This window comes from Mobula hypostoma, chromosome 10 (assembly GCF_963921235.1).
Source record: "Mobula hypostoma chromosome 10, sMobHyp1.1, whole genome shotgun sequence".
In the NCBI taxonomy this organism is placed as follows: domain Eukaryota; kingdom Metazoa; phylum Chordata; class Chondrichthyes; order Myliobatiformes; family Myliobatidae; genus Mobula; species Mobula hypostoma.
Window position 1 is genome coordinate 79,014,492 of NC_086106.1, and position 64,899 is coordinate 79,079,390.

General features: G+C 42.8%; 2 protein-coding genes across 4 annotated transcripts; both read left to right on the forward strand.

Annotated features, from left to right (window-relative positions):
* Positions 1-14,456: 14,456 nt before the first annotated feature.
* On the forward strand, positions 14,457-34,326 carry rraga (Ras-related GTP binding A). Its single transcript, XM_063060680.1, has 9 exons — positions 14,457-14,611; positions 16,248-16,347; positions 16,661-16,727; positions 25,848-26,070; positions 26,725-26,820; positions 27,827-27,949; positions 29,635-29,726; positions 30,270-30,385; positions 33,375-34,326. The coding sequence occupies exons 1-9, from the start codon at positions 14,585-14,587 to the stop codon at positions 33,470-33,472; spliced, it is 942 nt and encodes a 313-aa protein (XP_062916750.1). The 5' UTR covers positions 14,457-14,584; the 3' UTR covers positions 33,473-34,326.
* An 8,913-nt stretch (positions 34,327-43,239) lies between these two features.
* On the forward strand, positions 43,240-60,181 carry LOC134352976 (short coiled-coil protein B). Of its 3 annotated transcripts, none has more exons than XM_063060682.1 (5): positions 43,240-43,376; positions 44,475-44,561; positions 56,538-56,621; positions 57,574-57,712; positions 59,239-60,170. In XM_063060682.1, exons 2-5 carry the CDS (start codon positions 44,513-44,515, stop codon positions 59,270-59,272), a joined length of 306 nt encoding a protein of 101 aa, XP_062916752.1. In that variant the 5' UTR covers positions 43,240-43,376; positions 44,475-44,512; the 3' UTR covers positions 59,273-60,170. The 3 variants fall into 3 exon arrangements, with proteins under 3 accessions (XP_062916752.1, XP_062916753.1, XP_062916751.1); XM_063060683.1 differs by lacking the exon at positions 43,240-43,376 and adding an exon at positions 43,753-43,928 and having other exon boundaries at positions 57,574-57,758; positions 59,239-60,181; XM_063060681.1 differs by lacking the exon at positions 43,240-43,376 and adding an exon at positions 43,771-43,928 and having other exon boundaries at positions 59,239-60,168.
* The last annotated feature ends 4,718 nt before the right edge of the window (positions 60,182-64,899 follow it).

Genomic DNA, 64,899 nt, shown 5'->3' on the forward strand with positions numbered 1-64,899 from the left:
CCTCCGGCCTCGCCTCGCCTCGTCTCCTGCCTCCGGCCTCGCCTCGTCTCCTACCTCCGGCCTCGCCTCAAGTCCCCTGCCTACGGCCTTGCCTCGCCTCCTGCCTCACCTCGTCCCCTGCCTCCGGCCTCGCCTCAAGTCCCCTGCCTACGGCCTCGCCTCAAATCTCCTGCCTCCGGCCTCGCCTCCTGCCTCCTGCCTCCGGCCTCGCCTCAAGTCCCCTGCCTCCGGCCTCGCCTCGCCTCAAGTCTCCTGCCTCCAGCCTCGCCTCAAATCTCTGCCTCCAGCCTCGCCTCGCCTCAAGACTCCTGCCTCCAGCCTCGCATCGCCTCAAATCTCATGCCTCCAGCCTCGCCTCGTCTCCTGCCTCGCCTCAAGTCTCCTGCCTCCAGCCTCGCCTCAAGTCTCCTGCCTCCAGCCTCGCCTCCTGCCTCCAGCCTCGCCTCGTCTCCTGCCTCGCTTCGTCTCCTGCTTCCAGCCTCGCCTCGCCTCAAGTCTCCTGCCTCCAGCCTTGCCTTGCCTCAAGTCTCCTGCCTCCAGCCTCACCTCAAGTCTCCTGGCTCCAGACTCGCCCCAAGTCTCCTGCCTCCGGCCTCGCCTCGTCTCTTGCCTCCGGCCTCGCCTCGTCTCCTGCCTCCAGCCTCGCCTCACCTCGTCTCCTGCCTCCGGCCTCGCCTCACCTCGTCTCCTGCCTCCGGCCTCGCCTCGCCTCGTCTCCTGCCTCCGGCCTCGCCTCAAGTCCCCTGCCTACGGCCTCGCCTCGCTTCCTGCCTCACCTCGTCTCCTGCCTCCGGCCTCGCCTCAAGTCTCCTGCCTCCAGCTTCGCCTCAAGTCTCCTGCCTCCAGCTTCGCCTTGCCTCAAGTCTCCTGCCTCCAGCCTCGCCTCAAGTCTCCTGCCTCCAGCCTTGCCTTGCCTCAAGTCTCCTGCCTCCAGCCTCACCTCAAGTCTCCTGGCTCCAGACTCGCCCCAAGTCTCCTGCCTCCGGCCTCGCCTCGTCTCTTGCCTCCGGCCTCGCCTCGTCTCCTGCCTCCAGCCTCGCCTCAAGTCGCCTGCCTCCAGCCTCGCCTCAAGTCTCCTGCCTCCAGCCTCGTTTCACCTCCAGCCTCGCCTCCTGCCTCCACCCTCGCCACGAGCCTCGCCTCCAGCCTCACCTCGTCTCCTGCCTCCAGCCTCGCCTCAAGTCTCCTGCCTCCAGCCTCGCCTCGCCTCGTCTCCTGCCTCCAGCCTCGCCTCAAGACTCCTGCCTCCAGCCTCGCCTCCTGCCTCCAGCTTCGCCTCGTCTCCTGCCTCACCTCGTCTCCTGCCTCCAGCCTCGCCTCAAGTCTCCAGCCTCGCCTCAAGTCTCCTGCCTCCAGCCTCGCCTCCTGCCTCGCCTCGTCTCCTGCCTCCAGCCTCGCCTCATCTCCTGCCTCCAGCCTCGCCTCGCCTCCTGCCTCCAGACTCGCCTCACCTCCTGCCTCCAGACTCGCCTCGTCTCCTGCCTCCAGACTCGCCTCAAGTCTCCTGTCTCGCCTCCTGCCTCCAGCCTCGCCTCAAGTCTCCAGCCTCGCCTCAAGTCTCCTGCCTCCAGCCTCGCCTCGTCTCCTGCCTCCAGCCTCGCCTCGCCTCATCTCCTGCCTCCAGCCTCGCCTCGCCTCCTGCCTCCAGACTCGCCTCACCTCCTGCCTACAGACTCGCCTCGTCTCCTGCCTCCAGACTCGCCTCAAGTCTCCTGTCTCGCCTCCTGCCTCCAGCCTCGCCTCAAGTCTCCAGCCTCGCCTCGCCTCAAGTCTCCTGCCTCCAGCCTCGCCTCAAGTCTCCTGCCTCCAGCCTCGCCTCGCCTCAAGTCTCCTGCCTCCAGCCTCGCCTCAAGTCTCCTGCCTCCAGCCTCGCCTCGCCTCGTCTCCTGCCTCCAGCCTCGCCTCAAGTCTCTTGCCTCCAGCCTCGCCTCAAGTCTCCTGCCTCCAGCCTCGCCTCGCCTCAAGTCTCCTGCCTCCAGCCTCGCCTCTCCTCAAGTCTCCTGCCTCCAGCCTCGCCTCGCCTCAAGTCTCCTGCCTCCAGCCTCGCCTCAAGTCTCCTGTCTCCAGCCTCGTCTCAAGTCTCCTGCCTCCAGCCTCTCCTCCTGCCTGGCCTCGCCTCCTGCCTCGCCTTGCCTCAAGTCTCCTGCCTCCAGACTCGCCTCCTGCCTCGCCTCAAGTCTCCTGTCTCAGCCTCGCCTCAAGTCTCCTGCCTCCAGCCTCGCCTCACCTCCTGCCTCCAGCCTCGCCTCAAGTCTCCTGCCTCCACCCTCGTCTCCAGCCTCGCCTCAAGTCTCCTGCCTCCGGCCTCGCCTCACCTCCTGCCTCCAGCCTCGCCTCAAGTCTCCTGCCTCCACCCTCGTCTCCAGCCTCGCCTCAAGTCTCCTGCCTCCGGCCTCGCCTCCTGCCTCCAGCCTCTGGTCTCACCTCGCCTCAAGTCTCCTGCCTCCAGCCTCGCCTCGCCTCGTCTCCTGCCTCCGGCGTCACCTCAAGTCTCCTGCCTCCGGCCTCGCCTCGTCTCCTGCCTCCGGCCTCGCCTCGTCTCCTGCCTCGCCTCGCCTCAAGTCTCCTGCCTCCAGCCTCGCCTCGCCTCAAGTCTCCTGCCTCGCCTCGCCTCAAGGCTCCTGCCTCCATCCACGCCTCAAGTCTCCTGCCTCCATCCTCGCCTCAAGTCTCCTGCCTCCAGCCTCGCCTCGCCTCAAGTCTCATGCCTCCAGCCTCGCCTGGCCTCAAATCTCATGCCTCCAGCCTCGCCTCGCCTCAAGTTTCCTGCCTCCAACCTCGCTTCAAGTCTCCTGCCTCCAGCCTCGCCTCGCCTCAAATCTCCTGCCTCCAGCCTCGCCTCGCCTCGTCTCCTGCCTCCAGCCTCGCCTCGTCTCCTGCCTCCGGCCTCGCCTCGTCTCCTGCCTCCGGCCTCGCCTCGCCTCGTCTCCTGCCTCCGGCCTCGCCTCGCCTCGTCTCCTGCCTCCGGCCTCGCCTCGTCTCCTACCTCCGGCTTCGCCTCAAGTCCCCTGCCTACGGCCTTGCCTCGCCTCCTGCCTCACCTCGTCTCCTGCCTCCGGCCTCGCCTCAAGTCCCCTGCCTACGGCCTCGCCTCAAATCTCCTGCCTCCGGCCTCGCCTCCTGCCTCCTGCCTCCGGCCTCGCCTCAAGTCCCCTGCCTCCGGCCTCGCCTCAAGTCTCCTGCCTCCAGCCTCGCCTCAAATCTCCGCCTCCAGCCTCGCCTCGCCTCGACTCCTGCCTCCAGCCTCGCATCACCTCAAATCTCATGCCTCCAGCCTCGCCTCGTCTCCTGCCTCGCCTCAAGTCTCCTGCCTCCAGCCTCGCCTCAAGTCTCCTGCCTCCAGTCTCGCCTCCTGCCTCCAGCCTCGCCTCGTCTCCTGCCTCGCTTCGTCTCCTGCTTCCAGCCTCGCCTCGCCTCAAGTCTCCTGCCTCCAGCCTTGCCTTGCCTCAAGTCTCCTGCCTCCAGCCTCACCTCAAGTCTCCTGGCTCCAGACTCGCCCCAAGTCTCCTGCCTCCAGCCTCGCCTCAAGACTCCTGCCTCCAGCCTCGTCTCAAGACTCCTGCCTCCAGCCTCGTCTCACCTCCAGCCTCCAGCCTCACCTCCTGCCTCCAGCCTCGCCTCGCCTCAAGTCTCCTGCCTCCAGCCTCGCCTCAAGTCTCCTGCCTCCAGACTCGCCTCGTCTCCTGCCTCCGGCCTCGCCTCACCTCGTCTCCTGCCTCCGGCCTCGCCTCACCTTGTCTCCTGCCTCCGGCCTCGCCTCGCCTCGTCTCCTGCCTCCGGCCTCGCCTCAAGTCCCCTGCCTACGGCCTCGCCTCGCCTCCTGCCTCACCTCGTCTCCTGCCTCCGGCCTCGCCTCAAGTCTCCTGCCTCCAGCTTCGCCTCAAGTCTCCTGCCTCCAGCTTCGCCTTGCCTCAAGTCTCCTGCCTCCAGCCTCGCCTCAAGTCTCCTGCCTCCAGCCTCGCCTCGCCTCAAGTCTCCTGCCTCCAGCCTCGCCTCAAGTCTCCTGCCTCCAGCCTCGCCTCGCCTCAAGTCTCCTGCCTCCAGCCTCGCCTCAAGTGTCCTGCCTCCAGCCTCGCCTCAAGTCTCCTGTCTCCAGCCTCGCCTCAAGTCTCCTGCCTCCAGCCTCGTTTCACCTCCAGCCTCGCCTCGAGCCTCGCCTCCAGCCTCACCTCGTCTCCTGCCTCCAGCCTCGCCTCAAGTCTCCTGCCTCCAGCCTCGCCTCGCCTCGTCTCCTGCCTCCAGCCTCGCCTCAAGTCTCCTGCCTGCAGCCTCGCCTCGCCTCCTGCCTCCAGCCTCGCCTCCTGCCTCCAGCTTCGCCTCGTCTCCTGCCTCACCTCGTCTCCTGCCTCCAGCCTCGCCTCAAGTCTCCTGCCTCCAGCCTCGCCTCAAGTCTCCTGCCTCCAGCCTCGCCTCGTCTCCTGCCTCCAGCCTCACCTCGCCTCATCTCCTGCCTCCAGCCTCGCCTCGCCTCCTGCCTCCAGACTCGCCTCGCCTCCTGCCTCCAGACTCGCCTCAAGTCTCCTGCCTCCAGACTCGCCTCAAGTCTCCTGTCTCGCCTCCTGCCTCCAGCCTCGCCTGCTGCCTCCAGCCTCACCTCGCCTCCAGCCTCGCCTCAAGTCTCCAGCCTCGCCTCGCCTCAAGTCTCCTGCCTCCAGCCTCGCCTTGCGTCAAGTCTCCTGCCTCCAGCCTCGCCTCGCCTCAAGTCTCCTGCCTCCAGCCTCGCCTCAAGTCTCCTGCCTCCAGCCTCGCCTCGCCTCGTCTCCTGCCTCCAGCTCGCCTCAAGTCTCCTGCCTCCAGCCTCGCCTCAAGTCTCCAGCCTCGCCTCGCCTCAAGTCTCCTGCCTCCAGCCTCGCCTCAAGTCTCCTGCCTCCAGCCTCGCCTCAAGTCTCTTGCCTCCAGCCTCGCCTCAAGTCTCCTGCCTCCAGCCTCACCTCGCCTCAAGTCTCCTGCCTCCAGCCTCGCCTCTCCTCAAGTCTCCTGCCTCCAGCCTCGCCTCAAGTCTCCTGCCTCCAGCCTCGCCTCAAGTCTCCTGCCTCCAGCCTCGCCTCAAGTCTCCTGCTTCCAGCCTCGCCTCACCTCAAGTCTCCTGCCTCCAGCCTCACCTCTTGCCTAGCCCCTAGACTGAGGACTCCACCCCGAGCCTGAAAACTCTAGCCTCTAGCCTCTTGCCAAGCCAAGCCAAGTCTCTAGCCTCTAGCCTCAAGCTTCAAGCATGTAGATTTCTGCCTCGTCCTGCCTGCCCGCCAGCCAAGCCTCGTCCTTGCCTAGTTGTGGGGTCCGAGCCAGAGGCAAGACCCAGGTACTGGGTCCTTGACCAGTCTCTGGCTTGGAGTTCAAGCCCGGGCTACTAGCTCTTATGTCCAGTCCTGTTCCAGGTTCCTGGTTTTCCTGTCCATGTCCTTGCCATCTCCCTGTATCCTAGTCCTGTCCCTAGTACTTCAGCGTCTGCGTCTTGCACTTGGGTCCATTCCCAGCCGTGCCCTTCTGACAACTACGGTGCATCCACCAAACATGTCAGAGCACACGAAACAAAATATTACCACAAGTTAATAAAATATAATTCAAAACGCATGCAGATAAATAGTAAATATCTCGCTATCCTAGTGACGAGCCCTCGGTGGCAACAGGGTATTCGATGGTGTCACAGTCAGAGGGAAGAAGCTGTTACCCAGTCTGGCCATCCTAGTCCTGATGCTTACCCCAACACTAAGCTGATTCCACAAGCTATGGACTCACTTTCAAGGACTCTATAACTCATGCTCTCATTATTTATTAAATATCTGTTATTATTTTGTTTTTGTATTTGGACAATTTGTTGTATTTTGCACATTGGCTGCTTGTCCGCCTGTGTGTGGTTTTTATTTATTCTACGGTGTTTCATTGTATTTACTGCAAATGCCCACAAGAAAATGAATGTGAGGGTTATGCACTTTGAATACAGCAAGGTGAAGGAGAGAGGAAAAGGGGCTAAAGGACAGATAAAGAGAATGACAACAATGGCAGTTCAGATAAAATACAGGATATCACTACCACTCAAATAATAAAAAACATGCAGATCTGGAACACTCTGCCTGGAAGTTTAGTAGAAAGAATTAAATTGGGGCCTTTAAAAGGGGAAAGAGAAGAAAAATTAAATTACAGAGTTCTATGAAAAGTACAAAAGGAAAAGTGGAATTGTTACAGATCAGAGGGAAGTACAATTCCAAAAAAAAGGCATTTTAGAAAATCTGATCAAGAACGATCTGTATTAATTCTTTCATTCAATCTGAAGTAAAGTGACTTTTGGTACCTCACCCAAGTGTTTATCATGCATCAACCACGAACAGTTCAGAGAGTCTGAAACACCATGATGACACCATCGTACAGTTATTGAAGGTAAAAGCTGCTTTATGTAACTTTGCCATGGTCTCCATCCTTGAACATCAGTCTTCAGATGCCGTACACTGACACCCAGACGCAGTAAGTGGTTTAAAGACATTTCCTGCTGTGAGAATGGGTTCAAAGCAGAGAGAAAAAAAAATGAAGTTTACATTAGAATTTTCTACTCCAAAGGGACACAGTGTTAGCAAAATGCACATTCAGAAATTGGACCAGGGAATGCAAGACTTTTAAGTGGTGATTTGTTCACATGTTAAGGGGAATATAGGTAAGCTTTCCATTGGTTTGAGTGTTTAGGATTAGGTGACAGACCAAAATTCATGCTGGGCCTTTTAAGGAACGATGTTTGGAAATTTCTGCAAAGCAAGTGGAACTCTTTCACAGCTGTTGGGTCATCTGGTAATTTTTAAGTCAGCATGAAAACAAAAGGAAGAAAAGAAAGATCATATTAGAGTACCCCTCAACTTATTACAATGCATAATAAGAAATAAATGGCCTCATCTAAATTAAGTTCTCGCACTATTCCAAGAATCAAGTCAAACAAAAATTTCTAAAAGGACATTTCTAGAAGCATTAGAAAGGGTTTACTGAAGTGATATTGTTTGGCAGTAGTAATTGCAAATATTCAGAACCTAAACACATCACATGTAAAATTTAACATTTAAATAATATTCAAGTGAAGAAAATGTTAATAGAAATATGCTTGCTTGTACCCGAAATCAATTGATGTGCCCAAGATCAATACTTACCTTCCAAATCAAAAAACTATTTTTCATCTCTGTCCTGCTCGTATTCCCCCTTTCCCTTGGTCCACATTGGCCGCGAACTCTTCAGCCATTGTTACTAACCACAGGAATCTATTTCTAAATCTTTGCCTTGCTCCATTTATTAATTTCAGAAGCCCCTACGCAACAGTTCACCTATTCCTCCAGTCTCTCGTTTTCTTCACCTTCTCTTCCCCCATCTCCTGATCTTTATTGGGAAGTATTTTGTGATGCTTTGCCTAGTCAAGGATGCACTCCAAGTGATCACAATGCAATTTATGACATTACCAGAGGGTATTACATGTGCTGATTTCAAAGCATGACTGCAGCCTTTGTTCAATGTAATGCTAAGCACTCAGTGAAACCTAACTACCCAGAAATGGTTACGTTCTCTGCAGTATCATCTTTTACTTACATTTAAAAACATCAGTGTGGAGCAACAAACAGTTGATAACAAGCTGCAATTCACAGCTGTATTTAATACATGTTTAAAAATCTGAAGCACAATTATATGGAACTACAGACTAATAACCCAGAAAATATGCACTAAATTCCCCAAGTGGCCCTATGAGATTAACAATCCAAATGTTGTTAAAACGAGAAATGCAAAGTTGATGTTGATAAAAGCAAATATGGTAGTCATACACCATGGTAGATGGCTGGAACAGACCACCAGGTATGATAACAACATCTGAGACATGATTGTTGCTGTTCCTCTCTGCGCCTTGTGCCGCATCAGGCTACAACCTCGCCGCTTCTTTAGGGTTTGTCTGTTTTTCCACAAGGCCAAGTTGCCAGCTCAACGCTCAACCCAGCACGGTTGGAAAGCACGCAAGGAGCCGGCCGGATTCGAACCTGGGACCACTTGCCTTGAAGTCCAGTGCTGATGCCACTACACCACCAGCCAGATGCATGAACAGACAGTGGGTAGAGCAGGGCTTCCCAACCTAGGGTCCACAGACTCTGTCCATGGAATAACAAAGGTTGGGAACCCCTGCAATACTGATTACTTGTAGGCCAATGGGATTAATTTAATTTGGCATCATGGGCAGGGGGAGATGTGATGGATTGAAGAGCCTGTTCCAGTGCTGTACTTTTCGATCCATCTTCAATGAAAAATGTACCTTTCATATGATCTTAACCAGTCTGCTTAGAATAAAGCTAGCCCTTTTCGCAATCTGTCATTCCATGCCCTAGCAATTTGCTTTTCACAACCCTCTTAAATGCCTGAACATTCTGTTACAATGAAACCATTAAAAATTATGGATTTTGCAACTAAATTCATTATGCAGACTGCAACTGTTTCATACAAGCCCATCATCAGTTTTGGTCACCTTTGGATGGGCAAAAGAGCATTAAACTTGTCAGCATTGTCATATACTGTTATACTACTTTGTATTCTAAGGCAAAAAAAAACTTTTGTACATAGCTACAAAGAAGCTGCTGCTCTTGGTAGCATTTATCAAAATCAATTTGTTGTGTCTTTGTATTTACTTGCGGAGACTGAGAATTGGATGGACCACCTAATGAAGCTGTTTATGGCAGAATCATTAAGTGGTGACAGATTGCTGCCAAATTCTATTATCAGGAGAACAAAATCTAATATCAGGAGAAACATCTAGGCATATCCTTAAGCACGAAATACAATTCTGTTTGTTAAACTAATTGATTGTAATTAGAACATATTGCACATTTGGTTACACAAATGCCTCATTTCCAGTTGAGCTTGTATCAGAAGCAAATGAATTACTCAAGCAACAAACACGAAATGCTGTAGAAACTCAACCCACCCGCTCTCCTTCCCTCTCTCACCTTCTCTCCTTGGCCGCCCATCGCCTCTCTCTGGTGCTCCTTGCCCCCGCCCCCATGGCCTTCTGTCCCTTTCACCAATCAACTTCCCAGCTCTTCACTTCATCCCTCCCCCTCCAGGTTTCTCCAATCACCTGGTGATTCTCTCTCCCCTCCCCGCGCCTTTTAAATCTACTCCTCAGCTTTTTCTCCCCCTCCAATGCAGCATTTAACACAAAATCAAGTAAAAACGGCAGTTAAGCAAAAAAAAAACAAGTTTCTTCAACTCAGCAGCAAATTCAGTAAAAGCTGTCCATTGAAAGTACAGATAACAAAAAATGCTGACATAACGAATTACTTGCTGCTAATATACAATACTAGTTAATTAATAAGATCAAACAAAAGCAAACTTCCCACATCCGAGCCTGAACCACCTACTGTTTATTGAAGCTGTTTCAATGCACAAACATCTGCCGAAGGGTCTCGGCCCAAAACGTCGTCTGCACTCTTTTCCTAGATGCTGCCTGGCCTGCTGAGTTCCTCCAGCATTTTGAGTGTGTTGCTCGGATATCCAGCAATCTGCTCTATCCCTCCCCCTCCTGTCTTCTCCTATCATTTTGCATCTCCCCCTCCCCCTCCAGCTTTCAAATCCCTTACTCACTCTTCCTTCAGTTAGTCCTGACGAAGGGTCTCGGCCTGAAACGTCGACTGTACCTCTTCCTACGGATGCTGCCTGGCCTGCTGCGTTCACCAGCAACTTTGATGTGCGCTGTCTGCATATTTTCTCTTGTTTGCAATTGAATTACTCCGAACTTTAAATCCAACCAGACTAAAATAACAAACTTGGATGATAATTATTTTAAAAATAGAAGGTTTTATAATTCTTAGGCATCACTGCTGCAAATCCTCACCCACCAGACCCTTAATGGTGATAAATGTTTGTCTTGTTCAGCAGGATACTTTAATTTGCCACATTTCCCCACATGCAGAATGCTAATTGATGAAGATATTATTCAGCATTTAACACAAAATCGAATAAGAACGGCAGTTAAGCAAAAAAAAACTGAACAAGTTTCTTCAACTCAGCAGCAAATTCAGTAAAAGCTGTCCATTGAAAATACAGATAACAAAAAAATACTGACAAAACGAATTACTTGCTGCTAATGTACAATACTGTACTAGTTATTTAATAAGATCAAACAAAAACAAACTTCCCACATCCGAGCCCGAACCACCTAGTGTTTATTGAAGCTGTTACAATGCACAAACATCTGATTTTTGTTTTGATTGGCACATTTCATTGGATGTTTCTCTACACGGAAGAGATTGCCCGCATTTATTTAACTAGAATTAAACAAAATTACGCACGGCAACAAGTAGATATCTCTCGTGTTTAAAGTACATAGTAGGTTAATTTTTTTAAAGTAGGGTTCTGTTCATAAAAATGTCCACAAAAGGGAGTTAATACGAGTAAAATTATATTTTTAATAGCGGCCTTCTGTTCGACGACAGCTACAAAGTCTATTCGGAGATCAACTTTGCCTTGTGCCAAATTATTTGTTGCCTTCTCAAAACATTTAAAGCTGAGCTGCGATCGATACTTGAAGAAAAATATACAAACTCCACTCCTCAAACTCGCTCATGTGCGTCTTGCCCAGAACGACGACTGTTCTCCAATGGAGAGAAATACAACCACAATGCGGCGGCAACGTATATTGGGAGCTGGGGACAGAGTCTGCAGCCCGGCCCTACTCACTAAGCTGCCCGACATTTTGCATTATAAATCAAACATTTTTTAACGATCTTAAAACAATCATATTTATTGCACTCCCTTACCGTTAGCAACTTCTCCCCAGCACCAGATTATCTGCAACAACTAACATAAACAAGACGAACAACCATCCCCCACGATTATCTACAGCCAGCACCGCCGTCAGAGAACGTCCTTGCTCCTGCCCACCTCATCACAAAATCAGTCAATCAAACACCATCTCTTCTGGCCTGTCTAGGTGGCGTTTTCTTTTCGGAGCGGAGTTCATATTCCAGCAGACCACCATTTAATCACCTGAATTAAAATATATATTCCCCGATTTTGCACATCGGAAAATTCGCGAACCAAAAAAAGCAATCCTACTATAAAATGAAAGTCAAAAACTGTAGATGCTGGAAATATGGCAAAATCTTTCCGATAGTCTTCGACCTAAAAGATTGACGTTTCCACAGACGCCTGATCTGCTGAGTTTTTCCAGCATTTTCTGTTTTTGATAAAAATAATCCTTCTCTCATGTTCCATAAAGTGGAATTCCTGCAAAGCAGCATTTTACATTCTTTCGGCTCCTCCCACTTTCTCCGGACTCGGAGAGTCGCCATGGGCATTCGCACGGGCCCTGACTATGTCTGCCTTCTCGTTGGCTATGTAGAACAGTTACACATTCCAAGCCTTCCCCGGTAATGTTCGCCAACTCTTCCTCCGCTACATTGACCACTGCATTGGAACTGCTTCATTACCCGTGTCATCAACTTTGCCTCTAACTTCCACTCTGCCCTTAAATTCACTTGGCCCATCTCTGATACCTTTCTCCCCCTTTTTCGATCTTTCTGGAGACAAACTGTCGACCAACATCCTTATAAGTCTGTCGGTTCCCACGGTTATCTCCACTATACCTCATAACACCCTGTCTCCTGTAAAAATGCTATTCCCTTTTCTCACAAACAAGAGAAAATCTGCAGGTCTGGAGGGGATGGTAAGGACCCAGAAACCCAAGCAACACACACAAAATGCTGGGAACTCAGCAGGCCAGGCAGTATCTATGGAAAAAAGTACAGCAGTTGTTTCTGGTCGAGACCCTTTAGCAGGACTTTCCCCTTCTCTCAGTTCCTTTGTCTCTGCCGCATCTGTTCCCAGGATCGGATCTGTTTCCGCTCCACTATATCAGAGATGTCCTCCTTCTTCAAAGAAATGGGGTTCCCATCATCCACCATTGATGCTGTGCTCATCCATTTTCCGAATACCCACAATCACCCCACCGTCCCGCCACCTCAACACAGTTCATCTTGTCCTTACTTACCACCCCTATGAGGCTCCGCATCTAACACATCGGCCTCCGCAACTTCCACCATCCCTAAGTGGTCCTACCACCAAACATACCTTTATCTCCTTCCCTTTCCACAAGGATCGCTCCCTTGTCCATTCGACCCTCCCCACTGTATTTGTTCCTGCGAGCATCTAAAGTGCTCCTCCAGCCCATCCACCTTTCCCTCACCACCATCCAGGGCCTCAAACAGTCCTCTGGAAAAGAGTACGGTCAACGTTTCCGGCCAAGCACCTTCATCAGGACTGGAAAAACATCACAATCTTTTTTTTCCCAGTCCTGATGAAGGGTCTCGGCACGAAATGTCGAATGTAATCTTTTCCATAGATACTGCCTGGCCTGCTGGGTTCCTCTAGCATTTTGTGTGTGTTGCTTGGGTTTCCAGCATCCGCGGATTTTCTCTTCTTTGCGACTGGGCAGCAAACAGTCCTTCCAGGTGAGGCAACAGTTCATCTGTAAATCTGCTGGGCCGTCTATTGTGCCTGGCATTCCCCTACTTTAGTGAAGCCTGTAGTAAATTGCGGGACCACCTCTGCTCCATCCGAAACTTCCCGGTGTGAAACATTTTATACCTATTCCCGTTCTGACATGTCAGTCCATGTCTTCTTGTGTCAAGATGAGGCCACCCTCAGGGTGGAGGAGCAACACCTTACATTCCATCTGGGTAGCCTCCAACCTGATGGCATGAATATCGATTTCTCAAAATTCCGGTAAAAAATTCCCTCCCTCATGCCTCTTTTTCTTTTCGCCACTCTGGCCTCTTATCTCTTCTCACCTGTCTATCAATTCTCCCAGGTCCTCTCCTCCTTCCCTTTCTCCTATGGTCCACTCTCCTCACCTATCAGATTTCTTCTGCTCCAGCCCTTTGTCTTTCCTACTCACCTGGCTTCGCCTATCACCTTAGCTATCTCCTTCCTTCCTCTCTCCTCTCCCACCATTTAACTCTGGCATCTTCCCCCTTTCTTTCCAGTCCTGAAGGAGCGTCTCAGCCCAAAATGTCGACTGTTTATTCATTTCCATAGATGCTACTTGACCTGCTGAGTTCCTCTGGGATGTGTGTGTTGCTTTGGATTTCCAGCATCTGCAGAATTTCTCCTGTTTATAATTTACTTTCACTTCTTGGGATGTTGTATTTCCATCTGTTGGTGCAGTTTCTACATTTGGGAGACCAAACGGAGAATCGTCAGGGTCTCTCTTCCCCCTCCCCCACTCCCAATCCAGGACATATACCAGAAGCAAGGGGAATATCGATATAATACATTCTGATGAAGAGCCTCGGCCCAAAACGTTGACTGCACTTTTTTCCTTACATGCTGCCTGACCTGCTGAGTTCCTCCAGCATTTTGTGTGTGTTGCTTTGGATTTCCAGCATCTGCAGATTTTCTCATGTTTGAGGTGATACCTCCTAACCTGGAATCAGTATGACAGAGCTATGGGGTTAACAATGTAAATATGGTCCAACTTCATCAGGGTCATTTGTGCAGGGTGATGGGGATATTAATACACTTTAGCAGTATTACATTAATCCCATCTTTATCCTCCCCACATTCTCATCAATTCTCCTCAGGTTCTACAACCCACCCACAAAGAAGTGGCAATTTACAATAGAAAATTAACCTAATGACCCATGGGTATACAGGATGTGGGAAGAAACTGGACCCCTGGAGAAAACCTATGCAGTTAATGAACCATCTTTAAGATGAGACAAGAAGCAATTTCTTTGTTCAGAAGATCTTGGCTCTTTGTAACTTTCTACCACAGAGAATTGTGGAGGGGGAGATTGACGGGCATTTAGAGTCATAGTCACACATCAGGGCAACATGCCCTTCAGCCCAACTCCGTCATGCTGATCAAGGTGCCATGAGAACCATATGCCTCTAAACTTTTCCTATCCAAGAACCTGTCCCAATGTATTTTAGACACTATAATTAATCAAGGACTGAAGATGATCTTTATTTGATACTTATACATCAAAATGTCAAATCAAACCGTGAAATGTGTTATTTGTGTCAAAGGCCACCACAGGCCGAGGATGTGCCGCGGCAGGCTGGTAAGTATCGACTCTTACCCCAGGATAAATAACTCACCACAATATAAACCTAATTGTAAGTACGCATATATTTTAAAATTTAACTTGAAATGAACTTCTTTAAAGTTCAAAGTAAATTTATCATCAAACTTATCATTTATGTCACCATGTACAACCCTGAGATTAATTTTCTAACTACCAGCGCGTTTGTTAACTCTTTGTTGTTAACCTCTACTTGGAGATTTGTCCGGTTAAAACAATTTCTTTCACACATTTGAACTTCCATCAACGTCTCTGAAACTAGGGCGGAGACTCGAGCGCCGCCGAAGCGCCGCGAATTGTTTGCGACAACGTCGCAAAAACTCCTTGGGCGGAGGGAGCAGGGACGCCGTAAAGTGGTCACCATGTAAATGACGCAAGCGAAAGCGCGTGACTGTGGCCTGTTGTGTTCCAGAAGCTGCACGTCTGCGATCCAGAGGTGGAGACAGTACGGGCAAAGCTTGGGATAAATCTGCAACTCCAGTAGGCGGGGGATGCCAAGCACAGCCATGAAGAAAAAGGTAATAGCGGCAGTAGGGTATTTAGAGGGGAAAGGAGGTTAAGGTGGGGTATACCGGACAACGGAATGACGGCAATGGGTAACTAAACCCCTTTTTTCATCTTCTCCCTTCCTGCGGGGGTTAACCTCCCCTTGTGGCTCTTGTCTGGAAGTCAACATGCCCTCTGCAGGGTTATCCCAAATAGGGCACTTCCAGAAACTTCCTCCTCATTTGCGATTTGCCATCAAGGCAGCTTGTTTTCACTGGCACCCTCTCTTAAACCCCCTATCCATCTTTTTACCACATTATGATTGCATTTCTTTAATTCCCCCCCCCGAATCTCCTTTCTTTTTGCACCATTCAGCAGCTACACATCACCCAGACTATTTTAGTCCATGACTGTAGTCGTATCAAGGTTTGCATCCGTATTAAGTTTTGTGAGTTTCAGAGGGTAGTCTGTTGAGTTCTTTAATCAAACTGAAAAATCTGTCTTTGCTGTTCTCCCTCTGTTAGTGATTCCTGTTTGCATGACACTGCAACTGTCTTCAATGATAGGTTTAGATTTTTTGTTAATAACTGTCAATCAACACTTTTTAATGTCAGAATGAATTAAGTTATCTGCCCAGTAATTTCTATTTGTGACTGAGAATTTTGGGAGCAAGTGCAGATGGATCATCCACTTGGAATTGTTTGCTTGTATTTCAGATTTCTCTTCTGGATAAAGTACTGGTCTGTGGCATTGTGAATATGTCACTTCAGTTAATTGTTTAGTTGTGTACCCCCATAATATTAAAGAGCAGAATGGCAGGGGCAAAACTAAATGTTCCCAAAATGAATTGGATAGATTCAAGCTCCACAATTCTGTCACATCCATGCATGAACAACTTTATTGTATTGCCACAACCATTTTACATCTGCCTAAGATTGCATCTGCCACAGTCCTCTGTTCCTCGAACCAGATTTTATCTATGGTTTGATGGTAATGGGAGATTGAGGGATATGCCTACTCTTAATGTTGCAGGTTGTGTGCTATAGCATTCTCTTGCTGCTGAAGAACCACAGATGTCACATGGGTACTCAGAATTCAGATAGCTATTCTTGCATTGTTGGATTCAACACAATGGTTGTACCACACAACATAATGAGCTGGAATACCCAACTCCTTATTTGCTTGCTTACCATCTGACAGCAATGGACAGAGAATGCATTATTTAGTGAAGATTATTTGATTCTGCCTCACTACCAGTGGTATTCAATCTCTCCTGAGAAATCCCAGGCCAGACTCTTTGGATCACGTGGTAAGTGACACGTGCTGTACACACATTGATAGCATTAAAGCTCTTCAAAAACTAGTTTGCTCAACCTCACTGGCTGATTGTCCTGATTTGCCATCATTTCATTCATAAGCTTCTATTGAATCGTCAGTAAATGTTTGAATCTTTTTGCTGTAAAGAAAAATGTCAGTCTCTGCACAGCAACAAACTGTACTAATGGATATATTTTGGGCAGTAGGTACTGCAACTGACTCAGTCTTGGTGACCTTACACCAAGGATGGGTTGTGCTCCTGCTGACCTTGTTCAAAGATGATGGGCATCTCAAAACAAATTGGACTCCATTCGTTGGTTCTCCTGTTTAAAGCTGCTGTTCTTTCACTAGGTGCTGTTGATGGGAAAGAGTGGGTCTGGTAAGACCAGCATGAGATCCATTATTTTTGCAAACTACATAGCCAGGGACACAAGACGCCTTGCGGCTACAAGTAAGTACGATGCATGATTACGATCAACCTTCATGATCAAATGCTGTTGTAATACATTTCAGTATACAGATATAATTTCCAGAGAAAATAAAATTAATACCCCATAGTACTTAGATTGTTATTTGCCTTTATTTGTTTTCTGCATATATTACAATGCTAATGGGAAAATGTGCTAATGACATTGGAAATACAGAATACTTTTTCCCAGTGTAAAGTTAAGCCGTAAAGCACTATATCAAGAGTTTTTTGGGTAATGTAACATTGGTATCTCTTTGTAGATTCTAAAGTACATTTATTTTTATTCTCTCCACAGTTGACGTGGAGCATTCACATGTCCGGTTCCTGGGAAACCTGGTCCTGAATCTATGGGACTGTGGTGGGTAGGTGTCATTATGCAATTGCTGATGAAATTTAATCCACCATTCTTTGTTCACAACTGCCATCCCACTTCTAGAACAACTACATTTTTTTTTCTGTAGTTTAATAGAAAATATGTGGAACTACTTTAGACCCTAGGTTAAAATAATGAAAAAAAAAGTACCTATTGGAATAGGAATCTGCTGCACTACTCATTTAGCAAAGCCTTTCCTGCTGACAAAGTAAGTTTCTTCCTGCAGATAACCAATCTAAGCAAAGAAAGTACAAATTTTACAATATATGAATGTAGTGGATACCCCTCAGAAGGATGCAACTTGCCTAATATTTATTCTAAGGAATTAAGTCTGAAAATGTTTCTGCTTTCCTAAAGAAATTCTTAACAATCTTTCTGTTGCAATCCAGATAAATACAGTGTCTTGTCAAAGTATTTAGTCCCTAGCCCTTTGTTCACAGAAATGAGTGCTCCAACCAGGAATTTTGATCAGTTTAATTGAGAATTTCTTTCTGTGAATTACATGCTCCCTTTGGCACAGTAGAACACCCCAAAAAAAAACAAAAGAAATTGTAAAGCATGAAAAACAAAATATTCAAAAACTGAAATGTCAAAAGTATTCACCCCCCCTGCTTAGTTGAACTGCCTCTCGCAGCCATTGTAGCCAGTAGTCTTTTTTAATGTCTCTTTTAGTTTTGCACAATGTGATGAAGTGATGTGCCCATTCTTGAAAAATTGCTCAACCTGTGCCAGGTTAGTTGGGGAGTGGCAATGGACAGCAATCTTGAGGTCTTGCCAAAAATGTTGGATTGGGTTAAGGTCAGGACTCTGCCTGGGGCATTCAAGGACATCAATTTTCTTCATTTGAAGCCACTCCATGGTTGCTCTTGCAGCGTGCATTGGGTTGTTGTCCTGTTGAAAGACAAACTTCCTTCCCAGTTTAAGCTTTCTGGCAGAGGCTAGCAGGTTTTTAAACTAGGATCTCTCTGTATTTAGCAGCATTTATCTTCCCATCAATTCTGATTTCCAGTCCCTGCTGCTGAAAAGCATCTCCATAGCAAAGGCTTCCAACCTAGGGTGCAGAGACTCCTCAGCTAATGGTAGGGGTCCGTGGCATAAAAATGGTTGAGAACCCCTGCCATAGCGTGATACTACCTCAACCATACTTTACAGTAGGGATGGTGTTACCTGGCTGATGCACGGAATTAGATTTGTGTCATACGTACTGCTTAGTGTTGAGGCCAGTCAGTTCCAGTTTAGTCTCACCTGACCACAAGACCTATCAAATCATTGCAGTATCTTCTAAGAGATATTTTGTGAAGTCTTTACAGGCAAGGATATGTTTATTTTTAAAGCTAGGAATTCCTTTCTTGCCACTCTTCCATAAATACCCTTTTCGTTTAAGGCCTTGAGATTGTGGAGCCATGAACTTCATCTCCAGTTGCAGCCACTGACTTCTGCAGCTCACTGAGTGTGACTGTTGGTGTTACAGTGTCCTCTTACAAGTGCCATGCTTCTCCAGTGACTAAGTTTAGAGAGGCAACCTGACCTAGACAGTGGCTTTGGTTTCATTTTTTTCCACATTTTCATGATGGACTGTAACATAGAATAGTACAGCACATTACAGGCCCTTCAGCCCACAATGTTGTGCCGACCCTTAAACCCTGCCTCCCATATAACCCCCCCACTTTAAATTCCTCCATATACCTGTCTAGTAGTCTCATAAATTTCACTCATGTATCTGCCTCCACCGCTGACTCAGGCAGTGCATTCCACACACCAACCACTCTCTGAGTTTTAAAAAAACTTCCTCTAATATCCCCCTTGAACTTCCCACCCCTTACTTTAAAGCCATGTCCTCTTGTACTGAGCAGTGGTGCCCTGGGGAAGAGGCGCTGGCTGTCCACTCTATCTATTCCTCTTAATATCTTGTATACCTCTATCATGTCTCCTCTCATCCTCCTCTCCAAAGAGTAAAGCCCTAGCTCCCTTAATCTCTGATCATAATCCATACTCTCTAAACCAAGCAGCATCCTGGTAAATCTCCTCTGTACCCTTTTGAATGCTTCCATATCCTTCCTATAGTGAGGTGACCAGAACTGGACACAGTATTCCAAGTGCAGCCGAACCAGAGTTTTATAGAGCTGTATCATTACCTTGCGACTCTTAAACTCTATCCCTCGACTTATGAAGGCTAACACCCCATAAGCTTTCTTAACTACCCCATCTACCTGTGAGGCAACTTTCAGAGATCTGTGGACATGTATGCTGAGATCCCTCTGCTCTTCCACACTACCAAGTATCCTGCCATTTACTTCGTACTCTGCCTTGGAGTTTGTCCTTCGAAAGTGTACCACCTCACACTTCTCTGGGTTGAATTCCATCTGCCACTTCTCAGCCCATTTCTGCATCCTATCAATGTCTCTCTGCAATCTTTGACAATCCTCTGCACTATCTACAACACCACCAACCTTTGTGTCGTCTGCAAACTTGCCAACCCAACCTTCTACTCCCACATCCAGGTTGTTAATAAAAATCATGAAAAGTAGAGGTCCCAGAACCGATCCTTGTGGGACACCACTAGTCACAACCCTCCAATCTGAATGTGCACCCTCCACCACCACCCTCTGCTTTCTGCGGGCAAGCCAATTCTGAATCCACCTAGCTAAACTTCCCTGGATTCCATGCCTTCTGACTTTCTGAATAAGCCTACTGTGTGGAACCTTGTCAAATGCCTTACTAAAATCCATGTAGATCACATCCTCTGCACTACCCTCATCTATATGCCTGGTCACCTCCTCAAAGAACTCTTATCAGGCTTGTTAGACACAATCTGCTCTTCACAAAGCCATGATCAGACCATGATTCTCTAAATGCCCATATATCCTATATCTAAGAATCCCTTCCAACAGCTTTCCCACCACAGACGTAAGGCTCACTGGTCTGTAATTACCCGGACTATCGCTCCTACCTTTTTTGAACAAGGGGACAACATTCGCTTCCCTCCAATCCTCCAGTACCATTCCCGTGGACAATGAGGACATAAAGATCCTAGCCAGAGGCTCAGCAATCTCTTCCCTCGCCTCATGGAGCAGCCTGGGGAATATTCCATCAGGTCCTGGAGACTTATCCGTCCTAATGTATTTTAACAACTCCAACATCTCCTCTCCCTTAATATCAACATGCTCCAGAACATCAACCTCACTCATATCGTCCTCACCGTCATCAAGTTCCCTCTCATTGGTGAATACCGAAGAGAAATATTCATTGAGGACCTCACTCACTTCCACAGCCTCCAGGCACATCTTCCCACCTTTATCTCTAATCGGTCCTACCTTCACTCCTGTCATCCTTTTGTTCTTCACATAATTGAAGAATGCCTTGGGGTTTTCCTTTTCCCTACTCGCCAAGGCCTTCTCATGCCCCCTTCTTGCTCTCAGCCCCTTCTTAAGCTCCTTTCTTGCTACCCTATATTCCTCAATAGACCCATCTGATCCCTGCTTCCTAAACCTCATGTATGCTGCCTTCTTCCACTTGACTAGATTTTCCACCTCACTTGTAACCCATGGTTCCTTCACCCTACCATTCTTTAGCTTCCTCACCGGGACAAATTTATCCCTAACATCCTGCAAGAGATACCTAAACATTGTTCATAGTACATTTCCCTGCAAAAACATCATCCCACTTCACACCCGCAAGTTCTAGCCTCATAATCTGCCCTTCCCCAATTAAAAATTTTCCTGTCCTCTCTGATTCTGTCCTTTTCCATGATAATGTTAAAGGCTAGGGAACGGTGGTCACTGTCCCCCAGATGCTCAGCCACTGAGAGATCTGTGACCTGACCCGGTTCGTTACCTAATACTAGATCTCGTATGGCATTCCCCATTGTTGGCCTGTCAACATACTGTGACAGGAATCCGTCCTGGACACACTTCACAAACTCTGCCCCGTCTAAACCATTGGAACTAATCAGGTGCCAGTCAATATTAGGGAAGGTAAAGTCACCCATGATAACAACCCTGTTATTTTTGCACCTTTCCAAAATCTACCTCCCAATCTGCTCCTCGGTATCCCTGCTGCTACCAGGGGGCCTATAGAATATCCTCAATAGAGTAACTGCTCCCTTTCCTCTTCCTGACTTCCACCCAGACTGACTCAAAAGAGGATCCTGCTACATTACCCACCCTTTCTGTAGCTGTAATAGTATCCCTGACCAGTAATGCCATCGCTCCTCCCCCCCCCCCCCGCCCACCGCCCCTTTTAAAGCACTGAAATCCAGGAATATTGAGAATCCATTCCTGCCCTGGTGCCAGCCAAGTATCTGTAATGGCCACTGCATCATAATTCCATGTATGTATCCAAGCTCTCAGTTCATCACCTTTGATCCTGATACTTCTTGCATTGAAGTACAGGCACTTTAGCCCTTCTACCTTACTACATTTACAGCCTTTTTTCTGCTTCTCTTTCCTCAAAGCCTCTTTATATGTTAGATCTGGCATTACTCCATGATGGACTGTACTGAACTCCAAGGTATGTTCAGTGCCTTTGAAATGGTCTCGTACCCTTCCCCAGATTTCTACTTCTCTATTATCATTTTCCTGACTTGTCTTGAATGCCCGAGTCTTCATTTTGGTTTGGTCTGTTGAAAATCTACCATACTGTTCCCTCTGTATTATGAATTCATTGAAAACAGATGATCCTCCAGGTTTCTACATCAACAAATTGTGTGAATTGGTAAGGTTAGCATTATAATTACAAAGGGGTTGAATACTTTTTAGCCTCAATTTTAGTTTTTAATTTTTAGTAAATTGACAGGTTTTGGAATTTTTCTTTTGATTTGACATGATGTTTTGTAGATTAGCTCAATTTTGCTTCAATATATCTTAAATTCAGAAAATGAGACAGTAAAATGTGGAAATAATTGTGGGGGCACAATGCTTTTTCAAGGCACTGTATGGGATCTGATTTATCTTTTCAGTGTCATTTTGTCCTTGTTCTAATAGTACATAAATATTTTGTTCATTGCTCACTTAATAAACATTTTATTTAGGAATGATTTTTAAACTCTAATGTGACCCTAATGTTATGATCTATAATTATTGTCCGTTGTTACTTGTGGTAGTCATATAGGGCAGTAATGGTGTCCATCAACCCAACTCGTTCATACTAATCAAGTTGTCTGCTTCATCTAGTCAAACTTCCCCATATTTGGCCCATATCCCTTGAACATCTCCTATTCATGTACTTTTAAACATTGTAATTGTAGCCATTTCTACCACTTCTGCTGGTAGTTCATTCCATGTATCCACCACCCTCTAAGTGGAAAAAGTTCCTCCTCGGATATGTTTTAAATCTATTTCTCCTCACAAACCTATGCCCCATAGTATCAGACTCCCCTGTCCTGGGATTAAACTAATCAGTCATCCTATCTATGGCCCTTAGGCTTTTATAAACCGCTAAGGTCACCTGCCTTCACTCCAGGGAATAAATTTGCAGCCTAATTCCATTTCTTCTTGTAACACAAGCCCTTCAGTACCCTCATGAATGTTTTCTGTGCCCTGTCCAGCTTAATGTCATCCTTCACCCTGCACACAATATTCCAAGTGCAGTTTCACCAACATCTACGGGTGTAACATGACATCCAACTCCTGTATTCATTGCTCTAACCAATGAAGGCAAGTGTGCCAAATGCTGCCTTCACTTTATCTGTGTTTCCACTTTCAGGAAACTACGTACCTATACCCTTTGGTCCCTTTATTATGCAGTAAGTTTTCTAGAGCCTTACAACTTATTGTGTAAATATAGCTCTGGTTTAACTTGCCAAAGTACACCATCTCACACTAAGTTATATTCCATTTGCCCTTCTCCGGCCCACTTCTCAAGTTTACTTATATTCACTTGGAAGTTGAGATAGCCATCTTCGCTGTCCACTGCACCAATGTTGGTGTCATCCACAAATTTATTTACCATGTCAACAATGTTGTCGTCTAATTCATTACTGTAGATGACAAATGATAGTGGATGCAATACTGATCCAGATGAAAACTTCCGCAGAAGATGGCGGCGCGACGCAGCTCGCAGCGGCCACTCCAGTGGTGATGTCTATTATTTGTCAAGTAGGGTGCCGTGCACAATACTGATTTGATGGAGACGGACGTGAGAACACGGAAGAACATCTGGTTAAACTTCTGAAATGCCTGCTTCGCTGCTACTGTGTGGTCCAGAATCTCTGGAGGAGAATGCCCCGAGTCCTTGGCTTTGCTTGTTGCTCGGCGGCCGGAGCAGGGTCGAAGCGCTCGGCAGAGGGTAGTGCTCGGAGGGGCTGGTTGGAGGCTCGAAGTTTTCGGACAGACTCAGAGTCCGCTGCGGTCGGGTGCTTCCAATGGTTCTGCTTCGGCGAGTTGGCGGCGCTTGGAGGTTCATGGCGGGGAGAGTTCCTCCTTTCTGCCGCCTGCGTGAGATGATGAGTCTATCGGGACTTTGAGACTTTTTTTTTTACCGTGCCCATGGTCTGCTCTTTATCAAATTATGGTATTGCTTTGCACTGTTGTAACTAAATGTTATAATTATGTGGTTTTGTCAGTTTTAGTCTTAGTTTGTCCTGTGTTTTTCTTGTGATATAAATCTGGAGGAACGTTGTATCATTTTTTTTAATGCATGCATTTCTAAATGACAATAAACGAAAACTGAACTGAACTGGTCACTGACTTGTCTCTTGCAGCCCTTCTTAAATAAAAGCACAGCATTAGACATCCTCCAGACTTCAGTTCCTCATCTGTGGCTAAGCAAGATACAAATGCGGTGGATTCTGGTTAATTGGGACATATTGGGATCAGTACATTTTGGCCTAATTAAGCGGCTACCCCAGTACATTTTGGCCTAATTAAGCGGCTACCCCAGTTAGCAGAAGTTTCATGGAAATAGTAAAAAAAAAGTCAAACTATCATTTAACTGGGTAACAATTTGTGTATGTAAATGAAATGCAGAACGAATTAAAAGATTACCAATACCTCTATTGTACTATAAAACTGTATTAGTTCCTAATAGTTATCGACAGAGGAATTAATCTGACATGTTCTTATGATTGACTGTAAATGAACAAAATCGTGTAGACACCTAAACGCAAATAATAGACTGCCTTTATACAATGCTTTAGATGATTGCATCTTCCCAATCTGCATTGTCATTGTAACCTTCAAAAAGGTTATCGATGCCTTTGAATTCTTTGTAATTCCTAACTTGTTAAAGTAGTGAAATTGTTTCATTTTCACTCCCGACCATTTCTGGCATCCTAAGCCTGAATCCTTGAAACAGCAGTGAGCAAAACAGTCCTGAATTGTCTTACTGCTTATTTCTTGCAAACTGACTGTGATAAAACTCACTGCTTTTTGAACACACATGCAACTGACGGTATTTACAAAACTGATGGCTCTGGAGGATCAGAGGGATCTTGGGGTCCCGAGTCCATAGGACACTCAAAGCTACTGCGCGGGTTGACTCTGGTTAAGAAAGCATACGATGCATTGGCCTTCATCAATTATGGGATTGAGTTTAGGAGCCGAGGGGTAATGTTGCAGCTGTGTAGGACCCTGGTCAGCCCCCACTTGGAGTACTGTACTCAGTTCTGGTCACCTCACTATAGGAAGGATGTGGAAACCGTAGAAAGGGTGCAGAGGAGATTTACAAGGATGTTGCCTGGATTGAGGAGCATGTCTTATGAGAGTAGGTTGAGTGAACTCGGCCTTTTTTCCTTGGAGCAACGGAGGATGAGAGGTGACCTGACAGAGGTGTATAAGATGATGAGAGGCATTGATTGTGTGGATAGTCAGAGGCTTTTTTCCCAGTACTGAAATAGCTAGCACAAGAAAACAGTTTTAAGGTGCTTGAAAGTAGATACAGAGGAGACGTCAGGGGTAAGTTTTTTTTTACACAGAGAGAGGTGAGTGCATGGAATGGGCTGCTGGCGACGGTGGTGGAGGCGAATACGATAGGGTCTTTTAAGAGACTCTTGGATAGGTACATGGTTCTCAGAAAAATAGAGGGCTATGGGTAACCCTAGGTAATTTCTAAGGTGAAGACATGTTCAGCACAACTTTGTGGGCTGAAGGGCTTGTATTGTGCTGTAGGTTTTTTGTTTCTAAGCACAGTGTAGTATCTAATGACTGACACTAGTTAGAAACTGTTTGGCAACATTCTCCTGTCCCAATTAAGCAGCGTAGTCTCAAATAAACAAAGGGAATCCCAGCTGTTTCCTTGATTTAGTTTTTGTTCTTTAAGAGTTATGCCAAATAAATGGCTGTTCAGTTAACCAAAATTCACTGTGTCTCTACCAAGGCCCCTGCAATTGCTTCTCTACTTTGGCACGAGTGTTTGTCAAGCCCTGGGGACTTATGCACCTTAATATACTTAAAGGTTGCCACATCTCTTTTGAAATGTGGGTATGTTCCTAGGCACCATTATCCATATCTATTAATTCTTGGCTTCCATAACCACTTTCACAGTAAATACAGACCATTTGATCTCTCCCATTATGTTATAATGGAATCATATAATAGTATTGAAATAGTGCATTCTGGCCAATTTACAGGAAATCCCTGGGTTCCATTCTTCAGGATAGTCCGTCAATCAACTTTTCTGCAAGACAGAAACATTAATTTTCTATTGTTACCTGTATTGCATCACTATGTAAACTTGCTATAATTTCTCTTCAAATGTTCACCCTGACACTATCCATAAATTTATGGAATATGTGCAGTCGTTAATGAACACACAAAACTTTTTATTCATATAACATTTTAAAAATGCTTTAAAAATGTACGAGTGAATTTGTGTGAAGTTGGATTTCTACTAACTAAAGTCCCTTGCACCCTGGGGAGCCCCTGTATATTTCTCTCTAGTCTTGTGATGTAAGGTCTTTCTCCCTTCTTTGTACCATTCCACTATTACAAAATCATGATAAGATTTGGCATAAAAGTGATAGCAATATTATTTGGAGGTGGATGGTGCAGATAATAATACAAGTTGTAGATTGGAATATTTAAAGAGCATTTCAACTAGGAAAGGTAGACATGGGAATTATTATATCTTGGATTGTTATGATTTTGTTTGAATCTCAATGTTTAAATCTCAGCCAAGATACGTTCATGGAAAACTACTTTACAAGTCAGCGGGACAACATATTCCGTAATGTGGAAGTTCTCATTTATGTCTTTGATGTTGAAAGTCGGGAATTGGAGAAAGATATGCATTACTACCAATCGTGCCTGGAAGCAATTCTTCAAAACTCTCCTGATGCCAAAATTTTTTGTCTTGTCCACAAGATGGATCTTGTGCAGGAGGATCAGCGTGACTTGGTGAGTTAGCTGGCTAATTTAACATTTTGCTGAAGTAAAGCAATCATTTTGGAAATGGAATAATTGCAGAACAGGGTAACCCAAAAGTTAGCATCTTTGGTTCTTGGGTTTTAATTTTCTTTTATAGCTATGTGCACAGAGTTTTTAGTGGGTAAGGTCTCATTGCTCAATGTTCAGTAAATCAATAAAAATAGAATTTGGCCTCTACTCTCACATATAATTCGATGTTATATTGTGGCTGATCTGAAATTGTGTTCCAAGTTTAACTGTTAGAAAGCTGAAAAAACTGATATACTATGCTGTACTTGAATTGGGAGTTACATGAAATGGATTTTGATTTCTGAAATCTTTGTGATACCCTCAGCTTTGCGAACAAAAGTAACAGCCCATAATGATAAAATTTCTAATGAATTAACTCCATACCAGTTTAAAATTTTCATTTATAATTGGTAAACCTATTTAAACACTGACCTGTGGTATTGTTTATGCCAGTTTCTAGATGAGTACAAAGTACTCATTTGACACAGAACTGAAATTGAGAACAGAGCACTTCAGTTTACAGCCTAACACAAATATAAAAGGAATAATTGCTAACTTCTGTATAAAGGCTGAATTTATTTTCTGGAGTCTAATCTCTTTGGATATGATTTATAGATTTTTAAGGAGCGTGAAGATGACCTAAGGCGCTTATCACGTCCTCTAGAATGCACATGCTTTCGGACCTCCATCTGGGATGAGACTTTGTATAAAGTAAGATAGTTTGAAGTGATGATAGCTGTTCTGATGTAACAGATTTTAAAGAAGTTTTATGTGCGATCTTTTACAGAATTTCATCTTTCATTTGTACATGATACTTTATTGCATTACCCCTATAAATTTCTTGAAGTTGGACCAATTCAAATCAATTTTTTTATGTAAGAAGACTTTTCAAAAACCTTAAAGAAAAGATTAGAGGTGACCTGATAGTTTCTTAAAATTCAATTTAATTCAGATAGTTTTTTTCCCCCTTTGCTTCCCATTCATTTTGTATGTAGAGATAGATAGGATAGATGCAACGAAACTGAATAATCACATGAAATGAGAAGAACAATGGTACATAAGTACTAGCCTTTCTTTCGTGTGAAATCAGTGTGCTTTGGGAAAAGATTAAAAGACTAAACTAGTTGAAACCATTCAATTATCCTTGCATTGAGCACAGTATAGTTCACCACTCTGATACCGTGAAACATTGTGCAGCTGAACTCTGAAATATATTGGATGGAACCCTTGTGTTCGGACAACAAAGTGTAATAGAAATCTTGAGAGATGCCTGCTTCTTTTGAAGAAATAAAATAATCTTGCATTTGAGAGGAAAGGAAATTCTAACATCTGAAAATTTTGATTGCCTGAATACTTTTTGTAACTCCTGAAGTTGGCCAAAGTGCTGGTAGTAATGCCATATTTAGCCTGAGCTCCTGTCAAGGAGAAATGATCTTTGGCCTCATTGCCACTCTGTGGAAATGCTTCTGTATGGTTATCTTGTAGGGATTTAGTTTGATGTGACAGGTACCCTGCCAATTGTGCCATCTTCTGGAACAACCAGGAGCTGGGTTAACACTTGTAACTGCATAGCATTGCAAAAATTATGTTTGAAATTTGACACCTTTTCTACCAGGAAGGTAGATAAGTTTTAATCACATGAAAAAATATGTTTTTCTCAATGCACAAAATGTCATTTTTGGTATTTTCTAATGCTTTTGAGATGCACTTCTCCTAGGCATGGTCAAGCATTGTGTACCAGCTGATCCCTAATGTACAACAACTGGAAACCAACTTGAGGAACTTTGCTCAGATTATTGAAGCTGATGAGGTGCTATTGTTTGAAAGGGCTACATTCCTAGTAAGTGCTCTAGATTCTTTCTTGCCTCCTGGTGTTAATTTGTGAGGATCCTCATGAGATGGTTGCTTCCATACGTCCTGCCTCCATGGTTATTAATGTATGTGCCTAAAGGAGGAGTACCTGTGGAGTATTTGACTGAAAAAAGTAGCTGGAGTTGGATTTCAACTCTCTCTGCCATCGTCCAGGCCTTTGGATATTTGACCCAGTAATGCAGCTGCTCACTTTCTTGTGCATTGTAGTAAATGTACTGTTTTTGTGAGATTGTTAAATTGAGCTTTCCTTCTTGTCACTATAAAACGTGTCAATTCAGAATCAGGTTTAATATCACTGGTATATGTTGAGAAATTTGTTGTCTTTGTGGCAGCAGTTCAATGCAATACATAATGGAGGAAAAAACTAAATTACGGAAATATATATACAAACGTTTGTATTAAATAGTTAAGTAAGTAGTGTAGAAAGAGGAAAAAAGTAGGGAAGTGATGTTCATTTGAAGATGAATCCCTGAGTACAGTCCAGTCCCTGGAAGCCAGTGGTCCCCAACAACTGGGCCGCAAAGCATGTGTTACTGGGCCACGAGGAAACGATATGATTTGGCAATATGAAACAATATGAGTCAGCTGCACCTTTCCTCATTCCCTGTCACGCACTGTTGAACTTAGACACCCCCCTCCCCCCCCCCCGGGGTTGGCCAGTCTGCAAGAATATTGTCAATATTGAACCCGTCCGCGGTGCAAAAAAGATTGGGGACCCCTGCTGTAAGCCATCTTGCGCTTCCCTTGTCTAATTCAATATGAATTTCTTTTTTTTTAAAAGGTTAAGTTTTAAGCCAATGCAACAATTTTTTTTTCTGACTAGCTGCCCAATCTGTACAGAGGTCCTGATTTAGTGTTGATCATTTAAAATATTTTTAATGTCTAAGGGGATCTGTTTATTTGGAAGATCTATCGCTGTATGATGTATTAGATTAAATAGTGTTTGCTATATAAAATATTCCTACTATGTCCTGGTATTGTTCATTAAGATTGGCATTTCTTGAGAATGTGAGTCTTTGTAAGAGGGTCGTGGAGGTTGGTGCAGTCTAAAATTAGTAAGGGTTTTCTGTATCTTGAATGAATATTGAATTCAACTGCATTTTATTTGGGTTCAGAAGTTTCAGTCTGTTTAGTTTGACCTACATAAATGTAATGACTGCACTTAAATTTTGAGAATTAGGGTGATTTAACTATACAAATTTTTATTTTGTTAAGGAATCCTTACATTTTGTTGCTTCTGACAAAGCTGCATGTACAACCTCTGAGACCTAATGAGGCCTAATGCAAGAATTTAAATTGGGTTAAGCTATCTCCATACCTTCTGAGAGTGGATCTTGTCCTCAGTCCTCTGTGCTTAAAAATCTTTTTTGCTTATTTAGAAAATCTTCTTTTTCCTCCATACACTATTTAGGTATTATATGACAAGAGTGGGAAATATGATGTTTTATTATGCACCAAATATTTAAATGCAATCTCTGATTTATGGCAGTTCTTTCTCAGATCTGCTGTTACATTGTTTATACTTTTCTCCATTATTGCAAGCTGTGCGCTTTTGGTATAACTGGTACAGTGTTCTCTTTCAGTGGAACATTTTAATCTTGATCTTCTGTCCTTTTACAGTGACTGCTTACAAAAACTTCCTCTCTTTTTCAGGTGATCTCCCACTATCAATGTAAAGAACAAAGGGATGCACACAGATTTGAAAAAATCAGTAATATCATTAAACAATTTAAGCTAAGCTGCAGGTAAACTTTTGAAGAACAAGATTTCTACTCGTGTTCACCAAAATGAGAACAAGAAATAAATCAAGTACAGTTTGCTTTAGTCTAGAACATTCTTTGAGGTATAGTGTGGCCGAGAAGCTGAAGAAAGCTTCCTCGGAATGCCATATCTGAGAAGCATTTCTAATTTCATCAGTTGTTTTTTTTTTATATGTCTTTACCTAGTTGAGTGATTTTTGGGTTTCCCTACCCCAACTCCCTACTTTTAAGTACTGTTTGTAATCTGTTCTGATTTAATAGATACCAAACAAACCTGATATAGATTGTGTTTCAGACCGACCGTCTAGAACAGGGGCTAATCAACCTTTTTTTTTATGCCATGGTCTCTTACCGTTAACAGAGGGGTTTGTGGACCTGAGGTTGGGAACTCCTGGTACAGTCTTTGCCTTGCTTAGACTTTGTTCAGGATTTGCTGACCACAGAAGCACAGTACACTTTATAGTGATTATGGGATTCACTGGTCTTGGTTTTCACCATTAAGTGTTTATCATTCTGCTCACTTTGTAGTAAACTGGCAGCATCTTTCCAAAGTATGGAAGTTAGAAACTCCAATTTTGCAGCATTCATTGATGTCTTTACATCCAACACCTATGTGATGGTAATCATGTCAGATCCGTCTATACGTAAGTAACCCGGAACTCCTCTTGCTTTCCCAGTTTATTCCTTTATACTGTCAGTCATGATATTCTTTAGTTATGGTAAATTACACATTACAGAATTTTATGTAACCTGCACGACAGATTACTACACACTAACTCCAAAATGAGAGATCACTGTAAGGCAAGGAAAACTTAATCAGAGTCAGGTTTAATTTCACCAGCATATATCATTAAATGTGTTGTGGCAGCAGTACAGTGCAATACATAATAGAGAAAAAACATTTAAGTAAATATATGTATTCAATACATAGTGCAAAAATAGAAATAAAATAGTGTGGGCTGATGGGTTTAATGTCTATTCAGAAATCTGATGGCAGAGGGGGAAGTAACTGTTCCTGAATTGTTAAATGTGTGCCTTCAGGCTTCTGTACCTCCTGATGGTAGTAGTGAGAACAGGGCATGTCCTGGGTGGTGGGGATCTTTAATGATGGATGCCACCTTTTTGAGGCATCGCCTTTTGAAGATGTCCTGGATACGACAGAGGCTAGTGCCCATGATGGAGCTGACTAATTTTACAACACTGTGCAGCTTATTTTGATCCTGGGCAGTACCTCCCTCCACCCCATATGAGATGGTGATGCAGTCAGTTAATAGGTATACTTTTCAGTAACTTAATAGGTATATTTTTTACAGTTACCCAGGCTTGCTTGCCATTTATTTGCCTACAATAAGATTTTTATTAATTACTGAGATGATGGAAACACACTTTTGTATCTAAAGTACATATTTGAGGCAGATTGTGAATTTTAGTAATAGTGTCAGAAGATTTGAGGTTGAATTAGATGACTACCAAGCAGGGAGATTTGACTAAATAGTAACAAGAACAGGAGAATTTATTGTCCTGAACTTCTGTAGATGGATGTGTATTTTTTTAAAAGAACATACAAAAATGTCATAATGCGATCTCCTAAGAGTTATAAAATACACTTTTGCTTTGTATATTTTCTCTCATTATAACTCATTTATTTAAAACTTGTTAACATTTGGAGAACACATCCAACACTTTTCAAATGGTAATTTGTTTAATTTGATTCCTTCATGCTTTTAACATTAGAACTATTGATATTTTATCTGGTTCTTCATTGTATCACCATTATCCAACCATAAAACAATTTGATGGAGGAACTCAGCGAGTGAGGCAGCATCTGTGGAGAGACCTGCCTGACCTGAGATTCCTCCATCAGCTTTTGGTTTTGCTCCAGATTTCAGTATCTGTTGTCTCGTCTCCATAACTATCCTGCCTTTTTCTTCCATTAACCTAACCTATCAAAATTAAGTGATAGTGCCACAAGGAATTTAGTGTTTTTGTAACAATCCAAGTTAACGTAGACACAGTGTGCATTGTTTCCTTTAAGAAATTGTTCTCATGAGAATGGCCTAAAATTAAATACAGGTCGACCTTCACTCGTCCGACTACCTGTAATCTGGTTCCTTTGATAATCCGGCACGATTATGCTTAATGTGATCCTTCTGTAATTCGGCATTTTCACTAATCCGGCACTCCTCAGTTCCCAGTGGCGCAGGATTAGTGAAGGTCGACCTGTGATTGTTGTAATTATCCATAAATTATTTGTGTGACAATTATTAATGGGACAATAAACCTTTTGAATGTATCTTTCATGAACCTATTCCATTAGATATAGCCCTACTGAAACGATGCTATTCTGGAAATGGTGGGTAAGCTCATCCCTCTGCAATTGGACCTTGGACTTTCTGACTAACAGACCCCAGTCAGTTAAATTACACAACCTCTCCTCCTCCACTCTCACCCTGAGCACTGGTGTGCCTCAAGGCTGTGTGCTGAGCCCTCTTCTGTACTCCCTTTTCACGTATGACTGCATTCCTGTACGTGGTTCTAACTCCATAATCAAGTTCGCAGCCGACACCACGGTGGTTGGCCTGATCAGAGGGGATGACGAGACGGCCTACAGGGACGAGGTCCAGCACCTGGCCGTGTGGTGTGCCGACAGCAACCTGGCCCTTAACACCCAGAAGACCAAGGAGATCATTGTGGACTTCAGGCATGCTAGGAGCCACACTCACATCCCCATCTACATCAACGGAGCTGTAGTGGAGTGTGTATCAAGCTTCAGATTCCTTGGTGTCCACATTTCCAAGGATCTCAGCTGGTCCCTGAACTCCTCTATCCTGATCAAAAAGGCGCAACTGCGCCTTCATTTCCTGCGGAGCATCAAGAAAGCTCACCTCTGTCCCAGGATACTGACGGACTTTTACCGCTGTACCATTGAGAGCATACTCACCAACTGCATCTCAGTGTGATATGGCAATTGTTCCGTATCGGACCGCAAAGCACTCCAGCGTGTGGTGAAAACTGCCTAGCGGATTATCGGCACCCAATTGCCCACCATTGAGAACATCTACCATAAACGCTGCCTGGGCAGGGTGAAAAGCATTATCAAGGATGCATCTCACCCTAACCATGGACTTTTAACTGTCCTCCCATCCGGTAGGCACTACAGGAGCCTCCGCTCCCGCACCAGCAGGCACAGGAAGAGCTCCTTCCCTGAGGCTGTGACCTTGCTGAACCTCACATCACAGCACTAAGCAGTATTGCACCCATATTGTACTGTCTCAGTACTTTTATATTTGTGTGATGTAGCACTTACTTGTAAATAACACTATTCTTTGCATTTCTGGTTAGATGCTAACTGCATTTCATTGGCTTTTTATCTGTAGTCGGCACAATGACAATAAAGTTGAATCTAATCTAATCTAATCTAAAAGTGATATTGTATAATATATCCCTGTCTCTTTCCATTGGGAACCTTTGATAGCAAATCTGAGGTTGGAAGCTTGTTGCTCTTCGGGCCATCTAGGATATAGCTTTGTCCTGCTGTCACTTCTACTTTTCATTTCATGTATTGCATGTTTATTTGTTTATGCAATTTAACTTGCAGTGTTTCTTTAAATTTTGACAATTGTTTTCTTTCAGCTTCTGCAGCTACACTTATCAATATTCGTAATGCCCGGAAGCACTTTGAAAAGCTGGAGAGAGTGGATGGTCCTAAACATAGCCTTTTGGTTCGCTGAAGGGCATCCTTATAATGGACTAGATATCAAATGGGTGTACAATAACTTGATATTTCCTGATATAATTCTTTATATCGTGTCTGTTTTTGAGTAACTTGCTGCAGTTGTCACATTTTTTGTGACGTTAAACATCTTGCCACGTAATTTGTGTCATTTCTAAATGCAACAGGCCCTGTTCATTCCAGACGCTGCTTCAGTGCTCTCACTGTATTTTAAAAATAGTTTATCTGGTCCCGTCTTAGTGATACTTCATGCAGGATCAGCAACATTTTGAAAAGTGCTCTGGTGATTATGTAATTTCAAGATATTTGTCTTTAAATTCTGCATGCAAAATATGCCGTCTTTCTTTCTGACCTGTTTTCTTTATCCCCGGTGAAAGGGAAGTTAAGCATATTGTATGTGTCTGTGATGAAAACTTTCATATTTGTGATATGACTTTATAGATACAAAGATAATCAGTTGAGTAATATTCATAGTGAGAGTGCTGAAACAAATGCCAGTTACTTTCTTCTGTTTGCACCCCCCTAAAGTTTTTGTTTGTAAAATGTCATTTAATGTGCTGTATACCTTTTTTAAAAATAGTATGTTTTTTGTAAAACCTGCATTATGGGTGGTCTGTTGCATCATTGAATTCTCTATATTCACAGTTGTGCTGGTTTGGGATGAGCTGATGAGACTTCCTATTTTCCTCCTCTTCATACTCCTACAGCGGAAGAGATTAAAAAAAAATAAATTGTATATCTAACTGGACTATACTTGCACAGTCCTCAACTTGATTTGGCATCAATTCTCTGCCCTTTCCTGTGTGTTTTTTTAAAAAAAATAGTATTTAATAAAATCTATTTCAAAGTCAATTGTAGTGTGTGAACTAATTGCTCTCCACTGTTCAATTTGTCAGTTGCTCTTTCCAAAACTTTTAATTGACTAGTACCTTTTCAGAAACAATTTTAATGTTTTGCTCCTGATTTGTTTTGAACCTAAGAATTAACAGATTATTTGACCTATGGATTCATATTCCGTTGCAAGTTCTTGGGATGTTTTTCCCTGTCCTTCCATTTACAAGTATCTCGTGTTTGGTGGAGTCCATTGCATTCTTTCTCGTTCACTGCAACTTAATTTAAAAGGGAAAACATGATACATACAATATTTAAATTATTTCATCAGTAAGAGTGAATATATGAACTTGAACAGATTTTTGAATTTTAGTTAATACTGATTATTACTTGAAATAATAAATCTGGATTGGTGAGAATGCTATTTTGCAGGCAACCTTTAAATTTATTATGAGATGGTTTTAAAATTCTCAAACTACATTTCCTACCAATAAAAATTTAAGAATTATTTTAGTATACAAGCACTGAGAATATTCAGCATAGTTTCAAATTTAAGTTTCTGTGGTGTCACTTTCTAAAAGTTGCAAGAGACTTTCAACCAGCAATATTTGGGGATTTGCAAAGTACCTTCAGAGATAATCTATTTGCTTACAGCACCCACTGACAGAAATGCATGTAATCTAATTTGGTATGGTTCTACCATTTCCTGATCTCCATATGAATCGGTTATACAAAGAATGCAGACATCTTTTCAAAGTACCTATAAAATAAATGTGCAGAATCCCCTTGAAGAGTTACTTTCACTAAAGTTTGGTTCTACTGCCAAAGTTATTTGTGACATTATTATAGTCATTATATTCACTTCAGTGGCATGATATTGTTGAGTTTTTTTTGCAAATCTCATAATTGGAACCATCCTGAGCTGTTCTATTTCCCTTCCCAGTGTTGAATTACACAGGTGTGCAAATACCTGCTGTTCAGTTCAGTGTTTGAATGAAAGAGCCTTCCCATGACAGTAAATCAAAGTTAACCTTTAAAGCACAAGAGGAGGGTAGCCAAAATCAAAACTAGTCTGATAAAGCCAAAATCCTGCTTCTGTTAATCTGAAAAAGTTTTTTTAATGACTGGAGAAATTAAATGTAAATAGCCTGATATATAATTAGAAAGGCTTTAAACTATAAGAGTATTGGAAGGAATCTTGCTGAACTTAACTGAAATCACTCTTGCAAGCTTGCTCTTCAACTGAATACCTGGCTACGAGGGCTGCAGTGAAGCATCTTTTGATTTTGATCACAAGGTTTTGAGAGGAATGACCATATTTTAAAAATAATGGCAGTACAGAGCATTGATTTCACTGAAATCATAAAATTCTAAAAGCTTGATAAATTCAGTGCTTTATTTTCTTCTGATAAACCAGATAATGTCAGGATAATGTTGCCCATTTTTATTGGGCAAAAAAAATTCAATTATGGAATATGGAAGTTTAGAATTCTCAATTGGAGGACTATACTGGCATTTTTGTGGTGTGAAGTCTTGAAAGTGCAGTGTGGCTGTGGCATTCTCTATGGAGAATGAATCACTTGAAATTTCAGATATTTGACCTTTTAGTAGAACTAAAGCAATGTTAGAAATGAAATGTTTAAATTTGCAAGGGAGGCATTGGTAAGACAAGAGTCTACAGTCGGATGAGAAGAAAGATTCAATAACACAAAGTGGGTGTGTTTTTCAATCCTTTGATTACATTGATTCTCTTGAACAGCATAAATACAGGAAAATTGAATAACGTAAAGGTTTGAAGAGATTACTTTTCTAGGAATTGATAGCTTGAGATAAACATATTTGATAAGGCCCATGTTTCTGGCAACAAAGTCCATTTCAATCTCAAAGTCACATTATTAATAATTGTCAAAATTTAGCAATGGGAACAGTATCTGCTCTACCTTCTTCCCCCTCTCCCCCTGCCCCCCCCCCCGCCAGCCTGGTCCTCAAGTCTACACGTCAGACCAATTGAAATGAGTGCTGTGGACTTGCCAACCAATCCACTCATTAATGACTTTGTCATTTTATTTGGCTGTGATCCTTGTCACCTCGGCCTCATTGCTAGTGTATCTGGTTTTGTAATTTGTAATATAATGCTGCAATTTAATTACCTACTGTAGATGTGACATGAAAAAGTCAAGTAGAGTCAACCACTTGTAGTTTATTCAAGGACACTTTGTAGATTGCCTTAGAACTTCCTAAAGTAATTTTGCAGCCCAGATTCTGGAAATATAATAAAATAATTTTTCAAAATTTCTACAACTTTTGGATTTATTTTTGAAACATTAAATGTTTTACAGATGTTGCCTGAGTATATCCAGCCTTTACCTTGTCATTCAAAGTGATTAGAAATCACTTCATGCACTGCTGTTGAATGCAAGTTAGTGCAAATAAAGTTCTATCCTTGCCATGCACTACCTCCTGAAAGCTTATAGATCTCAAACTACATCACGCTCACCACTGGTGCCGTCCCAGGGCTGTGTACTCAGCATTTTGATGACTCATGACTGCACTGCCGGATCTAGCTCAAGCTGCATCATCAAATTTGCTGATGATACAACAGTGTTGCCATATTGGCAACAACCATGAGTTGGAAACAGAAGGTAGAGAGGCTTATCAAATGGTGTAAGAATAACGACCTGAGTTTCGACATGGACAAGACAAAAGAGATGATTGTGGACTTCATGAAAGTGCAGGTAGACCACACTCTGTTACACATCAATGGCTCTTCTGCGGAGAGAGTGAAAATTACAAAGTTTCTTGGTGTGCACATAACGGACGACCTACCCTGGACCCACAGCACCTCAAATGTTGAGAAATCCCAGCAGCATTTACACTTTCTGAGGAGATGAGGCATGCAAGGCTCCCCACACCCCTGCTAACAACTTTCTACAGAAATGCCATCAAGAGTTTCCTATCTGGCTGCATCACTGTGTGGTACAGAAGCTGTGAGACATCAGACTGCAAGACCCTACAGAGGATATTGAGAACCTCTGAGGATCATTGGGTCTCCTTTCTCCCTATTTATGACATTTACCACAAGCATTGTTCACAAAGGGCCCAAAGCATTGTTGAGGATTCCTACTACACATCCCACAATTTGTTTGACCATTGACCATTGACCATCAGGAAGGAGGTACAGAAGCATCAGGGTTAGGATTCCCAGACAGAGTAATAGCTACTTCCCTCAGACTGTGAATCTAATGAATACCCTGCCATCACAGAGTTCTCATCACTAGGTTAGCAAGCTGTTTACGGTATTTTCTGTTTACCTTTGCTGCACACTTCACATGCATTTTCAATATATTTTATTAACTTAGTGGTAATATTTTGTTTTATGTACTATGTGTGATATATGTATTGTGTGTGCACCATGGTCCGTAGGAACATCGTTTCGTTCGGTTGTATATAAGCACAGTCAGATAACAGTAAACTTGAACTTGAGATGTGAAGGTGAGACATTGAGGAAGTAAAAGAGGTGTACAATTCTAAGATTTATCTTGTGAAGATTGGTGAGAAATTCTGAGAAGTTTATGAAGACAATATGCTTCTCACAAAACATCAGAGAGAATAGTAAAGTTGATTGCAAGATCAAGGAATCTCAGTTCATCTGAGGAGGTCAAAATGAGACATTAATGTTAGATGATATTTCAACAAGATATGATGCATCTGTGTAGAACAGATGTTACAACAGTGCCTCTGTGAAAATCACAGTGTATGTGAAAACTTCAGTCATATTTATAGATTCATTTTGAAAAAGGAAGTTATGTAGCAAATGTAATAATGACTTTAAACAAGAATGGTTACTTTAAGGTTGTAGCCCATGTAGAGATTATAATATTGGACTAACCACCTAACCACTCTCCAGCAGAAGGATTATTTGTAGGAGGGGTTTTTTTTGGCACAGGAACCCTTTAATAAGCTAGATATACTTTATTTAAGATTTTTTGTGTAAGTTTGCAAATTCTACATTCATTGAACTTTATTAAATGTTAAAAACCTGTTTAACACACACAATTTATAGCATCCAAACTCAGATACTCCTAAACACAAAGATATTATCACTTGTTTTTATTAGAACAAATGTATTGGGTCTTGCTAATGGTCTGATAATGTCTCTGGGCTGGTGAAGGTAGGTATGACTTTTGATAGACCATAAGGCCATAAGACAGAGGAGCAAAATTAGGTCATTTAGCCCATCACATCTACTCTGCCATTTAATCATGGCCGATTTATTATCCCTCTCAACTCCATTCTCTGGTCTTCTCCTTGTAACCTTTAATTGGCTTACTAATCAAGAACCTAGAAAATTCTGCTTTAAATATACCCAAATGACTTGGGCTCAATAGCCACCTATGGTAATGAATTTCACAGATTCACCCCCCTCTGGCAAAAGAAATTCTTTCTCATCTCTGTTCTTGTTGTACAGTCAGAATGGAATAATAATGGATTGATTATGGCTTGTTGTGTTTAATTGTATGTATTGGTTTTAATGAAAATAGAATATTGTTTCCTAATTCTTGAGCTTTAATGTAATGAAAGGAGAAATGATAATATCCTATGTTAACCTAACTCCTAACGTGCTATTACTCATGAAAAATGGACTATTTAAAATTTTATGCTGGATGGATCAAGTTTTTAAGATAATGAATTTGTCTTTGATTTTGAAAGTGAAATAACACCTATGCTCATACGCTTTATTTGCCCTTTGAATGCACATTAAATGATCAGTAATGTGGATAAACGCTGCATTAAGCTCCTGGTTTGGGTAATTTGCCATAATGGTATAGATTAAATGGATTATAATGCCCATATTTTGCTGACAAATAGCCTTTGGTTGTTATTTTGTGATTTGGTAATAAATTACAACTTAGAAACATTTTTTCATCAAAGGTTAACAAAAAGTACATACTAGATTCAGAATCAAAGTTGTGTTTTAGCAGAATCCCAAATAACAGTTAACTTCAAGGAAGTTCAAAAGATGCTAATGAAATCATATTCTATCGCAGGTTAACACACATCAGCAATGAATGGAGAGAATACCAAGAACCCATATTTTTGGTGGCATGCTGACTGATTATTTTAATTTTGGAGGTTAGAATCTGAGTTTCAAAGTTCAAAGTGGCAAATTCCATAAATTCCCATCTAAGGTCAGGTGCAATGAATCTATGTTAAAACCCAGCCTTCAGAGTGCTACATTAGTGAAAGTAGGTTACATCATTTTCAAGACAGTATCAAATCTATACGGAGTTACAAGCCTTTGGGCAACTCTCCTTGCATTTTACAATATGGGGCTGCTGCAGCAATTCTATATAGGTGCAATGCTAAGATACTTAGTCTTTTGAACCTGAACTGCTTAATCAGGAACATCCTGATCCAATGCACATGCTAAATAAAAGCTCAAACTCCTTAAATTTATTTATGTTGTCTCTGGATTTATCTATGTGGTTAACTCTTTACTGCCCTCTGAAATGGTGTAGAAGAATGTGCAATTCATATGGAGCAATTAGGCATTGATCATTAAAGCTGCCATTTACTTTTCTCAAATGTAACAAACAAAATATAGGGTTCCAAAGGAAATTACAGATAAATCTATTATGGTTACCAACCGAGCTTGCTTGCAGAACCTTAGTTAGTTGTCATGGTTACCGACTGGATTTGATTAAGTAGAAATCAATTTTCCCAAAATAGCATTCTAATTGGATCTATTCATTGAAGAGTGATTAAATAAACCTTTAATTACTGCCGGATAAATGAACCTATCTTTTGTGTCAGTATGCGATCATAATTACCAAAGTTTCTCATTTTTCTTTTATTGAAAATTTATAAAAAATGAAGACTTAAAGTGATAAATGAAAAGCAAAAAAAACTGCAAAGCCCTGGAAGTCTCAAATAAGGACACAAATGTTGGAAATAACCAGTACATTAGGTAGTACACATGAAGAGAGAAACAGTATTAATATTTTAAGTTGGTGACCTTTCTTAAGACAACAATTGGTAGGTGATTAAGAATCATTCATTTTAATGAAATTGATGAAGTGAAGCTAAATATATAACTTTATATAGTTTTTCCTAACTTTTCTGATTAGGTGAGTCTGATCTTTTTCATTGATGAAAAGACATGATTGCCATACAGACCTGTGTACTGAATGAAATTTACTGTATTTCTCTTTTCACAGCCTGATTTCAGATTCAACCTGTTCCTTATCGAGTAATTAGGATGAATGGGAAAGGAGAGAAATAGAGAGATTCATCTAGACATAAGTAGGCTCTGTTATGGAGAGTTATTCTCGCTATAGGCAGCTACAGGAGATGCGAGTGTAACTCTATATAATAATCCTTCCACCGAAACTAACTTAATGTAATAGAGAACTAGTACAGAAACTGGACTGCCAGAGAGCAAAAAATTTGAGGTAGGCTTTCAATTCAAATACCACAAATGCAATGAAACATTTATTGTTAGGGTGTAGTGACGGTGATAAAGGATGCAAAAAGAATCAGTGGGAGTAATGAGGAATTCAGTACTTGGTGTAAGGAAGTAGAGATGATAATAAGGAGAAGTAATTATATAAGGAAATGAATTATAGAACAGTAATTATATAAAATGGCTATACTGGGTTATACAGTTGGTAAAATTCAGATGAGTTTATTGTGATGTACACAAAGGTGTAATGAAATGTCTTGCTTGTATGAAACTCAGAGAGTAAACAGTATGCAGTGTTTCACCAGATTGATTACTGGAATTTCTTTTTGTGAACAAATGTTCAAGCAGATTTGGTCTGTATGCTTTAGAATTTAGAAGGAGAAGTGATATCATTAAACTATTAATATTCTTGACATAGTTGCTGTAGAAGGGAAATTTCAACCAGTGTCCCGAAACAAGGGTTACTATCTCAAAATAAGTGTTTGGCTATTCAGGATACCGGTGGCTCCTTGGAATTCCATACTGGAGGCCCAGTCTCTGATTACAGTATATTCAAGGCAGACTGATAGATTTTTATGCTTGAAGATAATCAGTGGATATGGGGATAGTGGGGTCAAGTGGGACTGAGGCTAGCTATCAGCCATGATCTCACTGCATGCCACAATGGGACAATTGATCTGCTCTTACGGCAGTGAATCAGGCTGCAGGAGCAGTGTAAGCAAACGGCAAGGGGATATACAGGGAAACAATGGTACGATCATGCAAAGATGGTGACAAAGGATCCAGCAGGGCTGTGAGGATGTGTTAATGGCTGTGTCAGTAGTGAAAGAAGGCACTAATATTGATGAGGGTTGTGTAGTAAAATGAAAAAGCAATAGTAGATATAGCTATGGTGAATGGAGGCAGTGTTAGTGAGGAAGCATAATTTTAAGGTCATTGGAAGAAAATGTAGGGGGATGTCAGGGGTAAGTATTTTTTAAGCGTGGTGGGAGGGTGGAATGTACTGTCAGGGGCACTGGTAGAGGCAGAGACATTAGAGACATTTAAGAAAGTTAGGCAATGGATGGTAGAACAAATTGAGGGTTATATGAAAGGGGAGGGTTAGATTGGTTTGGGAGTAGGTTAAAAGTTTGGTAGCACGTCACGGGCTGGAAGACCTGTACTGAACTGAAATGTTCTATGCTTCTGTTAGTGACAAGAGGTGTGCATGTGTGCAATGAGGTAATTATGTATGCTAATTGGTGGTGCAGAATAGTATAGGGTGACAATGCTGAGAACTGATGTACCATCCATGGAAGCTTGCATGGCCGGACATAGACTGGCATTTGTTAGAGGTAAGAAGGAAAGAAAGATATAAAACAGATTTGGTAAATGCATTTAACTGTCATGTGATGGAAAAGTATAGTGATTATACTCACATTTATACGGATGGTGCGAAGGAACCTGAAACAGGAGTGACAGGGTTTGGGGTGGTAATACCAGCAAAAGAAATTGGAATCAGCAGAAGAACATCTAATAAGTTAGGGGTGTTTACAGTGGAGATGCTGGCAGTGTTGGTTGCGTTGCAATGGGTGCAGAAAGCCAGACAAGCCAAAGCATTGATATGTTCAGTTTCATCCTCAGTTCTAGCAAGTTTAAGGTCTTTTCACACAAACAGTCAGCAAGATGTACTTTATGAAGTCCTTCAGTTAGTTACAAGAATTGCAAATCAGGGAAGTCAGGTAAAATTTCTATGGGTTCCAGCACATATAGGGGTGAAGGGGAATGAGAGGGTGGATGAGTTGGCAAAGAGGGCGTTAAAGAAAGAAAATGTGGAAATGCACATTAGTATCAGTAAAGCAGAGGTTAAGTGTGTAATGTGGGAAAAAGTCAACCGAATGTGGCAAGAAAGATGGGACAGGGAGGGGAAAGGGAGGCATTCATATCAAATACAAAAAAGTGTTGCAGTTACTAGGGTAGGTAATGGATACAGAAGAGAGGAAATTGTGTGGACTAGGTTAAGGCTGGGGCATTGTGCGTTAAACAAAACATTGAAAAGGATAGGGAAACACCAGACAGGATTGTGTGAGGAATGTCAGGAAGAGGAGTCAGTAGAACATGTAGTTCTGAGTTGCAGGAAGTATGGGATACAGAGAGAGATGATGAGAAATAAATTCAGGGAGTTGGGGATGCAGGAATTCACATTAAAAGGGTTGCTGGGCATGGGTGAGAGAGCACAAGTCCGGGTATTTTTAGCGTTTTTAAGGGATGCTGGGGTTTTTCATAGAATATGACGAATAAACAGGAATAGGATACTAGGATGGTCAAAGATGGGAGGGTGAAGTGTAGGTTTGTATATATATATGTGTGTGTGTGTGTGTGTGTGTGTGTGTGTGAGAGAGAGAGAGAGAGAGAGAGAGATTGGGTGAAGGGATTTAGAATGTATGTCTAGTGCACATTCTGGAGCAGAGGGTGGCGTTAATGCACCATCAAGCTGGATGCCAACCGCTGTAAAACAAGATACAGACAGACAGAACTGATGCACCAGTAATGGTGGTGAAAAAAGAACAGTAGTGTAAGGGTGAGGAGGGGCGAGACAGTGGTGTAAAGAAACGGGCGAATCACACAGGTAGGTCGGTGAAGCCGGGTGCAACAGTGGTGTAAGGAGGCAGTGATAACGACAGAGAAAACTGCAGTAATGTAGAGGTTGCAGATTTTGACAAGGGGTACAGCAATTTTGGAAGAATGTGACGAGTACATTAATGACGGGGATAAGTCAGGGGTCCGTGACTGTGACAAGGACTGTTACGGGGTGGTGGTGCGGTGTAGCTCTGGCACCAACAGGCAATAATGAGAAGAGGAGTTGCGGTGCTGGAAGGGGTTAGTGATGGTGATTGCGGATGCAACAGAAGCGTGAGAGAGCAACAACTGTGGTGGTAAGATGATGGACTAGTGGATAACGAAGGTTTTAAAAGTGTAAGGGCGATGCACTGTTGCAACGATGGCTATAGGGAGTGTATCAGTGATGTAAGGGGGCAGTGACAGCCGTAGACGGAGGCAGTGGTGAGCGAGGAGACGGCAGGGCAACTCTGGCCCTGCACTGACTCTGCGCACTGCGGGCTGACGCATCTCCCGAGCGCACGCCGCAGCAGACAGCGGGCAGGAGCAGGTCGCAACGAAGGTAAGCAAGCTGACTTCCTCGGGGGCGGGGACCAACCCGATCCGTCCGCCACGGGGCAGAACAAAAAGCAAGCCCATGCAAACGGGACAAAATATTTCGATGTAAGCGAGCATCAATCTCTCAGCGGCGTTGGAGGCAGACCGGTGTACAGGCATTATCCCGGGGAAGGTGAGCTTGGATGGGGATCTCTTCCGATGCCTACTCTGGGGCTGATAACAAATTCCCTCGATTGGGTGTGCTGGGTGGAGGCTGAGGATGTTGTGTTAACTTAGACCGTTTATATTTCCCAATTTTGCTGCCAGCCGTGGAACTCCGCAGTTAATTCCTCAATTGGTAACAATCTCTGCAAATTTCGGATCGATATTTGTTCATTTGTGGCTCAGGCTGAAAGGGGTAGCCAGCTGCAGTGAGCCCGGCTTTGGATGCACAAAACCACTAGTCTTCGTGCCGTGCGCGGCCGGATAATGGCCAACACAAAAGGCAGCTTTGTATGTGACCTGCCCCTTGCACATCAATTCCTCTATTTTATTATCCCGTTTATTCCAGATTGTCGGTTCCAAGGAGTTCCTAGGCGACGTCATCGAATGAAAATTCCACAGGAGGCTGATGACAAAATGAACGCAGATACAGAAGGTAGTTGACAACGCCAGCCTTTGGCTACTGTGCCTCTTTACGGCATTACGTCCGAATTTCCCCCGGTTTGTCTGTGAGGGGAATCGGGAACTGTCCGTACCGCAACGGAAAATTCCGGGAGAAGCGCCAGTAACATGCAAACCCTGTGTGGAAATGGATTCTTCCATCTTAGCACCCCTGTCAGAATCAGTGATACGGAAATAACGTGTAAATTTTCAGCACTGTCTCGCACACCTGTGGTATTGGGGCGGTGGGAGAGGCATTGATCTTGGTGGGTGGGGTGGTAAAAGTGGCAGAAGAAAGGTTTATTAATTGTCCCCTTGTGTCTCATAATACCAATTCTCCAAGACTAAAGCTTTCACATAATGGTTGGTGCTGGATACCAAAAGGGGAATTTCTAGAATGCCTATGAGATGACTTTTTAGAGCAGCTCCTCATTAAACCCACGAGGGGATCAACTATTCTGGATTGGGCATTGTGGGATGGACCAGAGTTGATTAGCGAGCTGCAGGTAAAAGAACCCTTAGGGGCAAGTGAACATAATATGATCGAATTCACCTTGAACTTTGAGAAGGAGAAGCTAAAGTCAGATGTATCAATATTACAGTGGAGTAAAGGGAATTACAGAGGCATGAGAGAGGAGTTGGCCAGAATTGATTGGAAAAGAACACTGGCAGGGAAGACAGCAGAGCAGCAAAGACTGGAATTTCTGGAAGCAATTTGGAAGGCACAGGATGTATACATCCCAAAGAAGAAGAAGAAGTATTCTAAAGGCAAGATGGCACAGCTGTGGTTGTCAAGAGAAGTCAGAGCTGACATAAAAGCCAAAGAAAGGGCAAATAATAGAGCACAAATTAGTAGGAAGTTAGAGGTTTGGGAAGCTTGTAAAAACCAACAGAAGGCAACTAAAAGTCTTTAAGAAGGTAAAGAAAGTAAGCTAGCCAATAATATTAAAGAGGATACCAGAAGTTCCTTCAGATGCATAAAGTGTAAAATAGAGGCGAGAGTGGATATTGGACTGCAGGAAAACGATGCTGGAGAGGTAGTAATCAGGGACAAGGAAATGGAAGATGAACTGAATAAGTATTTTGCATCAGTCTTCACTGTGGAAGACATTAGCAGTATGGTGGAAGCTCTAGGTGTCAGGGGTCATGAAGTGTTTGAAGTTACCATAACTAGAGAGCAGGTTCTTGGGAAACTGATAGGTCTGAAGATAGATAAGTCACCTGGACCAGATGGTGTATACCCCAGGGTTCTGAAAGAGGTTGCCAGTTAGCCTGATCTCAGTGGGTGGGAAGATGTTGGAGTCGATTACTAAGGTGAACACTCAGGGTACTTGGAGACACATAGTAAAATTGGCCATAGTCAGCATGGTTTCTTCAAGGAAAATCTTGCCTGACAAATCTGTTGGAATTCTTTGAAGAAATAACAAGCAGCATAGACAAAGGAGAATTAGTTGATGATGTGTACTTGGATTTTCAGAAGGCCTTTGACAAGGTGCCACACATGAGGCTGCTTAACAAGCTATGAGCCCATGGAATTAAGGACAGATTCTAGCATGGATAAAGTGGTGGCTGATTGGCAGGAGGCAAAGAGTGGGAATAAAAGGAGCCCTTTCTGGTTGGCTGCTGGTGACTAGTGGTGTTCCACTGTGTGGGACTGATTCTTTCAGTTGTCTGTCAGTGATTTGGATGATGGAATTGATGGCTTTGTGGCCCAGTTTGCAGACAATATGAAGATAGGTGGAAGGGAAGGTAGTTTTGAGGAAGTACAGAGGCCAGAGAAGGACTTAGACAGATCAGGAGAATGGGCAAAGAAGTGGCAGATGGAATACAGTGTTAGGAAGTGTATGGTCATGCACTTTGGTAGAAGAAATAAAAGATTTGACAATTTTCTAAATGGAGAGAAAATACAAAAACCTGAGGTGCAAAGGGACTTGGGAGTCCTTGTGCAGGATTCCCTAAAGGTTAATTTGCAGGTTGAATCTGTGGTGAGGAAGACAAATGCGATGTTAGTATTCATTTCAAGAGGATTAGAATATAAAAGTAAGGATGTAATGTTGAGACTATAAAGCCTTGGTACTGTGTCACATGGAGCATTATGAGCAGTTTTGGGCCCCTTATCTTAGAAAGGATATGCTGAAACTGGAGAGGGTTCAAAGGAGTTTCACGAAAATGATTCCAAGTTTGAATGGCTTGTCATATGAAGAGCTTTTGATGGTTCTGGGCCTGTGTTCACCAGAATTCAGAAGAATGAGGGATGATCTAATTGAAAAGGATTGAATGGTGAAAGGCCTTGATAGAGTGGCTGTGGAGAGGGTGTTTCCTATGGGGTGGGAGAGTCTAAGACCAAAGGACACAGCCTCAGAATAGAGGGGCGTTCTTTTAAAATGGAGATGAGGAGAAATTTCTTTAGCCAGAGAGCAGTGTGTCTGTGGAATTCTTTGCCACAGGCAGCTATGAAGGCCAAATTTTTATGTATATTTAAGGCAGAGGTTGATAGGTTTTTGATTGGTCAGAGTATGAAGGGATATGGGGAAAAGGCGGGAAGTTGGAGCTGAGAGCCATGATGAAATGGTGGAGCAAACTGAATGGACCAAATTGCCTAATTCTGCTCCTTCATCTTATGGTCTTAAAATCCTTGTGTTCTGTTCCGTACTCCGGGCTGAATGAGTTTTTTTCAGGCAGGGCAATTATCGTTATAGATACAGGGTAGGCAGCAGCAGTGATTCAATTGTACGGCAGAACTGGCTCAAGGAGATGGCACAACACCTGTCTCTATATTTATATGAGGGACAATGAAAAAATATTTATTTCAGTAACATGTTTGTGGAGAATCTGGTTGGAGCTAACAGAAAATACATATGGTATGTGTAGCAGGTTGCTGAGATAGATTGGATGAAATAAAACGTGGAATGCATTGAAACAGCAAACATGTTGGCATGAAGAGTGGGATAATAGGGTCCCATAATTGATCTGGAATGTGGTAATGTATGTAGCTTTCATAAAATGTTCAACAAACAAAATTAGAAATAGTCAATGCTGCCAAAAACGGAATGGCCTTCAAAAGGACAGTCTGTTTATGATGGTGGGCAAAAAAACTGGCAGATACTTCATTTTAAGTATGTAATCAAAATATTAAGTAGGGATTATAAGAAAGTTAGTTGCACATTACTGGTATTATTCGTTCAGTTTCAGGAAGTGCAAGTCACAGGCATTTATTGCCCATCCCTGACTGTCCTGAGAGAGGGACAGTGAGCCACCACTGTGGTCCCTCAGCTGAAGGGACTCACGTGTTGCTGTCACGGCAGGCGCTCCAGGATTCAGAGTCAGGTGTAAGAATGGCATTACATTACAACGTTAGGAAGGTGTGTGACTTGAGCTGAAGATGTGATATTTGGAGGGGAACTTGCAGGAGGTGGGGTTCCCATGTGCCTGCTATGCTGGAGGTCACGGGTTAGCAAGGCGCTGCTGGAGCAGCCTAGGTAAGAGAATGGAGTGCCTTTTGTAGATGCACACAATGTGACCACTGTCTGATTCTGATGGAGTGGACGTTTAGGATGGTGGATAGAATGTCAATCAAGTAGACTGCTTTGTCCGAGGTAGTTTTGGAGATTTTTGAGGGTTTTTGGAACTGTTGACATCCAGATGGTGAAAAATATTGTAAATTGTATGATTACTGGTTACATACAGCTCATAGCTGACAGAACATTCAAATAAGTCTCAACTCATTAGCAGTCATAAAACAAATGAATAAATTTCTGAAATACTGAAGAGAACACTATGGATTAAGGGATAACAATGGGGTGAGTTTTATTGCACGTCAATTGGAACTAAAGGGGATGGAGTTAGTGATTCAGATTTATTTAACACGTGTACATTGAAACTAACACACTCAAGGATATGCTGCAGCAGCCCACAAGTGTTGTCACACATTCCAGCACCAACGTAGCGTGTTCACAATGTTCAGCAGAACAACACAAACTGCAGCTGCGGCAACAACAACAGAACAAAACAAGACAACAGCAAAACAGCCCCCTTTTCCAGCCTTCTACCAACTTTCTCCCTCTCTTGGTTCATGGTTGCTAAATTAGTTGGAAATTTTTGAGGTTTCAACCAGTAAAGTAAATAAGATGCATTTGGATCTTCAGAAGGGTTTCAGTAAAATTATTAATTGAAGTTAGAGTGTGTGGCATTGAGAGTAACGTACCAGTGTGAACTGAGGGTTGGGCAGGGGCCAGGACACCGGAAGAAGGAATGAAAGACTGATTTTTGAGTAGGGAGTTTGTGATTAGGAGAGGGACCACAGGAATCAGGTTGGTGGTTCACCTGTTAATCTAAATCAGTGATTTTGTTGAGGGGATCAAGTGTAATTGATCCAAATTCACTGGTAATTCAGAGCCATGAAGTAGTGGAGCTGTGAGCAAATTGCATAGAAACTATAAGGGGATACAGGCAGATGAAGGAAATAAGCAAGGACAGGACAGGTGAAATAAAATGATGCCGTACACAATGGGATACAAGTAGAAAATGTGAACATTGTGTGGTTTGTTTCCTCAATGTAGACCTCATCCCTGCACTACACTAGATTCAGAGATGTCTAAGTGAATTGCTGCTTCACTTGGGAAGACTGTGAAGGTTCATGGATGGTAGGGAGGGAGGAGTAAAAGGGCAGGTAATGTGCCTCCTGTAATTGCATGGGAAAGTGCTGTAGGATGAGGAGCGATCAGTTGCAAAGAGTGGGCCAGAGAGTTATGAAGGGAATGGTTATGTTGAGATTCTGAAGGGGCAGAAGAGGCATGTCTGGTGGTGGCTTCTTGTTGGAATTGAGGAAAGTTGTGAAGGATGATCTGAATGCAGAGGCTGGTGGGGTGGAAGGTAAGAGCAATGGAACTCTTTCATTGATCTGTCCATTGTGGGTAGAGGCGCAGGATATAGATGATATGCAGTGAGGGTCTCTGTTCACCATGGCCAAGGACAAGCCTCGACGTAGTGAGAAAGAAGACATTTCAAAGTCACCTGTGTGGCAAGTTTCATCATCAGAGCAAATATGGTGAAGATGGAAGAACTTGGAGAATGCAATGGAGTCCTTGCAGGAGACAAGTTGGGAGGAAAGATGATTACGTTTGATGTGGGAGACTATAGATTTATAAATGATATTTGTGGCTTGTCCGTCCTTGAGAATAGAAGCAAAGGGAGTAACACCACCCTGATGCCTGTGGTAATCCTCTAGTCACAAACTGCCTGCTCAAAAATGAGACTTTCATTCCTTCTTTCTGTTTCCTGGCCCCTGCCCAACCCTCAATTCACATCGGTACGTTACTCTAACTTCAATTAATAATTTTATTGAAAGCCTTCTGAAAATCCAGCTGCATTGTACCAGCTCTACTTGTTGAAATCTTGTTGAAGGTGAGATTTGGGGTGAAAATTGGAAGCAAAGGTAATGAAAATTTTGAATTCTGTATGAGTCTAGGAAACGGCATTGTTGCTGATGTACTTAAGATAAATTAGCGGGGGAATGGGTCCAAGTATCCCATCAAAAGTGCCCGTGCAAGTTCCATATCTGTTCCTTTGACCTACAGAAATTAAGTAGAGTTGAATGAGAAGTTGTTGAATGTGAGGATAAATTCATCCAGACAAATAAGTATGTTGGTAGAGAAAAACTGTTTGGACCTCTATTCAAAGAATAGGGTGGGGTTGGGTGTTTACCCTCAGACCCTCCTGATATGGGCTGGAGATAGAGAGGTATTGTATCTCCAGTATGTGCATTTCTGCCAGAAGTTGAGTTCTATCTTGCTGATTATTTGTAATGCTGCCATGTTGAGTATCTTGCTTCAAAATTATACCTCTTGAATCCTAGTCCTGGTCATTTAACATAACAGGAAAAGGAATGTTTCCTATACTAACTTCAGAGCACTCCTTATTTCTCTCCAATCAAAAAATTAGATTGTAATCTTGTCCTATATTCTTCAATCAGCTATATATCTAGGTCTGTCTAATATGTTTTCTGTTTTATGAATGACTGTTGTGCTGCTTTAAAATAACTTTTAAAACCCTATCTATTGCATGGCCACTATCAGTCATACATGATTTGCCTCTAACAAGTCTGCATATTGATTGTCTAATGTTATTCTGCAACTGAGAACTAATTTTGTTTTTGACACAGGTCAGGAGTAGCTCTCCCATTACTGATTTGCTGGACTGCTTTTACCATTTATCCTCCTCTTTTTCTCCAGAGTACAGTACTCCAGTTTATTCTGAATTATCCCAAAGTTATTCTAAAAGCTAATCCATCTTCTTGTCTGCATGGATTATTGTAGAGTACTGGCGATGCAGATTCAGTTTAGTCTTCACTTCAATGCTTTGCATTTTATTCTTACTTTCATGTAGTGTTATATTTTTTATAATTAAGTTAAATTAGCAAATCATAATGTTGATGAATATAAAGATAGAGTTGATTGGATTGTAGAAGCGTAGACTGAGGAGATGGGGAATGCAAGACAGACATTACTAATGGAGGGTGTAATTATTATGTAACAGATTTACATAGACTTTATTGATGTCAACATGTGAATTTAAGATTTTAAAACAGCTAATGAAACACAAAGGGATGGATTCATTACTTTGCTTGACTGGCTGATAGTTATTTGAGTTGCTGAAATTGTTAACAGCAGCTTTGTACTGAAATGAGCTCCTAATTAAAACAGATATATATATATTTGTCTGCAGGACTTGATCTCTTGTTGAGTGAACGCTGGTAAGAGCAATGCACTGTGATTCAGTGGTTATAGCCTCATGCTGTAGTAAGGGATGAGGTATGAATGGGAAGGGGAACTGCTGTTGGGATGAAATTAAAAACTATTATAGAGACATTTTCAAAATGCTGTCACATGCAAATCTCCAATGCTTCGTCCTTCACATGCCTAGCTTATGGGAAGAGGAAATGTTGCACTGATATTAACAAAAAGTTAATTTGATGACCTATCTGTTGGAATTCTTGGAGCGATAAACAAATGAATTCCATTCATCTGCTTCAGGACTCATAAACTGATATCAAAATAGGAAGTTCTCGTGTTCAGTAACATGAAAGGAATCCCATGGATTAGAAAATGATATTACTAATCTCAAATCAATGTTGTAGGTTTGCTCATTAATTTCATTCCATAGCATCTTCCCACACATACTGTACCTTGTCCTTTATTATGAGACGGACCAAGACACATCTGTATAGTTACTACTTGGCAAATTATATTAACTGATCTTGATGTAATGGCTTCTGCACTAGGGAAATCAAATGGAGATGCAATCGTTTGCTATAGAAGTCCACGCAGCTTACAAATATGACCTCGAGTGTTTGATCACTTCGTATTTTTGTTCTCTATGCCACTCCTTTTGTCCTCTTACATGAGTTTTTAAAAATAAAGATTCAGTGGAAACTCATGGAATACTGGATCATGTTTTGATTTAGACATTTAACAACGTTCTGCACAGTGTCTCAAGTTCCACTTTCCAGTCCGTTTGTGCAGATAGCAGGTGTTAGCATCTTCTCTGATTGTTATCTTTTCAGCTTTTGTTTCTTATCCAACCATTATCCTGTTTTATCTTGCATCTCATTACTTTTTGTTGTTTAGCATATTTTCCTTTCCACCCCGTTGCGGATTTAATTTCTTTTCTCCACCTCTTTCCACCACCCACCTCCCTCAATTTCCCTGCTTCTGTACTTATGACTTATCAAATTTTGAGCCAATGCTATTTCTGAGGAATCTGTTCATTGAAATGAAGAGCTAACTATGTTTTGTCCCGGCACATGAGTCCTGGACTGTTGAATGTTTTGGATATTTACTCTTATTATATCCTGCTGAAAATCGGTACAATATTTACGGCAAGATTGCTGAAGGTCTATTACATTTCCAAATTGTGTTACATCAATAATTTTGAAATTATCTGCCTTATGTGCATAAGTTCAAGCCATCTCTTGGACCATACAATAACAATACCAAACTGCAGCTCCTGTAGAACACTCCTACAGATTTCCCTCCAGTCTGAAAAAAAATGCACTAATCTCTGTTTTCTATCTATACACATTTGGGAACATTGGTAAAGAGCTGATTCTACAGTGAGGAGCATTCTGAGGGGCTGCATCACCGTCTGGTATGGGGGGCGGGTGGGGGATACTGCACAGGATTATAGGAAGCTACAAGAAGTTGTAAAATTAGTCAGCTCCATCATGGGTATTAGCCTTCGTAGTATCTGAGACATTATCAGGAGCGGCGCCTTAGAAAGGCAGCGTCCATTACTAAGGACCCTCATCACCCAGGACTTGCCCTCTTCTCGTTGTTACTGTTAGGAAGGAGGTAGATGAGCCTGAATGCACACACTCAGCGATTCAGGAACAACTTTTTCCCCTCTTCCATCCGATTTCTAAATGGACGTTGAACCCATGAATACTACCTCCATTTTTTTTTTGGTTTTTGCACTATTTTTAATTTAACTATTTTACATATATACTTGCTGCAATTTATTTATTTTTCTATATTTATCATGTATTACATTGTACTGCTGCCACTAAGTTAATAAATTTAATGACATATGCCAGTGATATTAAACCTGATTCTGATTTATCCATCTAAGGCTGTTAGTGCAGTTATTTCAGTATTTATGGAGCTAGTTGTTTCTAATCCACAAGTTTGTTTTGTTAGCAAGATTCATGTAGTCATTTGCTAAAACACTTTTAGAAGGTTCATATACACAACATAAACCCCATTCGTATTTCAACAAAGAACTCAATCAGGTTAGTCGAACACAATTTGTCTTTCACAAAACAGTGTTTGTTTCCTGTGTTATCCCTATTTTTCCAGGTTGATTTTGTTCTGGATTAGTGTCTTTGATGTTTTCACACACTGAGTCTATATGACTGGGCCTCAGTTTTTTTTCAACAGGTCAATAGGTCAATAGGTTTCAATAGGTAGGTTTAATGTCAGAGAAATGTATACAATATACATCCTGAAATTATTTTCCTTTTGAACAGTTCTTGGACGTCATTCACATTTTTTCATGAATGGAAAGAATCCTTTTAGCCCGCAGACCCCATGTCATTACTTATTTCTCTCAGAACAATTCCATGTCATTACTTATTTCTCTGTAACCTGTTCTCTCACGTGTCTATCAACACCACCCTCATCCTCCTACCTGTCCTTTGCCCAAACTCCCAGCTCCCCAGAGCACCAAAAATAGTCAAATAACTTACCAACCAGAAACCCTTTGGGATGTAGGAGGGAACTGAAGCACTCTGGGGAAACCCACAAGGTTGGACAGAGAACGTGCAACCTTTGCACAGACAGCAGAGGAGGTCCGAATTGAACACTGGTCACTGAAGCTGTGCCACAGTGCTGTTGTAAAAATACATTTAGAATTAAAAACAACAAAATACTCAAAACATAACAAAACAGCTAAAACATTTCAATCAATGAAATTAAGAAAATAAGGAATTGCCTTGTACCCTCACTTCTCACAATTAGTATCCCTTCCCATTCAAATGAATCAGTCCTCTGGCCAAGTGCCAGCCAATGCTGGGAACACACCTAGGTGGTCAGGAAATAAGGAGAAGCCAGACGGGTTAAATGAAATTTATCTACAAGGAGCCAGCAATGGATTTGATGAGTGGAATGGTCTCCCATTTGCTGTAGTAACTAATAATTACTGGTCAGCCCTGGGAATTCCTTCCATGATGTTTCCCTTGGGCCCAACAAGCCTAAAAGGGATAATAGCAAAAAATACTGCATGTGCAGAAAGCGGAACAGAGCTGATGTTTCATGCCCTTTGAAAGAACTGGGTAGTAGTCAACCAAGTTGTGGATAAAGTAAAGACCTCAACATGCTTCATTGTGAGAATGGCTAATCCTAAACAGGAACATTGGATTGAAGATGAAAGTGCCTTGTTACAGTTGTGATAAATTATAGACTTACTGTACTGCTGCAGCTTTATGTTGTTGGCCTTTGATCCTGACGGATCATAGTGTAAAAAATAAAATGAGCTCCTGGGGTCTGGTGGAGTCTGACAGGTTATTGGATGAATGGGGATGGTGATGAGGGGGGCTGACAGCTGGAGGTTATTTCAGGAACCAGGAGCTCAGTGGGGATTAGTGGACTGGAACAACAGAGCAGAGAAAGAACTGAGCGTGTCAAGCAGCATCTATGAAGGCAAAAAGTAAGTCAATGTTTTGGGTTGAGTCCTATATCAGCATTGAGAGAGAAGAGGAAAGAACATTAGGACATGTAGCAATATGAAAGGAGTGGAAAGAGGCTAGTAGGTGACAGGTAGAACCATGTAGTGAGAGGATGGTGGAATTGGGTGGGGGTGGGATGGAGGCTTGTAGACGATAGGTGGAATATAATGAGGAGGGAATGATGGATCGATGGAACCAGGTGAGATGACAACACCAGGGCTGAAGGTACCTCAAGCTGGAAAATTCAAAGTTCATTCAACTGGGTTGTAAACAGCCTGAGTGGAACATGAGTTGTTCTCCCAGTTTACATTTGGTCTGTCTGTAACAGTGGAGGAAGCCGAGGACAGACATGTCTGTATGGGAGTGGCTGGAGGGTTAAGATGAAATGCAACCGGAAGTGAAAGGCGGCTCCACAATTCAGTTATCTAGTCTACGCTTGAATTCACTGATGTAAAGGAAGCCGTATCATGAGCATTGAATGCAGTGGCCCAAGTTGGGAGAGGTGCAGGTGAACCTCTGCTGCACCTGGAAGTGAAGGGGTGGGTGTGACATCTCCTTCAGTTACAGAAGAACATTGCAGGGGATGGGGAAGGATGAGTAGAAACTATGAAGGAGTCCCCAAAAGTAGATTGGGACTGAGGTATGTGGGGGCCTCCCTTGGGAGCAGTTGGGACTGAGGTGTGGGGATCTCCCTTGGGAGCGGTTGGGACGGAGGTGTGTGGGGGCCTCCCTTGGCAGCAGTTGGGACTGAGGTGTGGGGGCCTCCCTTGGGAGCAGTTGGGACTGAGGTGTGGGGGTCTCCCTTGGGAGCAGTTGGGACTGAGGTATGTGGGGGCCTCCCTTGGCAGCAGTTGGGACTGAGGTGTGGGGGTCTCCCTTGGGAGCAGTTGGGACTGAGGTGTGGGGGTCTCCCTTGGGAGCGGTTGGGACTGAGGTGTGGGGGTCTCCCTTGGGAGCGGTTGGGACTGAGGTGTGGGGGTCTCCCTTGGGAGCGGTTGGGACTGAGGTGTGGGGGTCTCCCTTGGGAGCAGTTGGGACTGAGGTGTGGGGGTCTCCCTTGGGAGCAGTTGGGACTGAGGTGTAGGGGGGCCTCCCTTGGGAGCAGTTGGGACTGAGGTGTGTGGGGGCCTCCCTTGGGAGCAGTTGGGACTGAGGTGTGTGGGGGCCTCCCTTGGGAGCAGTTGGGACTGAGGTGTGGGGGTCTCCCTTGGGAGCAGTTGGGACTGAGGTGTGGGGGGGTCTCCCTTGGGAGCAGTGGTTTGCATTGCATTTGGCCATTGGAATCTTAAGAGAGTTGGAGGGTTGGGCATTGGGGGTATTTAGGATCTGGCTTTGGGGAATCCTAAATGTCTTGTTAAATTTCCTGGGAGATGCAAAATATCCTGAAAATATTTATTAACATGCATTACTCCACCCAGAGCACAACCAGTCAGATTCTTAGAGCATTATCTTTGGAAGGCAGATTGAGTTGGCATTTTTGGCTGAAAATTTAAAGCATGCCCTAGAACTCTAGTCTTCTACCAATGGAGCAGCAAAAGCAGCAGATTTTACTATAGAATGTCTTGTGGCAAAGCAGAATTTCTGGCGGTTCAGCTCAAATATTATATGTGCATATTAATGTGGGTTTAATTCACTAAGTGCTGAGAGCATTGGAGAGAGAGAAGGCTTCTCTGCATTGAGGCTCGCCACTTGAACTGTTTCAAGCCATCTGTTTCAAACTGTTATCTGGTTTCTTATTTTCTATCACTGTAGGAACAGATTTTGAAAATCAAGAGGAGCTGGAGGAGAAGACAAGACTAATAAATCAGGTTTTGGAATTGCAGCACACACTCGAAGGTGATTATTTGTTGCTGCCTCAGATCAGTTTTTATCCCCCTCTGCTCTGATGCTCTCTCATTTGCTGGTTGTTTCTCTATGATGACTCTGTGAAGGAGAAAGTTATCTTTCTCCCTCTCTGCTTGTTGGTGTTTTTACCTCTGCTAACAAACACGTCTTTCCTTCTGCATTGAATATTTTTCTCTTTCTTTCAGTGTTGGCTTAATTTTTATTTCTTTACTGATTGATAAATCACTGCAGTTTTCTCTGTCTTTGCCTTTGTATGCTACAATAGCCTTGTAAGCTGGTACTTTTTCACAGATCTTTCTGTGTTGGCCTTTCTTTGCAGTTTTGTGTTTCACCTTTCCTTGTAATTATCTTGCTTTCTCCATTTCTCTACATTTTTTTCTTTAGCTTTCTCGTGCTTTTTCTACCCCTTTCTCTTTTTGTGGCTCCATCTTATTTTCATCTCTACACACTCCCTCTCTCTGCAGTGACTTCCTCTCTCACTCTTTCAGTTCCCTTTTCAGGCTCACCTCACTGTATGCCTGTACTATTCCCCAGTCTCTTCCAAGCACTCCACCATCTTACCCACATCTGTCACCCTCTAACTCTTAAATAACAGAAATCCTGGAATTGTTAGCAAGTCATGTAACATCTTTGGAAGGGACAACAGCTGACATTCCACATCCTAGATCCTTTGTCAGAAGTTCTGTTTTGATTAAAGGTCTCAGACCTGAAATGTAAATTGTTTCACTTTTCTCAGATGCCTCTCATCGTTTTCTGCTTTTATTAAAGATTTCCAGAATCTGCAGATTTTAAAAAATTTTCATTTACAGTTCTGTCTATCCTCTACTTTGTTTTACACTCTCCTATTTAGGAAAAAAAAGTATGTTTTCTAACTTTACTATAATTTGTACTTCATGGTAGTTTGTCACCCTGCTCTATCCTGACCATTACATCTGGTTTACAGATCTATCTGCCAGAGTTGATGCTGTTAAAGAAGAGAACCTGAAGCTCAAATCTGAGAACCAGGTGCTTGGTCAGTACATTGAAAACCTCATGTCAGCCTCCAGCGTCTTTCAAACCACAGAGTCGAAGAACAAGAGAAAGTAAGGAGCTCATTCCACTGATACCATCAACTTTATATCTCGACAGGTGTAGTGGGCTAATCTGCATGTTGTGTCCATCTGTCTGAAATCTCACTTTGACCTTTTCACCTTAAGATCTAGGTGATGAAATATTTTCAGGTCCCTGATCCTGTTTGCATATTGAGATTTGGTTGATGGGATATGATTCAATTGCTTCTAATTGATGCAATGATTTACAAAACACGTCCAAAGTTAGCAAACAGGAGTCAAATCTGCTGGTCTCTAAAGGCCACAACTTCTTTAATGTATTCCATGTTGGAAATTCTTTCTTAAATGTAGCAAGTGAAAGCACAAGAAAAAAATACACAGCCAACAAAAAGCATCAGTTGAGACTGCACTGCACAATGCTATAGAATGGTCATGGCCTTGTATGTACTGGACCTGGGGAGGAAAAGAGGACGATAGTAGTTTACTCAAAGGAAATTAGGAAAAAAGTGAGCAGGCCACCTATTCACAGTCTGAAGTGAGCAACCTACCAGCCCTTGAGCTGCAGCAGCTAATGTTTCCCCAGCCACAATCTGGTCCGTGTTTGAGCATTGAAAAAAAATTGACGTACCAAAGTTAGAGGCAAGATTCAAAACTGTAAGCCATGAAGGAAAGTCTACGATTAGTGCATGAGAAAAGCTCTGAGTTGTATAAGATATGCAATATTAATTAAGAAGCAACAGGTACTCAGAAAATGTAATGCCCTGTTGTAGACGTGTTGTCTGATCAATGCCAGTAACTGTTGCAGTTTGGGATCCAACATCAAAAAGGCTCTATCCAACTTAGAATCTAACATCGAAGAGGTTATAACTGAAGATAGATACCGGAACGGGCTTGGAAGAGGTGGGTATTGGGCTATTAAGGAATCAGAGGTAGCTTGGGGATGGGGGAGGCAGATTTTATGGTTTTCATCGTGCATGTTAGAGACAGATGATTAAGAGCTTGGGTCATTGCAGAGTCAGGCAATCAGAGGGTCAGAGTCATCAGGTCACAGGAAGATCAGGTGACGGCTTTGTAATATTGTAGTCAAATGGTTAGGGGTCATGGCCATCAGCGCCTCAAGCACCATTGCACGGGCCGATGACATCTCTCAACGTGGCCCATCTCCTGGCTGATGGAGGATGCAGGTACGTCACGTCAAAGCACAATCCAGTTCCCGAGTGAGAAAGAAACAATGATAAACAACATCTGTTCCTTGAACTCTTCAGGAAAGCGGATTTCCCAAGAGGGCAGACAAGAGACTTCCACCTGCATCACTCAGTGATGGAACAGGTAGCTACATTCTGAGCACAATTTCCTGGCTGGCCAACTGTTCTATTCCCCATCCCCAGCAGCACATCCCCAGTGCAGTCTCATTTCTATCTAAGTGTTCTACTGACTCGGTCACTGTTTCTGCATTCAAAAGGTGAAAGGGTTAAATAGTCAGATTATTTAAATAATTCAGTTAATTTGCTATAAATAACAAATTAATTTCAATAAAAATGTCCTTTTTTATTTTCCAGACCAACCAAAAGCTCCAAGAAGACAGACAAATAATAGTAACATTAACTATGCTAAAGGGGATTGAGAGTTGAGACTGTCCAGTGTTAGACTGTAACCCTGTTAGAACCAGTAGCTTATTGTCTTGAGTCAGCCTGGGTACCTTTTGTATTTAGTCTATTTAATTATGAAATAATAAACCCAAATGCTCATATTGATATGTGTGCCTCTCCTTTTGCACATAGGATTCTGTTTGCATGATTATTTTGTGAGTTTCTCTAACTTTATCCAGTTAGTACTTTAGGCCAGGCTATAGGCCAATATATGTTGGTTGCGAAGGATGGAAAAAATCACAGGTGCTACACTGAGCCTTCTATTTCTAAACCTTTAATTGCCATTGATTTGCTTTGTTTCGTTAATCTCAAAATTTCCAGAATACTAATAGAAATGATAGATCTTTATCGTTCTGTTTGAATGATAAAGATCTTTGGCCTATCTAAACACAGTCATATAGAACGAATTGATATTTCTTTCTACTATCCATTCTTTCATTATTTATTCCTTTTTGTTTTGCTTTAGATTTTCCTCCAAAAGTTCTTTCCAGTTGCTACCCTTTTTAAAGAATAACATTCCGCATAGTCCAACCCTGCTGCTATGTATTTGCTTACTGGATTTATCCTTTCAAGCTTTTTTGACATATTTATTGCTTTTCTGACACAGCTTTATAGTTACCTCCTTTCGGGTCTGAAAAACCCAGGTTCCATGCAGTCTGTCTCTGTAACTCAGTCCTTTGAGGATTATGTCTTGTTGCAGTATATATCTTGGTACAAGTGACAATGATAAAACCAAATCCAATTCCAACTTCTCTACAGCATTTCACTTACCTCAGTGACCACAACTGAACAGTACAATATACTGTAGCTTCGCTGGATTGTATTACACCAGTGTGGCATTCAGCGAATATAATTAAATTTGTTTTGATGTGTTCTATATGTTCTTTTATCAAGAACTGTTTTGCTGAGATCATCTACTAAAACCTTAACATCTTCTGGCTTGTTTGATATGTTTGTTGCTATACATTTGGAACTTACCATGATATTGGCATATTTGCATTTAGAAATTGTAGACACAATTAACATCATCTCACTGACATTAAGAACCATTCAAAAATATGTATAGAGAGATGAATTAGGGAACTCACTGTTATAAGACAATTGAATAGTTCCCCAGTATGATAACATGGCTCTTATCTCACAATCTACCTCATTATGACCTTGTATCGTCCTGTCAGCTTACACTACACTTTTTCAGTAGTTGTTCCACTTTATTCTGCATTCTGTTATTGCTTTACCTTGCACTACCTCAATGCATTGAGTAATCAATTGATCTGTATGGACAGTATGTATATACAAGACAAACTTTTCACTGTACCCCGGTACATGTGACAATAATATTCCTATTGCAATTCCAATCTCAAAATCATGTTGGCTTACTTGCATTTTGAAATTGTAGACAAAATTAGCAAAACCTTACCAACATTGTTAACCAGTCAAGAAAATTATAGATAGGTAGATAAACTGGAAATTAATGAAATTTTAAAGAACAAATAATACTACAGGTTTGTAAATGACTGTCATTTAAAAGAACACTAAAACCAAACCAGTGTAGTAGGACAAGAGCATACAGTTTTAAGAGGACTTCTTAATTAGGGAGGGATATACTTGTCTTGGAGGCAGTTAAAATAAGGTTCACTAGGTTAATTGTTGGAATGATGGAGCTATTTTATGAGGAAAGATTCAGACAATATTTAGCTTGGAACAATATTTATAATAATTCAGAAGAATGAAAGATTATCCATTGATGTACCAATGATTCTTATTGGGCTCAACAGAGTAGGGCTGGAATTTATTGCCCAAGCCCAACCATTCTCTGTTGAGAAGGTGGGTGTATGCCACCTCAGCTCGAATCACTGCAATTCTTCTAGGATGAATGTACTGCCACATTCACCCTAGGTGCTGAGGTTCTTGAAAGTTGTTGTATCAGCACTCAGCTAGTCAAGTGGAAAGTATTCCATCATATTACTGACTTGTGCCATAGGGATGAAGGAGAAGCCTTGGGTCATCAGGAGGTAAATCACTCACTGGAGGACATCCAGCTTCTAAATTGCTCTCATGGCTACAGTACTTATGTGGCTGATCTAAATGAATTTTCCATCATAGTGATTCTCAGAATATTAATCGTGGGGGACTCGGTGGTGGCCATTGAATATCAGTGGTCAGTGATTAAACCTTCTCTTGTTGGAGGTTGTCATTGCCCAGTGGCAATATGGTCTATCTTATCTCCATCATGCTGTATGTTGGCATAGGCTGCTTCATTTGATAAGGAGCTGTGAATGGTATGGAATATTACGTAGGTTATGGGAGTCTAAAACTAGAAGGCAGTTTTTAAATTGAGAGGGGGATTGAGAAGGGAATGATTAAAAGGGGTTTCAGGGGGCAATTTTTTCATACATAGAGTGATAGCTATATGGAACGGGCTGCAAGAGGAAATAGTAAAGGCATTAAAACATTAAAAAGATATTTGGACAGGTATGTAGATAGAAAAGATTTGGAGGAATATGGGGCATATGCAGGTACATGGGATAAGCTTAGCTAAGCATCTCGGTCAGTATGGCTCAGTTGGGCCAAAAGGCCTTTTTCATGCTGTAAAACTCTATGATCAAGGAATGTATCAATTCCTGATCTTTAGGGTGGAAGGAAAGTCATGAAACAATTGAAGATGACTGGGCCTGGCTCAGTGCTCTGAGGAATTCCTGCAGTGATGTTCTAAACCAGGGGTCTCCAACCTTTTTCGCACTGCGGACCGGTTTAATATTGACGATATTCTTGTGGACCGGGGGGAGGGGGGCGGGCGGTAGGGTTGCCAACGGACAAAAGTAGCAGTCAAATACATTGAGTTTACCCCGAGAAAGACTACAATGACCATGAAGCCTTGCGCGGGCCCCAGTGCGCATGCGTAACCTGCCGATATTTTCTCCTCCTTCTACAAATCGTTTTCGGTGATTCTGTCCGGGGAGGGGGGAGGCTGTTAATCACGACCGGAATATAGGTGATAAGTGGCTAATACACTCAATTTTGTTTCTAAAAGGGTTTATCTAACGAATTTAATATTAAACACACAGCACATATTTTCCATGCATGAATATAGTGATAAGTCAATTATCAGGGGAGGACAGGGGAGCTTCAAGTAAGTGAACGAACTTCCAGTAGAAGTGGCAGAAGCAGGTTCGATATTATCATTTAAAGAAAAAATTGGATAGGTATATGGACAGGAAAGGAATGGAGGGTTATGGGCTGAGTGCAGGTTGGTGGGACTAGGTGAGAGTAGCGTTCGGCATGGACTAGAAGGGCAGAGATGGCCTGTTTCCGTGCTGTAATTATTATATGGTTATATAAGTCAGTCAATAGCATCATAACATTTTAAGTAACGTCTGGATATTAAACACACGGCACATATTTTCTCAGTATGAACATATAAAATCATTGCAACACACCAATATCGCTGAATCAGTGGGAGCTCTGGGCTTGTTTCCCTGCAACAAGACGGTCCTATCGAGGGGTGGTGGGAGACAGCGATACTGTACTCGAAGGGGGTTCCTTGTGTCCAGTCTATTCCGCAATTTAGTTTTCGTTTCATTCAATGTAGAAAAATGTTGGAAATGAAAGCAACGTTTTCAGTGCTTTCGTGGCTATCTCAGGATATTTAGCCTTGACTTTGATCCAGAATGCCGGCAGAGATGTTATGTCAAACATACTTTTCAGCCCGCCGTCATTTGCAAGCTCGAGGAGTTGATCTTCTTCCCGCGCTGACATGGATGACGCGCGGGTAATGACCTCACGTGTGTTCAAGCTCAACAGTGCATGACAGGGAATGAGGAAAAGTGCAGCTGAGTCATATCGCCAAATCATATCGTTTCCTCGCGGCCCGGTAGTGCATGCTTTGCGGCCCGGCACCGGTCCGTGGCCCGGTGGTTGGGGACCGCTGTTCTAAACCTCCAAACACCACAGCCAATTTTCCTTTCTCCAAGTCCTGATGTACGTTTTCCCTTTGATGCTCATTGACTTCACTATCACTGCAGCTCTGTGATGCTACACTTTGTCGTCAGCGATATTTACCCCTCACCTCAGTTCTGGAATTCAACTCTATGGACAGGATGAGGAACATGGGAGAAATTAACTTAAGAGCAAAGCTTTAGAACTAAGATGGTGATGAGGAGGACTTTCCTCTCTGAGGTGGGGAAAGCTTTGGAATATTCTACCTAAGGGAGCCATGGAGGCTGAATTATGTGGAAGATTTAAGATTTGTAGAGGAATAAAAAGCTATGAAGAACAAGGAGGAAAGAGGAGCTGAGGTCAAAATGAGATCAATCATGCTCTTATTGATTTGCAGAGCAAGATCCAGGGCCATATGGTGTACTTTTTCTTAATTTTTTATGGATATGCCCATTTTTGAAAAGAAGGGTTAAAAAATACCTTGGCACTGACGACCTACAAAATGCTTATTGTGCTTTTTCCACATGTGGTGTAACAACGTCATAGAAATTACCCAGTCACGTTAATGGCCTGGATGTTCTTCATGTTGTATTTTAACTTGCCCCCTTTAATTGAGGTTGAAAATTTGCATATTATGCCCAGATGTTATTGTCATCAATGTTGGTGAATATGCATTTGATTTGTAAACCATCCTCTGCCTGATTTAAAAAAACCTTTGCATGCACCCGCAAAATATGAAAGGACGTATATGTCACAGGATTTAATATGTGTCTAAACCATTATTTTTCCACAGCTGAGTTGGAAGAATGCCATCATTTGGTGATGATTCTTTAATCTGGAGCATGTTAATAAATTCGCTGAATGGTCAGTCATTAACAGGGTCTGTAACATTGCCAGCCTCTGGCTGTGATATTCCATACAATTGGCTGACTCTTGTCAAAGCAATCACCAGAAATGTCATCTTAAAGCTGTTTTCTTAGTTCTCCCACTCTGAATGGCGATACAGGGTTATACTGCACCAAGTAGACTGGAGATGCTTGGAGCTCTACACCCTGAATACAGTGGCTCAATGCAAAGTTGACACTGTACTGGTTTTATTCGTAGGTAGCTGGTGTGTCATCAATTTATTTATCTTTAATCTTAAAATGTAATGTTACAAAAGCCAGAAAATTGGTACTTCTTACATCTCTCTGGTTGTTTCTGTCTAGAGGCCTGTGATACAGGGATTGGTGCTGTGACCATTGGTAGGGCTCTAACGTCTGTATCAGAACTAAAGGACCTGAGCATACAGATGCGTAACTTCTTGAAATGGCAGCAAAGTAGACAGGATTTCAAAGAGAACTTTTGGCACATTGGCCTTCATAAATCAGGGCACTGAACACAGGAGTTGGGGAGATAGGAGTTGGGCACTGTGGTATGTAGGGGTTAGCACGACACTGTTACAGATTGGCACGTCAGAGTTTGGAGTTCATTTCCGACGCCATCTGTACTTCCTTGCCGTAGGATGTGAGGGTTTTCTCCGGGTGCTTCGGTTTCCTCCCACAATCCAAAGACATACCGGTTAGTAGGTTAATTGGTCATTGTAAATTGTCCCGTGATTAGGGGCTTGCTGGGCAGCGTGGCTGGAAGGGC

Excerpts from the sequence above, each read along its gene's own strand:
- rraga (XM_063060680.1), top strand. The coding sequence starts at position 14,585 with ATGCCAAGCACAGCCATGAAGAAAAAG. Across the intron at positions 26,071-26,724 it reads AGGAGGATCAGCGTGACTTG|ATTTTTAAGGAGCGTGAAGA; the intron begins GTGAGTTAGCTG and ends TATGATTTATAG. Across the intron at positions 29,727-30,269 it reads CAATTTAAGCTAAGCTGCAG|TAAACTGGCAGCATCTTTCC; the intron begins GTAAACTTTTGA and ends CTCACTTTGTAG.
- LOC134352976 (XM_063060682.1), top strand. The coding sequence starts at position 44,513 with ATGAAAATTCCACAGGAGGCTGATGACAAAATGAACGCAGATACAGAA. Across the intron at positions 44,562-56,537 it reads AATGAACGCAGATACAGAAG|GAACAGATTTTGAAAATCAA; the intron begins GTAGTTGACAAC and ends CTATCACTGTAG. Across the intron at positions 57,713-59,238 it reads GAGTCGAAGAACAAGAGAAA|ACCAACCAAAAGCTCCAAGA; the intron begins GTAAGGAGCTCA and ends TTTATTTTCCAG.